At 51.1% G+C, this 71,153-nt stretch overlaps 2 long non-coding RNA genes across 3 annotated transcripts in view; both read right to left on the bottom strand.

Annotated features, from left to right (window-relative positions):
* LOC110406952 overlaps positions 1–9,016 on the bottom strand; it is a 13,913-nt gene extending 4,897 nt beyond the window's left edge. The window contains exons 1-4 of the long non-coding RNA XR_002443655.1: positions 8,673–9,016; positions 1,005–1,063; positions 874–893; positions 1–731 (exon numbers count right to left, since the gene is read on the bottom strand). The exon at positions 1–731 is cut by the window's left edge and continues 491 nt beyond it. This is a non-coding gene — a long non-coding RNA (uncharacterized LOC110406952). The remainder of the gene's footprint in view (positions 732–873; positions 894–1,004; positions 1,064–8,672) is intronic.
* On the bottom strand, positions 35,240–66,695 carry LOC110406938. 2 transcript variants are annotated; one of them, XR_002443647.1, is made up of 4 exons: positions 65,691–66,695; positions 54,859–54,959; positions 44,607–46,082; positions 35,240–41,324 (listed from the first exon to the last, which is right to left on the bottom strand). It is a non-coding gene; the product is annotated as an uncharacterized LOC110406938 (long non-coding RNA). The 2 variants fall into 2 exon arrangements; XR_002443648.1 differs by lacking the exon at positions 54,859–54,959 and having other exon boundaries at positions 66,021–66,695.

Genomic DNA, 71,153 nt, shown 5'->3' with positions numbered 1-71,153 from the left:
GTATGTGTATTTAGAAAGACAGAAGAGACTTCAGATGAGGGATTCGATTGACAAAAGGTCACCAGCAAACATGACTAATCCATTATGCTGTTAAACAACTCAACGTGCAGGGGTTAATCAATGCTAGCCCTCGGTCTAATCCCTCTTTCTGCTAAATAACTCACTGAAAACAAACTTTGCCTACTAATGTTCTGGAAAGGAAGATAAATGCATACGAGGCTTGAGAAGGTTCAGTTTTCAGAGCTCTCAGTTGCTATAAAGCCTGAGCAATGTCAGCCTGGCCAGATGTTATTTCCATCCTTGCAGGGATAGGGATTAGTGGAAGGTTGGTGGGCACTGTGCCAGCTTACAAGAGTCAGAGCACCGGGCTCCTGAACCTGGTTAGCAGGGCTGTCCTGCACAGACAAAGCAAGAGTCTCCATTCCCTCCGGGTTTCTGCACATATTCCAGACCCCTATTTATAGCCATGATTTGTGCTTTTACAAGACGGTAATTTCATGCTGCTCATAAATCTTTCCCTGAAAACTGGTATTTGTAGGTCAGCGCGGAGAGGAAGCCAGCAACCAAAATTGCTGAACTTCTGCAGAAACAGTACAACTGGACCACAAACACTGAAATGCAATTAGGAGGAATCAAAGAACCCTGTGTTGTCTCTCAGGTTGGAAGGGGGACGTGTTTGTTCCGTGAGGATCAGTGGCTGCTGCCTGCACATTGAGGATGTTGTTTGGGATCTGGGAAGAGGATGACACCATTTGCTTACCCAGCAGATACAGCTTACTGCTTCAATATGCCAGCCAAGTTTGGACTGGCAGGTCACATCACTGACATCATGTCACAGAAGTGCCCATCTCTTGTTTTCTTTGCATTTCTTACCTCTCTGCAACCACATTTTCCTTCAAAGGAAGACACACACAGATTACTTCTTTACATATTTAAAGACACTGGGAGGAAACAATAACAGAACGGATACGACAACGTTGGAAAGCCCAGATATGGGTGCTAACCTGTCCTTAAGACTCTACGTCCCAGTGGCTCTGGAGCAGCATTGAAGAAGTCCATTCCCCTGAAATAAATGGCCAATGGCTGTGGTCATGCCAAAAGCAGTTATTGCAAGCTGGGATCCCCACAATGCAGAGTCTCATGAACCACACTTCTTTCCCTATTTGTGGTTACAATGCTAATAAATACGGGAAACTGTCCCAGGCATGCCCACCCTTGAATTTATCATTGCATGTTGCATCATTGAAGGAGAGTAGCTTTTATTCCAAGTGCCTTATTTTTACAGGCTTTTTACCATTAGGACAGAGGGGCCCACTTCCCAAAAAAAAAAACAATGAAAACAAACTATTTTCTGAGTTGTACTCAGATGCAAATGCATTCCAACTTCCAAATCACTTCACTTCTCACTGCAACAATTTTGCCTGCCTCTGATTAGCTGTAAGCGACTTGCAGGCTGTTTGCTGCTTGGCTAAGCACCTAAAACACTTGCTGCTATTCTAAGCTAAGTAATTTTTTTTTTTTTGATGTGCCACTGGAAATCACAAAGCTCCCAGAAGAGCTCCTCAGTGTATTTGCTAGCTGCTTCTTTTTCTCTCAGCTCTCCACAAACAACTATCATAGGACACGTCAATTAAAAGGACGTGATTACAAAGCAGCGAGTTAACCCAAGGCTAAAGTTTCAAAAATGTTAGAAGTCTCCTCTTAAAGAGCCTACAGCTGATCTCTGCCTACTGGCACACAAGTAGATAAGTAGAACTACCGAGAGGCAAAGAAATCCTGTTGCCCATGAACAACTTCTTGGCTCCATTGGTTGGGCTGTTGGTTTTTTCTCCATGCAAGAAGGCCCGGATGCTGAGAGCTGATATTTGAAGAAGGACAACCATACCTAGGAAGTCAGGATGGTGTTCTTGCATGCGGACTCCACCATCCCTCCCCACACATCCCAGGCCATGGCAGCAGCAACGCAGCCCCCCACTGCCCACTGCTGGAGGGTCTCTGCTGGGTGGCCCCATGGGCAGAGCAGGGGGCCGGGCTCCCACACTGCAGCTCTGACCCTTGCTGGAGCAGGAGGCAGCAAATGTGGAAAGCAGATGTGAGTGGAGCAAAGGAAGTCAGGTTCGCAGAAAGCAAGGCAAGACCGAGCAGCCAGCAGGAACAGCACCTGTCCCACTAAAGCCACTTGTATGCTTCTAACAAGATGCCTGTGCAGCAGAGACAGGCACATCCACCAACCACTTCTCTCTCACATCCTCTCCTAATCTGTCTTAACCCAGCAGGAAGCAGTCTAGCCTCTCACAGATACCAAGAGACAGCAGCAGGGACAGGGCTGAGGACTTCCAGCAGCAAGATGTGCACAGCTCCTGCCTGCATTGGGAGCTGGCCATGACAGCCTGGGGAAAGCGCCTTCCCCAAGGCAGCAGTTCAGCCAGAAGAAGCCTGAATTCTTTCCCACCCCCTTTGCTGGCTCTTTGGTGGATCAGCCACAGAAGCTCACCAGCAGTCCTGCAAAACCACTCTGAAAGAACCACTCAGAGCTGCATACTTAGAGACCCAGCGCTGCCTCCCTGGCTTGGAGCACAGATTAAACCCCAGCTGCAGAGGATGTATGGAAGATTCCCACAAGTGCTCATCCTGCAGACTGCTTGCTTTGCTATTGGCAAGCTCTGAAACGTGTCAAAATCATTTGTAGAAAGCTCTGAATAACCTCCTGACAATTTTTCACCTCTGATTTTGCACTTTATCTGCACTGGGGCAGGACAAGGGAGAAGGCCAGAAGTGGCTCTTCTCAGGTGCCAAGTGCTCTGGTTTAATTCAGCGCTAGTTCCAGGTGCAGGCAGGTGTCAGTCGTTGGTTCATGTGCAGTGTGAGTCACATCACAGAAAGTTCAGATTTTGGCATTGGAGCTGAACTGTGTCCTAACCCTAGGAACATCACAGATGTGCGAGTGGAGTTTCCTAATCAAGCTGTATGCTGACCTCCTCAGCGCCTGCATTTTTGCATCCCCAAATGAGTAACGGAATACTTCTGGATATCTGTATTTCTCAAGTCTGTAGTTTAACCATGGGCCACTGAGCAAATTGTTCAGACAGGTTGGAAACACGTTTATGGAAATATCAGCCTGGAGTCCACTGAAAATTCATTATCCCCCACACAAATCCCCATGGCTTAAATGCAGACAGACAAGCCCAGCTTACTCTGCCTTCTCCTTGCTATGGAGAAGCTCTCTCGAGAGCTGAGAGGAGGAGAATTTGCCTGCCAGAGCACTATTTGAAAGCAAGAGCAACCTCCTATCCCACCAGTGGTTCACCACTCTCCGTCTGCATCCCATGGTTCATTCTCACCAGCAACACATTCCCCACGTAACATGGCAAGAGATCTGGCTGGTGGCTGTTTTATTTGCTGCTAACTGCAAGCTTTCCTCCCTGGTGCGCTGCAGCAAGTCTGATACGTGACACTTGTTAAAAGCCGCACATGCATCATCCTTATCATCCTTATCTGCTCTTCATTTACTGGAGTCACACAGTCACTGGGGCACAGGAGGAATCTTATCTTGCCATGCACAGTTCAGCCCTCAGAGATGCCGAGCACCTCGGCTCACAGAAGCCATGCATCTTGTCAGCACAGGTATCAACTAATAGCAGAACTGAGATCAGTGTTTGCTCGTCATAAGGCAAAGTGTGGCAGAAGTTCATTCACCTGTGGGTCCTCTCAGAGGCTGAGATTCTAATTCCTGCACAAAACCAAGCCTTGCCCAGCAAGCTTGATGCACACAACAGAGCAGAGACAGCGCTTCTGACAACAGCAGTGGCATCACAGCAAGAAAAGTGAGCGGGGGATCAAGTTAAGGCCATTCTCACAGAACCCCGGGGACAGATGGGCAGAATTTGTCCTGGTTACTCTGAGATGATGCACAATGAATATAAAACAAAGCGTTGAAGAGCAGAGGGCAGCACAGCCAGCGATGAGCAGGAGGGCTCTGGTCACTGTGGTGCTCTCCTCCCAGCAGGGCCCTCCAGCACTGGGTGGGAACATCACGGTTTCTCATGCAGGTACTACAAAAGTTACACAGTAAATCAGCATGTTTTCATCATTGTGCTTAAGCTGAAAGGCAATTACCTGTACAGGGTTATTCATCCCCTTGCTGGGTATGCTATGCTATGGAGTTAACAGTATGAAGTTAAACAGGAGCTCCGTTGTTTCCTGGATGCTGCAATGGCATTGATAGCCCTGGGGATGAGAAGAGCTGCACTCTCCAGCCATCACTCCCATCTCTTTTAAAGCACAGTAATACGAACGGGAGATAATCTACAGGCTTTGTTAGCAAGCAGGCAGCAGAACCCCACCTTTGTGGCTTTTGATACTTCTATGAGCATCCTTTTCCAAACAGCCCTTTCTATGCACAGCATCCCCTGGGGCACTCACCGTTTGTTTCTCCCACTGAAGAAGGGCCATTGCCCTGGTGGTTTTGCCCCTCTTTTCCAGGTGCAGCTGTCCTGGTGACCACAGCCACTTTTGGGGGCCTTACAGGCAAATACTCACAACCATTTCCAGCTCATGTATTGGACAAACCATGAACTCAAACAACTGTAATAGTGGCACACAAAAAAATTGTTGCTGCCACTTACACAAAACTTTCAGCAGGTCCAATTTTCGCCTGGTTACACTGCAGACAGCCTGGACACACTGCAACCAGCACAGAACACCTTGGGCTTTCTCTTTATGTCCAGGGAAGAGTTAAACATGAGGAATTTCAGGCTATTCGATAAGGCTAACTGAAAATAAATCTCTTGCAAGAAGAAGAACAGCACAGTATATCAACTGCCTCCTAAGAGCTGAATTACTTTTGGCTTCGCTGCGTTCATCACTTATTCTGTCCAGAGTTTGAAAACAGTGCAGTTACAGCTGACAATACACACTGCACAGAGAGCTGGGGCCAAGGCAATCCCACTCTGTGGGACACGAGCCATCACCTTCGCCGCTGCCTTCCAGAATTAGCTGAGTGATTTGCATTTCTCATGCATACCGTGGCTTTCTTTTGACGCAAGAAGAGAAAAAAAAAAGGGGGATCTCTGGCCATCCACATCTCACAGCTCAAAGACATCGTAACGAGTCTACCAGACCTTTAATGCACAAGGAGGTATCGGATGGAAATGGCTAGGCCTTGGGGCTGCTGGACAGATCTCACTTTTTCCCCCCTTGTTAGACCCGAGGTGGACACGAGGAACAGCTGGGATGTTGTTTTTAACCAAGAGCAACCAACTTAATGAAATGCGAAATTTATGAGCCGGTCAGCCTTAGGAATAATTGAGTTCAGGGACCCTCTGGGGTCCAGAGACTCTCAGTAATGGAAAATCAGCTGTCCTGCCACAGAATCTATGGGCTGCAGTGAAGGAACTCGCAACATCATTCTGCTGCCCAGGGACTGGTGTACCACGGCTGGCATCCCGACCCAGAAGTGAAATCCCAGTTGTGACCTGGAGCACCAAACTCCCAACGCTTCTACTACAGCACACAGCTGGCTTTGTCATCTCTTCTCTGCTCTTATTTTCTTAACTGCCTCCAGTGAGGCGAGCCTGGAATTTTGTGAATCAGAGCTGCGAGTCCAATTTCGACTCAAAGAATGTAAATGCAGCAGCACGATAGCACGCGGGCAGCAGCACGGGGCTGGGGATGGGAAGGCCAGAGCCTGTGTTCAGGGCGAGAGGAATGCAGGAAGAGGGAAAACCGTTTCCTTTGTGCTCCTTTCAGTTCAGCAGTTGGTTGGTTTTGCTCATTCTTCACACGGGCAAATAAATTGCAACATTCTGCAGCGGGGAACGGATTTACAATAGGGAAACTCACAGCGCGCTGGGATGGGAGAAGGGGCAGCGCTCCCTCCCCAGTGCCCAGAGCTGAGCCCTCCCCTGTGGCACTGCTCCAGACACCAGTTTTCAGGACAGATAAATATATCCCACGGGTTAGGGCAGCAGAGATCACAGCGCTGCACGATGCTGAGCATACATACGCATCGAGGGCCAGAACCTCCCGAGCGCTCCTCTGCAGCAAAACAGCAAAGCAAAACAATAACTGTAATAAACACTGCAGCCTCCAGAAGGGAGGGATTTAGCCAGCCCCACATAATGGGATGCGTATGGTGCTCGCACTGCTGTCCTCTTCATTTATCCACCGAAACATCAGACAGCAGTACACAAACCTATTGCTATTGCACAGAACCCAGCAGCCTCAGCACAGGGCAGCTCCTGGGATGTTTCCAGCAGCACTAAGCAGCTTGCTGGCTCCTGCTGCTCCTAAACCAGCTTTCATGGCAGCGGTGGCGGCAGCTTCGCTTCCGCGTGCCCAAACGCACAGCAGAACATTTTGCAGGAGCAACCCCCAGGGTTCCAGCAGAAAACCAAGCAAAGCTTTAAGCTGAAATGACAATTTAAGCTAAGGAGATTGTCCCTGCAGCTCCTTGTCCAAACCCGGCTCCCTGAAACCTTGGCCAGCCATCAAGGCAAGCAAAGCAAAAGGGATTACTGAGCATACGCTGGCTCCAGCCCCAGGGCAGGGCCTTCGCTTCCTGGCCTGCTGCTGCAGGTGATGGGGCTGAGACCTTCCCCAGCAGGCTGGGAGCACCCTGGGGCTGGTGGGAGCATTTGGGCAGCCTGTCCCTCCTGCAGGCACTGCCCACAGCCCCAGCTCTCCTCCCCTAATGCGTCTCTGGTCCAAGAGTAGAACTCCCGTGCTTCTGCCATCACAGGAGGAATGAGGTTTTAGTTTTCCCCTTTTCCCTCAATAAGGTTCCCAAAAATCTTGAAGAAATAAATCACATGGTACCTTTGAGAAAGCTTAATACCTGGCATTAATAAGGAGCTGCCAAGGCACTCTTATTTCTGAGACAGAAAACAGCCTTCTCAGAAATCCCAGCGCAGTAAATTAATCCCAGGAGGGAGCAGACTGAGCTTTTGCTACTGTAAATAGACTTTTTCATTATTCTGGAGCATTTTGAGGCCAAAAGACTGTCCCAGCATATTGGAAAGTGTAAGTAACTGTCTCACTTCTCTGCAGAAGAGGAACATTAAACAAGCAGAGCAGGACAGATTGATTAGTTCTTCCATTCAGCTGGCAGGCTCTAAGAGTGACTCTTGTTGCTGCTCTTGCTGAGGAGAGAACTCACCCCCCCCCCCGAGCCCCCACCACAATGGAAAGAGCTGATGCTGAGAGAGCCCAGCTCCGGGTCCTGCTCTCAACAGGGCACGCAGCGAGCACAGGGCTGGTGGCACCAGCATGAGCCCATGTGTTTTCTGCTCTCAGCTACAGGCACCGCCGTCTCCTGGCTAGACACTACGAGGTGACACTTATGCAAGCCCTGATGGAACTAGAGATGGTTTTTTTTCAAAGCCATGCTCACTCTTTTCCCTTTTTTCCTAAGCTAGGAGGTGATGGCACAGATTGTCCCGGCAGGAAATGGCTGGGGGAGATTTAAGCGCTCTCTGCTCCATGGAGTTCTGCACAAAGAGCAGCACAAACATCCCTGCACCTTGACTCTGACATTAATGCATCAGTCTGATCCCTTGTGCAGCAAGAGCACACTTAGGAGACAGCTCGCTGCATTGAGATGAACAGCTTAGTTTCTCTAAAGCACCTTCTGTGCCTCCTCCTTTCTTAAATTACGGTACGGCAAAGCCAAAGGGCTGACAAAAAGCTCACGTAATTCCAGAAAAGAGTAAGGAATTATTTCAGCATGAAATCAGAGTAGGAAGCTAAGCAAGTTCTGTAACAGTTAATGATGATTTACTGTGAAGCTGCTCCATAGGAAAGTATGAGTTCAGGAGCCACAGGACTACAGCAACCCATAAAACAAAGACAGCACACTCCAGGAGTGTGGCTGAAGCTGGGTAAGGGGAGCTGTGTGAGGCTGCAGGCTCAGCTGCTCTGGCAGCACAGGGCAGCACCCCTGGTGCCTGATGAGCAACAGCTGCACCCGATTTAAGAGCTCCAATCCCACCTATTTAGCAATGCTGCGGAAAGGGCTTTTTAACCGCATATTTTCCACCAGCTCCAGTCTCCCCCACACCACTTCCCAATTAAATTCCCCAGGCTTTTAGCACCATTTTCAAGGGCCTGTTTGGCAAATGATGGCGGACAGACTGCAGCAGCGTCACCCTATTCCCTTTCACTGCTCTCTTACACTTCAGCACACAGTGGTGCCAACCCACCACCAGCTCTGGTTCCCAGCAGGCACCCAGCCACTGCCCCAGAGCCCATTTGGGACTGAAGGCACTGCCCAGAGGTCAGAAACCCCCTGCAAAAAATTAGTTTGGACCAAGCATTTCTGCCTTGGTATAACCCAGTGCAAACACCATCAGTGAGCGTCAGCACACATTTACAGAGAGCATCAACTAAGCAGAGTTTCTCACCTGCATATAAGCAGAAGCACATGGAAACACCCAGCAACAACTTGCAGGGAAACCTGCAGCTCCCAGAGCTCAGCTTCGAGGGGAAGCTGGCAATCATTGGTAATAGCCAGGACCAACTCATCATGAACTAGGGACCCAAGACAGCAGAGAAGAAAGCAAACCAACCCTCCCAGCGTCTGAGCACCAGAACAACATCCCAGTGCTGTGGGCATCCCAACCCTCCTCCTGGATAATTCAGAATCGTGCATATTAACTGTTCATACAGACATTTACCATCAGTGGCACTGCAAGGGGATGCTGGCTCATGCTGTCCTGGAACTTGAGGAACTTCTCAGCTTCAAACACTGCATAGCGTTAGCAATACTAAGCCATCCTCCACGTGTAGTTAGAAACCATGAATTTGGATTATCTTTAATTAAGGTTGAAGAAGACATGGAGCCCCCACTCCCCACAACGCTACTCAGCAGTCACATCACAAATTACTCTAATAGTTTAGGCTGAAAACCCTCTCCTTTCCTCATGTACATCCCCACAGCTCCTCAGGAGCTCAGCCTGTACCTAAGCAACCTGTACCAGCTTCCAGACTCAGGCTTCAAAGGAGCTTCTATCCCAGCAGGTTCCCATGCAGACAACATTATAAGCACAGATGATGTATATATACACTGATTTTGCCACCTGCAGCCAATGGGAATGTTCCCCTTGACACAGGTATCAACATTTTCCCATCAGCTTCAGTGGGAAGCACACATAGCCCCATGGTTTCCCTTCCCAGGGATCCCAGCCAGCTGTCAGTTGGTTTCAATTTGAGCGGGCTCACACCCCTCGGCTTCAAAGTGGCTTTGAAACTCAGGTTCAAGTGAATCAAACCAAGCTGGGAGCGATAAATACCACAAACCAAGAGATTTTGCCTTGCGATCTGTAGCGAGGAGGACATGAAGCCCACTCATTAGAAAGTTCATTAATATGTTTGTAAAGCTGCTTCTCATCTGTAGGAGGGCTGTCCTCTAATCAAGCCCCATGTGAGCAGAAGTTTCCAGCTAACGACTGTTAGTTTGCATCCCCCCCCCCCCCCCCCCAGCAAGGCCAGGGAGCCACTGCTTCCCAAAAACTGGGGTTGCCCAAGGAGCACCCTCACCCCATGAGTTACAAGGTGGCAGAAGGGAGAGCCCTTTAGTTCCGTATTTTTCATCCTATGTAAAATAACACAGCCGTCTGTTATCAGGGGTCCACAGTGAAAGAAATGCATGGCTGCAACAGAATAAGGGCACTGAAATGAATGCCCCTCCGTCGTGCCAGGGTGACACGCAGGAGTAGCACGTTTTGCACTTCTCTCTCCCACTCAGCTGCTACAGACACACAGAGGCATGTCTGTAATTTCTAGATCACCCAGCAGCAAGCTCGGTCAGATTCAGGCTGTAATATTCAGCCAGCTGTTTCTACAGAGCTATTCAGGGATTTTAGCCTGTCATTACCCACAATATCCAGCCCGGCCCACATCAAAACCATACAGGCTTTTTTTAGATCAGCACACAAAGAATATAGAAAATTCCCCTAAGAAAGAAAACATTCCCTTTGCCTTCACTCCTGGCTGTGGGCTTCTCCCAGGCAGATCTCTGGTCCCCAGTGTCCTCCACTCAGGGCAGGGAGCAGAGCATTGCACGGAGCTTACAGAGAGCATTTCCCACCTTCTGTACTCAGTGAGGAGCCCCTAACCTCTGCTAGCACAATGCAATTCAGTGGGTTACAATGGGGTAGCACAGCAGGGTTTACCCAGATGTCCTGGTGCAGGCAAGCAGAGGCTCTGCTGTGGGCCTCTTGCTGGGGTGTAGAAAGGATGGGTCCCCCAAAGGCACTGCTGTGCTGGGAGGGAGAGCAGCGGGATCAGCCAGCGCTCCCCTGGCTAATTCCCACATCAGGGATGCAACTTCTGTTGACACAAAGTCCCTCTGGTTTAAATGAATGCACAATTGTTTTTTTATTCCCAGCCAACTGCTGGTAACTTTTCCTCTCTAGCATCATATGTATAATTCATCATAAAGACTCATATCAGACCGCGTCAGCTCTGCACTTCCACCATGCCACAGCCTTGCAGGCTCAAGGAGCGTCTGTTCCTTTGAGTTTCCCATCTCTGCCACTTCCCTGTGTGCCATTAAAGCTGCATCATGCGGCCCAAAGAGAGCAAATTGCACGTGGCAATGCCGAGAAACCCTGCATGGAGCCAGCTTGGAGCTCTTGTAGAGCTGGGAAAGGCTGCACTGTACATCTGCATTCGTCTGGGGGTCTGTGTGGCTGTTACACAGCCAGGTCCCAGGTTAATGGATGAAGAGGCACACAGGCTCTACCGAACACACAGATTGCAGACTTTGCAGTTTTCCGCTTGTATTTAAGGCTGCGTGATGTCCCTTGGCATCAGAGCTCAGAGCAGGACAGAAAGCAGAGCCACGGTGAGAGCAGGACGGTTTGTTGGTGTCCTGCCCTGATGGAAGCTTGCCCACGTGTGAGCCGATAGCATCTGCACAGATGTGCAGCACTCAGGGCCTGCTCCAAGCCACAGCCCTCTGCTCACCGCCTGCATATGGAGCTCCCTGCCACCACAGTCACATTGCAGCCAGCTCCTGCCACAAATGAGAGAGAATACGTGCTGATCTAGCAGAGAACACCCAATTGTTACGTTCTCCAATGGGCAAAACCTGAAGGCACCTTGCAGGAGTAGTGCTCCGCATCGACTGTTGGTAACTACTAAACCCGTGTGTAGGAAGCAATACTTCAAATCACCTTGCACAAAGAGGAATGGATGAGATCTTGTTTTCCAAAAGGTGTTTTGTTGAGCTGCGCCCTTAGGACCCCAGCACCGAGCCTTGCCTTGCTCCGTATCAGCTTTGCCTGTCCTAGATTGGATTTACCTATGGAGATACAGCATGTGACCCACTGCAGGGGGACAAAGTGAACCTCACCTGTGAGCGGTGGGGAGCCCCAGGGCCTCGCTGCCTTCCATACATCAGGCTTGGAACACTCTTCGGGTCTGCACCACCCGCGTGAGACAATGCAGCACTGGATCCATGGAGCCTGAGCTGCACCATGGAATGAGCAGAGAGAAGGAGTCTCTGTGTCTGCAAAAGCATCCATTGCCCCTTCCAGCTGCTCTGGCAAATGCTCACCAGAGCTCTGCTTGCTGGTACCCAGCTCTGCAGGCAGACGTGCTTATAAACAAGCTGATGTTTGTACTTGTTTCGCTCTGCCACGCTTGGAGTCGAATCCACCTCGTCGCTCCAGCAAACTGGTTTATTATTAATTTATTAATAAAAAGAATGGAGGGGAAACAACTCTCTGGAGAGAGGTAGAAATTTTAATTTAGCAGCAGAGGGCTTGGCTGCGCCAGCTGGAAATTCCTGCTGTTATGAACATGAGGTCATTCTGACGTAGGTGAGATGTGAAGGTGGGGCATGTCCTCGGAGAAGGGTTCAGAGCCGCCCTGGCACCTCGGGCTCTGCTCTGCCTTTCTCACTGTTCCCACATCCTAGGGAGCTCCATATGGGATCCATGCTGCTGGAGCTCAGCCCTCCCACCTGGAGAGCCCCAGGTCACCCACCAGGGTCGTCCACGCACCCTACACATTATTTGGGAACAGGACATGGCTCAGGAGCAATGATGGCTCATACTGCAGCACAGCTCTCAGGAGAGAAGCCGTCTGGTTAAAGGACTACGTCTGAATCTTGTCCTGATGCCCTTTGTCAAGCTGCTTTCTGCTCCATGCCTGGACTGTTTGGCTGCAATGTGGGCAAACGGTTCTTTTCATAAAATCACAGAATATCCCAAGTTGGAAAGACCCATTAGGATCATCAAGTCTAATTCTCTATCAAGTCCATCACTCCTTATCTCCCATCTAATTCACATCAGATCTCGGTCTAGCAGCATTCTGTCCATCCATTTGTGGTACTGTGGGTCCACAAGGAGACCCCCATTTCCCTTAAAAAAGAAGACAGCAGACAAGTCACCTGCAGATGAAGAACTTCCCTTGCTTAGCCCAGCAAGGCAGAACAGAAGAGGCACAGCTGGGGGGATCTGGGAAGGACTGCAGGATGAAGGCTACGTAGGAAGAAGAGCTTTTCAAGATGTGAGTTAATTCTGGCATAGAAAGAAAAGGGAGGCACAAATAAAAGTCACTGGGAAGTTCAAAGCAGCTGAAAATGATGAGATGGCATTTGTGACAGATTGGGCCTCTTTTGGCACAGTTTCCTTATTGTCCTCCTCGACACTGAATACAAGCACTGGTACGGCCCCAGGGACTCATGCTGGCGTTGCCTATGATGGAGCAGGCTGGCACCTTTGGAGGGGACAGCATTAGGGGCAAACTGGGTACATTGTATTTTCATAGGATCATAGATTCATTAAGGCTGGATAAGATCACCTAGTCCAACCATCCGCCCGTGATCAATTGAGAAACCCCTCCCAGTGAGCCAGCAGTGAAGACTGCATCCACTTACATCCCAAGACCATTGCAGAGTTTATACATCTTGGCCAAGTATATGGATGTACTTATATTTGTGTACATATTTGCACTGGGTAGCGTGCTCTGCAGCGTGGGATCGTTCAAGAGAGGTTTGAGAGACCTGCAGCTGCTGAGCCACAGATGTGACGTTCCCAGTTGTGCATTGCTTCTTGGCACCAGGAAGGCAGCAGCTTCACATCAGCCCTGCATTTGCTGCAGCTTCCACCTCTCTGCTGAGCTGTGCTTTCCATTTAGCTCAAAAGCATCTTGTCTCTTGTAATTCTAGTATAATAATCCTCAAGAACATTGTGTTTGTGACCGGCTGCAGTGTTTGACCTTGCAGTACTCTTGGTTTAAGCTGAGTTTTGGTAATGGCGTTTTTCCTTCTCCAACTATTCCCTTGTTAAACCGCAGCTTCTCCACTTCCCAAACTGCAGCAGGTTCTTGAGAACTTTTGCCCAGGGCCCGATCCAGAACCCACTGGCTTCAAGGGGAGCTTTCCCCTTTTGGGGTCTTTGCTTTGAAGCATAGGTTGCAGCCGGCCTGACCCAGCTTTGTGAGCTGACAGATGGAGAGGAGCATCCAGTTCTCAAGGAAATGAGAACCAAATAAAGCTTAACCACCGGCGCTGGGTCCAGGCTGAGCGTTTTGTCTCCAAGAATACCTACTGGCTCGCAGAGCAGCCTGGCAGCTTTCCTTCCCATGTAACATGCAGCTTGGAAGTTGACAGCAGTGATAACACGAGAATCCTCAGCAGGCAGCAAGTGCCAGGAGGGAGCAGGATCCACGCCTGTGACAGCTCACGGGGCAATGGGACAAATGCAAATCCCAACAGCTTGTGGCTGCCAGGCAGAGCTGGCATCGTGTGCCATCTATGGAGCACAGAGCCACAGGCAGCACGAGAGCAGGGCTCAGCAGGAGGGAAGCGTTCTTGAAAGAAGTTTTGTGTTGCTTTCTCCTTGATTGTTTGTGAGCAGCTTAAGGAGAAGAGCTACTTGAAATTGGATGTGACAAAGCAGCATCACTTTCCTATTTGGTGCTGCTTCAGGAAATATGATTTCCTTTCAGCCTGAAGAGATGCTAGAACAGAGACGCAGCTCCAGCTGATGGAAGCCCCATCAGAAGGCTGAGTGGTTGGGAAAAAATCCCCAGTCACACATCTGCAGCAGATCCAAAAGGAGCGGATCCAGCTGTGCTCATCCAGGTCACCCACAGAGCAGCGCCTGGCTGAGGGTTTGGGATCTGCTGCAGTCAGATGTCACTTCTGGTGCCATTTCCAGTGTGCTCAGTGCAACGTGATCCCAGCACAGGAGGAAGGATGCTCATTTCCATGAGCTCTTTTGGTTAACTTTTGGCTATTTCCCCAACACAGTGTTCAGAGAGCACCTCTGAGCATTTTGTGCACCAAAGCAAAGCTGCCCAAGTGCCAAGTGCACAGCACAAACCCACAACAAGAGCCAACCCTCACCCCAGCAGAGATGCTTCCTAAACAGTGAGTTTTCAGCTTGTGCTAAGCCTATCCTGAACCCACGTTTGCCTGTTCTAGTAGTGTGTTTGAGGCAACCCTTGGCCCACATGGCATCCTGCTGAGGCACTCCTACTGAGTGCCCTGACAGCTAAAGGGACCAAAGGTAACATAGGAAAGTAGTTCTCTTCAGGGAAAAGAGAGGATTTTAGATGCGCTCAATGCAGCGGCACAAGCAAGCAGTGCAGAATTCTGATTTTGATTAATTGTTGGCTGCAGATAATCTCGAACTATTGGGGATTAGGGAAACGGTCCTCCACCACTGAAACCTTGGAAGGAAAAATCTGACTGTGAGCCAAGAAAGCTCGAGCAGCAACTTAGAAACAAAACAAAGCCAAGTTGCTGTGCACAGCTGATGGCAGCAGCGTTGAAACCTGTGGAGCTTTGCAGTGCCACATCGGGCTCAGAACAGCCAGGGGTCGGTGCCCCCGGAGCTGGGAGAGGGGAGCATCCCCGGGGATTGTCCCCCCCCTGCAATGAGGTAGGGACTGGAAGTGAATAATGCTCATACCAGCAGCCTGATAACAGCTGCAGGCTTGAACCGATGTGCAAACCAGCAACGTGCTGGAGAGAAACCCTCCGAGCAGCTGGAGCAGAGCAGAGCCGTGCATTCGGAGCAAATCCCAGGGGCCGCGGCGCTGCTCCGCCGAAGGGAAGGAGCCGGTGCAGCCCGCTCTGAGGCTCCTCCAAGCAGCCAAGGACGCGTGGTGTCCCTGGGGAATCTGCTCCACGGTTTGATGGCGCTCGCTGTGAGTCGCGGATGCCCTATTTTTGGCGTTCGCTTTCTGTGTGTGCTGCGGGGCGGTGCAGCGAGGAGGAAGACGCAACGCAAAGTGTTTGGAAGATCGTTAGGGATGTAGACAGAGCCAGGGCCCGTTTCTTCCCTCTTACATGAAAGTGCCTCCTCGAGCAGCGCTGAGCTCTGCTCGGCTCCCTCAGCGCAGCGCTGACTTCAGCTGATTGCTGTTGTCAGACAGAAATCTTCGGAGAACCGCGTGCCTCTTCTCACCGAGAATTCGGACAACGATGTCCCCGCTGGAGAAGAGGCAGCGCTGTGCCTCCCTCCATACAAAGTAAATCAGAAGGCAGTTCTGCAGAAACATCAGCGCACCCTCTCCCAAATGCCTGTGCAATGATAGCAGCAGTGACAGGTCGCTTTAGTTTGCCAGTGTTAGCTTTCCAAAAGAATATAATCACCAGCAGCAGCACTGCTTCCGAGCTGCTGCCCTGCTCCTGTACACCGTCTCCGTTGGCTTCGCCTCTGAACCCTCTCGGAGGTGCAGACACTCCTCAGCAGAGCTGATCCTTCCTCTGCCTTGTGGAATCTCACACAGCTAAGAGGGAACTTCTCTCCTTCGTCTTTATTTCTTATGCACCCCCAGTTGTAAAGCCGCTGCTGATGGGGCTTCTTTAGCTTGTTAGCTATTTCACGATTGCTAATAATTGCGATTATGACTGCATATATTGGTGTTTAAGAAGAGATCCTTATATATTACTTTCCTTTGCTTCAGATATTAAAGACATATGCTTCTAAGCGTGCAATAAATGCCTCATAATAAGAGAAGGACTAGATTTAGTAGCCTAGGTTTTATTCATTTCTTACAAATACCAGCCAATTATTGAAAACACACTTGCTGAAACTTAGCAAATCTGAAAGGGGTCTCTACCTACAGCACAGCTAATCCCCCATCCGTTTCTTTAACAACCCACTGACATACATGCAGCCTATGGGAGCGGTGCTGGAGGCAGGCAGCCAGCTGAGCTGCAATGCTGGCTTTGTGTCTGTCCGTCCATCTGCGTCTGTATGGGATGCTGGGCTCCTCTGGGTGTGGATTAGTGGTGCAATGCCACCTCACCCAGCACAGCTTTCCAGCATTCACAAGGGACCTGTTCTCCCATGTCACCTTGGTGCGTTCCCCAGCACCCAGGAGAGAAGAGCGACAAGCGTAACATCCCATTGGGAATCCAGGGAGCTGTCCACCTGTGTGTACCACCAGCACCATGCTCAGACCCACCACTCAGGTTGAATGCAAATCTGGAATTTTGGCACTAAAATGGGCATCAGCCTCTGCTTCTCCTCTCCAGGACAGCGGATTTCCTTAGGGGCCAGCACTCGTGGTGGGGGCTCGTGTTGCAGCTCCTCTATAGGAGCTCCATGCCCAGCAGTGCCCGCAGCAACAGGGACACGTGGGGCAGAACCACGATTCCTGCAGCCACCTCTCCCCCTGCACCCAGCACTGCAGAATGGGCTGTGCCCGAAATTCCTGCGGTGCGCACAGATTTATGTTGGCCCGCTCAACGCGAGCGGCGAGGGCCAAGGCAAACAAAAGGGGAGAAGTGATTCTAATTATTTGATGCATTAAGGGCAGTGATATTTCCAGGAAAAACACAAGGGGTGAGATGAGGTTTTTTTTTTTTTTTTTCCTCTCCTGTGTTACAGCACACGTCTCTTGTTTCTCGCTCTGGTACAAAGTGCCACTTTGTGAGCTTCGCCGGAGGATGCAGGGGATAAAAGGCAGCCAGGGCAGCAGGGCCGTGAATGAATGCTGCCTCCGGGCACGGGACGATGCAGATGGGTGGGGACCCTGAGCTGACAAAGGAAACATTGCTCCCTGATGCCGGGGGAAACGTGCCCCCAAAGCTGAGAGCTTTGAACAGGGCCGCTACAAAGCCCCTGTTAGTTGTGCTGCATCAGCAGGATTCACCTGAGCTGGAGGTTTGCCAGATATAAGGGTAGAGCTCTACCTGCTGCAGCTCCCGGTGGGGTTTCAGACCCTTCTTTCTGATTTTCTTTGCAAATTTTAGTGGGCTGCTCTGGCACTGTGGGGTCTGTGCAAAGGGAAGCACATAGCGGACGGCAGGAGCAGGTCCAGAAGGCGGAGCAGCAGCACGCAGATCCTGCAGCACCCTGTTGCAGCTCACCTGCATTGCTCTAGAGGAGCTAATGCTGGAGCAATTACTTAGCAGAAAAAGGTACTAATTAAAAGACTCATGAATAAGGTAACTGGAGAAACACTAAACAAGAGACCTCCCTTTGATGCATTAAGGGCAGAAGAAACAGGATACAGGTCTGGGAGCACTCTGTCTGTCCCTGACCCTATGGTTGCCAGGGGGAGACTTTCCAAACAATGTCTGGGTGCCCCCACAAACCCTGATGGATCATGGGATGAAGCAGAGATGGCTACAAAACCCAATCACAGCCCCGAGCAGCGAGCTTAACAAAATCCTCAATGCTGAACCTTGATGTCTGGTTATTAATATCAGCATAAAGTGCCTTAGGCTGGGGCAGAAAGCAATGACTGGAGTCAGGAGCGTTGCTGGGTTCAGCTCCAGCACAAACTGGGGCTTTGCCAGGGGAGCAAGCACCAGCTGCTGCAAGAGATGGGTACGGATCGCCCTGTTCTGTGAGCTGGAAACTGGGGAAACAGGGCACAATGCAAATAAAATACGAAACTGTTCTGGAAACAGGATTACCAAGGAGGAAAAAAAAGCTGTACATCGAGTTCTGCTGCATTGAGGAGCGTGTGGTGGCTGCAGTGGGGAGCTGGGGGTGGCCAGCTGGCTGTGGGCCACCGAGGACGAGCTCACAGTCCCCTCATTGCTGTCCCATGTGCCAGGTGAAGGCAATATGTCGAGCACGGAGGGAGGAGGCTGTGAAGTGCTGTTAGGGACACAGCTGGCAAGCCAGCGGGCCATGAAGGCTGACACAGCTCATTTTCCATGCAAAAGGGCCAGAATGCACTGGCCAGACAGCCCTGCCTGCAAGGAGCTGGGTGCAGACTTGAAAATATGGCCCGAAGTTCATGGGGAGGTCATGTTTCTGGCGCGTTGTATGGCATGGGCTGTCCGTGGTGCCTCCATGGGAGCCAGGAACAAGAGTGCTGGAGCCAGAGGAGGAGACAAACCCTTGTGATGCTGTAACAATGCAAGGCTATGGGAGCATGCTCTTGCAACTGACCTGTCTGGAGAGGTTTTCACTTCTTCCCGGGCCCTTTCTTGAGATTTTTCAAGTTTTGGCAGATGGAGAGCCTGGGAAATATAAAAGGAATAAAACTGTAAGGAAAAAAAAAAAAAAAGAAATATTTTTGACCATTCCTGGTCAAAATGACTTCTTCCAGGTTGCTCTATTAGATTTGTATATCGCTGTTCCATTATTTGCATGGCTTCAAGTTGCTCTCTCACTCACATGCTTTCTCATTCATGACAAACATGTGCCCCATCCTCAGGGCAAAGAAGGGTGGAAGTGGTGGGAGAGCCCCACCAGCCCTCCGTGCTCACCTCCCATGCAGGCAGTGGGGGGAAATGGGAAGCTGGATCCAAGGGAACGGGACAAGAAGGGGTGGAGAGAAGAGAAATGGGAACACTGGGATGAGAAGAAAAGAGCAGAAGCAGCAATAGGCAACACAGCTATATCTGGTCTCTAACCAAGAGAAATTCTGCATCATCCAAATGCAGCTTGTGCTCAGCTGAACTTTATCTGAGTCAGACCTTCCCATTTCTTCCCACAGGGAAATGCAGAACAAACAATTTGTCCTGCAATGATGGAGACCACCCAAAGAGCTGCCATTGCCATGGCTCCTGTGCTCCTCTGCTGGCCCAGCTGCCTTGTGTGGGCAGAGCTTTAAATCCTGGCACTGTGAATAACAGGCACAGCCCTGAAACTGGCTGCAATGCCCTCGCCTAACTTCTCATGTACTTCCTGGGAGAGGAGGCAGGAATGAGAGCAATGCACATGCAAAGATAAGGGGTGGGCAAAGCCAGAGCCAGGCTGCTGTGGTGTGCCTGTGTCACAACAGCATCTCCTTCCTTATCGGAGGCTATGGGCAAATCTCCAGCATGTTTTCCAGCAGAGGGAAGAAATCTGGACTTCCCCTAGGTTCACCCCATGGATGGGGAATCATGGAGGTGCCCAAATACTGGAAACTGCTGAAGATCCAGGTGTGGATTTTGTCCCTTCTGCTTTTCCCAGCTCTCATCCTATGGTACCTTCAGGAAGAAGCAGTAGCAGCATTAGATCTGTCGCTTGGATGGGAGGAAGGCTATAATTTTGCAACGACTTTTTCATGTCTAGCCAAAGGCTCACCACAGGCAGAACTCTTCAAGGGTCAGTGGTGACTCAAAGCTGAGACCGCTCCTCCCATCCGCTCCCACACCCTCCCGAAGCACAGTGAGATGCTGGGGCAGCTGCTGGCCTTGTGTCCTGCCTCTGCCCAAGGACAAACCCAAAAACCCTGCAAAAAGATGCAGTTCTCCTACAGATTCTCTGCCACCGCATGGAGCAGTAGAAATGCCCTCTTGCCAGCCTGCAGTTTGTACACCAAATTCACACCCCCCTTTCTTCCAGAGGGGCTGCCCCCTCAGGATGGCAACAGGGACAAAGCCCCAGGCTGCGGGGAAAGCAAATGGGTTCCCCTGCAATGGCATCACCCTGGGGACAGGGTGGGTGCCAGCTTTAGTTCTGCACAGTGACTGGTGCAGGGCTTCTGCATCCCAGTGTACCCGGGTGTGATGGGGGCAATCACAGCGAGCTTAAAGGGCCCTGGGTCAGGCCTGAAGCAAGCAGCCTACGCTGCACGTGGAAAAGCAGATATGCAGATTGAGAGGTAGTTTTTGAAGCCTGGCTCTTAGGGCACTCAAAGAAGAAAAGAAAATATATCCGAGTTTGTATTTCATTGCTTCTGCTTGACTCTTTCACATCCACACTTTATTGATTCACCAAAACTTTCTAAATACAGTTAATAGCTGAAGTGTTTACATTTGCAGTGCTTATGTTTCTGAAGGAAAGGCTCCTTTTTAATTTTCTTTTTCCTTCAGCTGGCAAGCAGCCCCCAGAAGCTCGTACAGATCCTGATCAGATGTCTAAAACTTTCCACTCACAATGCCAAATTAACATCACTGGGAGCAGAAATGGCTGTGGACAAACGTGTGTACATCTAGGAAAAACAAATGCTACAGAAAAAGATACCCAGAGCTGTGCGTGCAGGGGATATGCCTCCACGAGAGCCTTGCAGAAATGGGAGATGGAGGGAGCAGGTGGGGGGGATGGATCCAGCCCTGTGCTGTTACCACAGGTGTGGGAAAGGGAGAAGTCACATACTGTGAAGGGAGGTCAGTGAGCTGCATCTCCATGCAGGCTGACACTGGGTTGCTGCTTCCCAAGGAAACAAACATGGAAAACTCACCTGGAGCAGCAGTGAAACCATGGAGCGTTGGAAAAGGGACATTCCTGAACGTTGTTACCTTTGAGAACACGTCCTTGGAGGATGCTCACTACACAGGACCCTCCAAAGGCCTGCTCTGTCCCTGCTCAAGGAAGGGAGATGCACTCAGGGAATCACAGTGCTGGAAGGACAGAGGCCAACCCCTGCACTGGGTGTCCCTGTACGAGTGCCATGTTGAAGCTCTCCAGGAACCAGCCATGAGCTGCACCCTGTGCCCAGGAACAAAATGAAACATAGGTGAGGAATCAGCCCTAGCACAGCTGGATTAGAGCTGCTTGTTCCCTTTCTTATGGTGTGCCCTCTTATCAAGCCTCCACCTGCATCTTGTTACCTCCCATCTCATCTCCAAGCTGGGGTCGTGGCGGTGTCCCTGAGTGCTGAACCAAGGCAGCCTCATCACTGCTGTGCTGCTGTGTGCAGCCTGAGGCTTAGCAGTTCCTCATGTATCTGGGAGCCCAGCTCATCCTCCTCTCACGCTGACTGCAGCTTGGCCAAGCAGGTGTTGATTAAACTGAGGCACAGAGGGGAAATGTTACTCATCCAATGCTTGGCACCTTCCACAGAATGTCTCATGAGGCTGTGGAAGGAAGAAAGAAGGCCGATTTCTGCGTGCAAACAGCAGCATCTCAGGGATGAGACACGATTCAAACTTATACAGACTTCTGCTGAAGGTGCTTGCTCAGCTCTCACATTCTCAAGAAGAAAACCCTCCTATTCCTGCAGAAAGTGCAGTACCAAGCAGTCCCCCCCCTAACAGCATGTGCTGCCCTGACTACATCACTAATCTGCCTCAGTCAGTGGCCCCACAAAGCCCCAGCATGCACGTCCCCAGCTCCCTGCAATGCCTTTTCTGCACTGCAGGACAACAGTGCCACGTCCCCGCCGTGTCACCACAATCCGGGTTGCGTGGAGATGAGCAGCTCTGAGCTCCACGTGGCACCCGTGAGTCCCAGAGCTTCAAAGCAAACCCCGCATCCCTTTCCCTTCTGAGCAGCATATGGTCGGGGCAGAGACGCTCTGCAATTTGCCGTCTGGGCTCTGCCCATCTGCACCAAAGTATTTTGCTGCAGCTGATGAAACACGAGGGCTGCGTTTTCCGACATCTCATCGACGCTGAGCAAAACTCCCCGCTCAGTGCTGTGCATTTAATAAGGGCTTGGGGTTGGTATTTTTATTTATTTTCGTTATCTTCTGCATTCAGCACACGGCCTGACAGCGTAGGAACCAGTTCTGCTTTGAGTTATTCTGCATTTCTGGAGGCCATACCCCATACTTCTGATTGTGTAGTATGAGGAGAAGATGGCATGCCGTTTTACTTACAGCTTAAAATGAATTTGCAAGTGGGCTGAGTGTCTGCTGAGCGATGGGCAGGTGCTTCCCAGCACCTCATTGTACGTGCAAACAAAGCAGAGTGCTTGCACTCCGAGATTTGCCAGAGGATGCAAAGGAAAGCAATGAAGCCACGTTAGGTGGTTCACAGGGCATCCTCCCTGGAGAGTGAATAAAACATGCCTGTACCAGCTGGTGCAATTAGATGCCTTCTAAAATCAGCCAAACCTGCTCCTTTTTCCTCCAAAATACCTTCAGGAGCAGCATCCTTGGAGGCACCCTGAGCCCTGATGGCAGCAGCAGATGTTCTGCGGAGCAATGTGCCAGGGCTGCTGTGATCCTGATACACCCAGGCAGGATGCCCCCAGCAGCAGAGGCAGCTTCACTCCATCCACTTGCTCCGGTCCAAATTCAAGCTGGAGCCAAATAGGGCAGAGCTGCCCCAAAGACCACGGACAGAGTGAGAGAATGAACCTCCATGAGGATGCTTTCCTGGAGCATATTGGCTGCTGGGGGCTACTTCTCTGCAGGCAGCGACTGAGGATGCTGTTCACCCTGGGTATGGTCTCTCCGTGCCACTGACTCAGCTTTGGGTGACTGCTGCTCCCATTGCAGCCCACTCTCAACCTCCTGGGCAATGCAGCACCAGCTGTGCTGAAATACACAGTGCAGCCACAGGACCCCGTTGCAGCATGAGGGCCATAAATCCGCCCTGTCCCCGTACACAGAGCTTTTTCCTCCCTCCACCAGCCCTTGCACTTTTCAAAGCACCCAGACAGCATTCCTCTGCCCCGTGGATGAATGAAGTCTCCTTTACCAGCGGCTGTCTGCAGCCCAGATGCATTCGGGGGACAACTGGGCTCCTCTTTCCAGGAGAGCCTTTGATCTCTCCCTGAAAACGGACGCGGCATTATTACTTCTTTTTCAATATGCATTGCCATCTATGGGAGATGCAAAAGGCAGAAGACATTTGGTTATCATAACACAATGGTTTCAATTAGCCAGCCCCTCCTGCCCTACTTTAAATCAAGGGGCCTGCCTATCAAAGCTGCTGTGCTGGCATCTGGGGCACAGCTTGTGACTCTGAAGCTGGAGAGGTTCTGGGGAGCCTGCTCTTCCCCTTCTGCACTGGGACCGCTCATTTGAAAACATGCTGTTTTAATATATCCCGAATTAAAATGTCGTTCAATCAAAGGCCTGATCATTATGGATGCCAAGATTTTTTTGTGTATAAGCAGAGGCCAGAGGAGGGTCACAGAAAACACTGTTGTTTTGCTTTGCTTCTTTTTATTTTTGCCTTTTTCCTTTCTTTTTCTCCTTTACAGCCGATAAGGATGCTGGTGCAGGATAGCTCTAAAAATGGACAAAACCAGAAGAGAATGAAGCCAGTCACACATAATGGCCTGCACTCCTGAGCACAGTGCTGGGCAGCAAGTGGGGCTCAAGGGCTGCACTGTGATACTGGGATGCTGCAATGCTGGGATGTTGGTATAGTGGGTTGTTGGGATGCTGGGATGTTGGTATAGTGGGTTGTTGGGATGCTGGGATGTTGGTATAGTGGGTTGTTGGGATGCTGGGACGTTGGGTTGTTGGGATGTTGGAATGCTGAGATATTGGATTTTTGGGGTGCTGGATTTTTGGGATGTGGGGATGGTGGGATGCTGGATGTTGGGATGCTGAGATGTTGGGATTCTGGGATGCTGGGGTACTGAGTTGTGCTCCATGCCAGCCCTTGGACCACCACGCACGTGCCCATCCCCATTGCCTGGCCAGCGACTGGCTGCTCAATTTCTCACTCCAGCATATAGTTTTTCTTGCAGAATCTGCTTTCTTTTCCCTATATTTGACTTGGCATCCAGGAATTTCCTTTCCCTGCCCAAGCGCACCGCTCCCCCTGAGCAAACACCCGTATCAGCTATCCACAAGGCAATTTCCTCTCCGAACGCTGCTCGCTGGAGGGGAAGGCCACGCTGCCATGCACCAGCATCCAGATGTGCTCCTCCTCTCCTTTCCCTTCCTTATTCTCCTCTCAGGAGCTGAACCAAGCCTCTTTGATCCCAGTTCCAGTTACCCTCTTGCTGCTGTGGTGGCAGAGAGGAGCGTGGCATCGCTGCCAGGGACACACCTGGGAGGGCAGGAAACGTATGGCCACGCGCTGCAGGGAAGCGAGGATGGGGAGAGGAGGTTCCCAAATCGGTGTTTGCTTTGCAGCACCTACGTGATGCAACCGCAGCCATTCCACAAGCACATTTTTAGACTGTGAGTCAAATTTCACGGAGGTTTTGCAGTCGTCCCAGAAGCGTGTTTGATTTATCGTTCCTTTCCACCAGCGCACATGGAAGGACACTCCGGCTCTGTTAATAATATCTGGAAACAGAGGCATTATGCAGCGAGGGATTCTCACAACGTAAATTAAACCGAACGTCCACTTCACATGCCTATTGCTTTCTGGAAACTGGGGGAAGTGGTGCGTGCTGTGTTTTCCATGTTACTTCCATCAAAGGGCCCTCGGACTCCAATTAGCATTCATGATAAAATAGGAGATGGATAGATCCAGCCCTTAGATTTAACTCCAGACTGCTCAGAATGCAAACTGTCTTTTCGCATACATCTCCCTGAACGCAACCACGTGCCCATTGCTCTAATTACACGTGTTCAGTCTCTATTTCTGGGGAAAAAGATCTATTAAAAGTCATATTTCATGTTTACAGCAGGAGAAGAAAACGCAGCAGAATGCCCACCTCTGCCTGGATGCAATCAAAGACATCGATGGAATTTTAGAATCCAGCAGAAACACGACCCTCACTCCTTGTCCTTTTCTTCTGGCTCTAATGGAACAGATCCTGAAGGGCAATGCACAGCACTGTGCCATTCTGTGCCCTTTGTGCTACGTAGAGCACCGCTGCATGCCCCTCCGGTGCCAAGCAATGGCCACTTTGTGTTTCAGGCACAGTTCAGGGTGGATTTGAATACCAGACTGTAACAACCAATGCTGATTTGGCTTTTTTGGCAATTTAGAAACTGCTGGAAAACTATCAGACCTTGTTTTGAAAACCTCCTCCTCCCCAGCTGGAACACATCTGCCTGGCTTTGAACAAAGCATCCAGGTTTCATTCCAAGATTTACTTTATTTTTTTCTTCTTTAAAAACAGCTCCCAACCTAACAGTTCTGATATTTTCAGCCCATCCCGTGCATCCTCTTACTGGTTCTGTAGGTGTTCACATCTACAGCTATTTCAGAAATATCTCCTAGCATTTTGCTTTTCCTACCTGATGAGATAGGTGGGCTTGATACACGCTTTCTGAGCAGTCTGGCATCTTTGAACCTGAATTTTGCAGTCGAAAAATCTTTGTGAGAAAATGTCACCTCCCTCTGGTGACAATCAATCAAATAAAGAGCTAGAAAACAGCAATCTAATGGGCGTGTGTGCTGCATATATATGCATCTGTACATGGAGGATATCGTGGGGATGTTTTCATAGCTGGGGAAGTGCAGGGATGCTTCTAGGAAATGGTCTCCTCAAAGCACAGACCGAATGAAATGCTGCTGTGAAAGCAGAGTGAAAACGAAAGGCTGTGCTGCAAAGGAGCAGCGAGGTCATAGCAGCATCCCCAGCTCCTACAGCAGGAGGGGGAAGCACCGGGACCCTCCACTCACAGCAAAAGCAGTGGAAGAGCAGAGATGATGAGTTTACAGAAACATCCCCGAGCCTGGATCACTTCCAGCGCGTTACTCGGCGCGATGGAATGTATTAAATAGCTTTTGGAAAATGTATGTTGAAACACATGGCTCCATATGTCCCGTGTCACCGGCCCTACGCCATCATACAGACGGGGTCCCAGGTCTGAGCAGCATTGTGACGTGCAACCCCAATCCTGCCCTGTGCTGAGCACTGCAGCCTCCTGCTGCCTCTCCTGGGTGGAATTTGGCCCCAAAAGCTCCGTCTCCAGCAAAGTGCAAATGCAAACCCAACGGGATGCTTCTTCTGCATTGCATGGACGGATGTTGCTTGCTGTTCATGAGCAGGAAAACCTGCAGCTAAGCAGCTTGGCCCTAGTTCCTCTAGAATAGGGAATAATTAAGGCTATCTCTATGAAAACAGCAGAAGAAATGCAAGTTAGAAAGGTGAAGCAGCAGAGGGGACCGGAGCTGCCAAGCACACAGCGAGGCACCCAAATTGCCTTTCACTCCTGATGCGCAGCACCGAGCTGATGGACACATTGCTCAGGGGCTGAGACATGTTAAGTAACAACAGCTCCTTGCTTCGTGGCCTCTTTGCTTCATTAATTCCAGGTACTGGCCGGGTCAGCTCAGGCCGAGCAAGTGGCGCTGGTTAACAGCTGGCACAGAGAGCAGACAGCGACTGAGAGACAGAACAGCCCTGGTGGGGCCGCGACGTAGGGCTGGGACCTGCTCACCCCTGCCCTGCTCCTGGAGGCTCAGCATGGCATTGCCCTGTGTTCTTCCATCCAGGCTTTGCCGTACGCTTCACGCCAAGGTCCCCTGGATGGCAGCTGTGCATCAAGTGAGCATCCCCTGCATCCCTCCAAGGCCCCAGAGCACATGGGATGGGGCTGCTATGGGGATAGTGATCCCCCGCCAGGCAGCCAGGCTTTTATCCCAAATCCTGGGGCAAACTTGGACCTGGGGCAGCCGCTCTTCCTTCCTGTTATTTAAACAACAGCCCCATGCTGAGATTGCGCCGATGAAGTCAAGGCGATGCTTCTCCAAACAGAGAGATAAAAATCCCTTCTGAACTTGCAACATCTCCAGTTATCTGCGGCTGCTTCAGAGCTAGAGACAGCTTCAAATGGATGGAACTACAGTGCCTTTGCAAGTTATTTCTCTGTTTCTTCACCGCAGAAATAAATCCCTTTGTTCTGTCAAATAAAAATGTGCTAGAAAAGGCAGTCCTCAATGCCAGCTCCGTGCCTGGTTATTTCTGCAAGTACACAAACAGAAAGACGTTAAGGAAATACTTGGTTTGATTTTATATCTCATCTCTACTCGCAGAACTCCTATCAATGGCGATGTCCTATTTTTTTTTTTTTGAGTATTTCTGAGGATGTGTGCTCACACCACACATTGCAGGTGGGGACGAGTGGTGGCTCCTTGGGACACAGTCCCAGGACACGGGGTGCTGAGCCAGGCTGCATTTGGCTGCTCACACCCCACATCCAGATTTGGGGTTTGATTTCCCAATTTGAGCTTGGCTGCTGCAAGGGGGGCTCAATCCAGAGCCCCTCTGAGCTGCTGGGAATGTGCTGGGGGTGGTGCAGGGTGTTTGTGGCCAGCCAAAGGTCAGGGGCTGTGACATGAAAGCTGCAAGGAATTTTCCATCAGGAACTTCTTTTGGTGCTTTCTTTTCTTTCTCATCATTAAAAATCCTGGCAGAAACGTTCGCCCCGCGTCTTCCCTCGCTTTCTGCTTTGTCATCCTTTTCTTGCCTCATCAATGGGACAGACAGTGAGGGAAAGAGCAATGGGAAAATTGCGATGAGAAGAAAATGAAATGAACTGTTTCCCTCCAGCTGACTTGTCAGATCCGCAGCAGAGATTAATGAGAACTGGCAATAACCCTAGGAGCCCATGGCATGACGTGTCTAACTTCCCAAGGAATTTGGGTGTCAGATTCCCCCCGGATTCCCGAGCAAAGCACAGCCCATGGAAGCAGCTCTCCTCCCTTCCCTGCAAGCAGCAGGTCTGCCCAGGGGTTAACGTGTCCTTAACTTCTATCAGCCAGATTGCAACTTCATTTTACATTTCATCTTCATTCGCAGAACTCCTATTGATGTCAATATCCTGTTTGGGTCTTTTTATTTTTTTTGCCTTTTGATGTTTGATTTTCTCCTGCTGTCTGCGTGCATGTACACGGAGGCTGATCACAGCCTATGACATTTATTTTAACAAGCAAGGAGATGGAAGGGGATGTTTTGCCTTTCTCAGCACGCCCTGCCTTGTGAGACGAGGTGGCTGTCACAAGGCTTCACGCATTTCACACGTGGAGCGCACAGTTCCTCGGCTGACAACAACCGAGCTGTTAACTGCTGAGCAAATCCTGGGGGGGGTCGGCGATGTGGTGCTGGGATGTGGGACGTGGCCCAGCCCGGAGGCAGCCACTGATTTGTGCAGAGTGCCACGTCTCAGCAGTGTGCCTGCAGCAGTGCTCTGGAGGATGCAGTCACCTCCCAGCGATGGGATGCTCCCTGCGTGATCAGGCTGAGGAGAAGAGCTGCCTGCTGCCACAGCTTTGCTTTGATGGGTGCCCCTTGGGTGAGGACGATGTGCTTCGTCCTTCTACAGACACCCCATAAAGTCCGTCCTTGCCCCTTTTTCCCGTGGCACAGACGCAGCAAAACACCATAAAATTCTTTCACAAAATGGGTATTGTTGTTGGCACGAGCTCTATCCAGGCTGAAAGAATCGGCCATGAAAAACTTCCTGAATTTTGTCAGGTTTCTTGGTGTAAATATCGCCAGCGTCAGAGCTTGGAATTGAAAATGTGGGTCCAGATTTCCTTTGGCAGTGAATTCTTCAGCTTTGGGCTGTGGGCTGACACAACGGGTGAATGAAAGCTCGCGCTGAAGTCTGAGAACGTTCGGATTCGGCTCTGAATCATCCACACGTTCAACACATCCCATTGCAAAAGATCCCAGCTTGGCCTGTGTTCCCCATGGGCTGCTGCCTTGGGGGGACAGCCATGCAGCAGGGCACGTTCTGGGCGTCCATGCAACACGCTGCTGGTTGACTGCTTGCAACAGTGGGTGTTTGTTTCAGCCCCACTGGAGGGGGCAAGGCAAGCTTCCCAGCAGTAGCTCAGCTAATAATAATTTAACAATGTGCAACTGCTCCGCTTATGGCAAAAAAAATGCTGACCACATCGGGTACGATGGTTTTCCGTGCACTGTACCTCACTAGGAAAAACTGCAGAAGCCACGAAGAACAACTGAAGTCTGCAGTTTTGCCAGTCCTCAAAGCGTTCTCGGTAGCAGGAATGTTTCTGATGTGGCATTTCCAGGAGCTTCAGGGCTTCATTTGGGATCCCCCACTGCAAGACGTGCACACGGACAATAACCTGATTGCTCTGAGACCAAGAACTCTTCTCTCTTGACCACAAAAAGCACGCTATCTTCCTACCCTGCATCGGCATGAAGGAAAACGTGACCCTTTAAATCATAATGATAATTGCAATGAGTAATATGAGAAATTGCTATGCAAATCTGCCAGCCATCAGGAAAGAATTTTACCAACTTCTTTCCATATTATGGGGTTTAATTAATGCAATCTATGGACAAACATGTATTTTATTTCCAGAATGGGAGCTGTAATTTCCTGGGGCTTGGAAACCCAGATGTTTTTGAGTTTAGAATATATAAAGATTTGTTTTTAAAGAGCAAATGCTGGAGGGGGAGGGGCTTTGATTCAGTTCAAAGTTTAATTTCTGTGCTTTCAGATGACAGAGACTCTCGCTGGGAGCAGGGAGAGTGGCGGGCTGAAGTATGCAGACCGCCACGGGGCAATGGCCATGGGAAGCTTGTCTGCCTCCCAAATGAGCTCCCATCTGAGAAACGGGACCGTCCCCAGCTGCAAGAAGCGTAGGATGCTCGAAAGCTCGAAAGTGAGACCCAGATCCAAAAATAAAGCTCTCCCTAACGGCCTGGGCTGCCCTGCCCATAGCCACACGTTGGGGTTCTGTTGGTTCAGAATGATCCCGTTGTGATGACACCCGCAGGCAGAACGAGCACCCTCTCGTGTTTTCCCCTGGGTCCTGCCGCCCTGTGAGGGTTGGAGCAGTGACTCACGTCTTAAATACATCGAGCCCAACTTAATGGGCTATGGATGGAGAAGTCATTAGGGAGCTGACTACATCTCTAGCTCAAAAACTGACTCAGTTCCCGCGATCTGAATGCAAACCATTCTGCTGTATCTCTAACCCAGTTTCCCACCCCCTTTTTGCAAGCTTGTGTTTCTCATTAAGTTTCCAAGTCCCACCACCCCCACAGATCTGCTGTGAAGTGTTATTCCAGACGCGCAGTGCCATCCTCGCCCTGATCCTGGTTACACATTCACGGAACGAAGTCCTTCTTAAGAAGAAGGAGGCACTGAAGCTAATGGAATAGACATGTTTTCAAATCCAAAGTCTTCATTTTTCTTATCCTGTCACCTTTTCAATGCATCTGGTCACGGCAACAATTGCAAAGGGCCAAGTTCCTCCAATTTTGCACTTAGAGGCCTTTTAGGAGTTTGAGTCCATTTTCACCCGGTTGGTATCTCCCTTCCTCCTCCTTGGTTCAGTTCCCCAGAGCAGAGAGCCCTTCCAAGCAATCCTGTGGAAACCTGCTTCCTGCTGGTCCAGCAAGCAGCCCTGCCCAGCAAGCTCCCTGCCCCATGGCATTGCATTCTGCTGCCGCAGGACAAATACATTTCGACAGAAGCAATTTTGTGCCCAAACAATCCAGAACCTGTTTTCTCTAGATTTCTTCAAAATACACCCAAATGTCACTTCTTGTTTCAGTTGCTCTTTCCCAACAAAGCCAACCCTGGCTATCAGATGTGAGGGCAACAGCTGTAGAGTCCTTCCATCACACTGCATCTGAGAGTGAGCTCCCATCGCTTTGAGCCTCTGGAGCCAAACTTACAGCCAAGTGTGCAAATGCTAAACCCACTGGAGCTGATTGTCAGAGCTGTGATGGAGGTGGCTGGAAACTGCAGGCTCAGTGACAGCTTTTAATGACAGGACTCTTAGGGAGCTCGATTTCCAAATCAAGACAAGTGCCAGGGACAATTGCAGTGGAGTATGTGTGTGTCCAAGGCCTAGACTAAGTCTTCAAAAGTCATGAGATGGCTCAGAATGCCCGACTTCATATCGTTCTTATGGGTCTCACTTGCTCTGCAACCATTAAAAATGAACATTTCCTATTGTCACAAAAAAGGGGTTCTTCCATAGCCACACGCGTGGCTGAGGCTGCTAAATGTCCTGAGACTGCAGGTAAAAATGAGGGCTGGCTGCACCAACTGTCTTACCACCATCAGAAACAACAGGTCAGATGTTGGAAACGATGTAAATCCCTTCTTACCTCGGTCCTCTAAATTAGGACTTAAAAACACAGAAGGCTGTCTAGACATATTTTAATCAAGAGCTCATTCTCCTCCTGCCTGCTATTTAACCTGCAAGCACCATGGCTGAAATTTTCCAAGCACAGAATTGCAGGGAGGAGCCGCCACTGTCTCATTATCTTCCTAGTTAAAAATACCCTCCATACCATGCAGGGTGCGGTGCCAGGATGGGCAGCAGCTTCCAGAGACAGCCAGCAGGCAGAAGGGCTCTGCTCAAGGCCCAGGCAGGCAGCTGTGGGACTGCTTTCCCATCTTTCTTTGGTATTCCCTGAGTAAATGTTGTGTCCTGGCTGGGAGACTTAGCGACTTGGGCTTCCAGCTTTTGGTTGGGCTGAAAAGCACAGCCCCTTGCATAGCGGTTAGTTAACACCCAGCTGATGCAATGGCAATCTGAAGGATGCAGGTGATGTCTTACACTTGTACCTGCAGTGCCTGGGCTGCAGGAATCCTGGCTCTGTTGGTTCAGAGCACACAGAGATGGTGTCTGCGCAAAGAATCCGATGGATTTTAAAGTTTTCTGGGCATGTTTGCACTAAAACTCCCCCCAGTTTGCTGCTCCCAAGCCTTTGTGATGGATACAGTTGGGCTCAGGGATGCGCCTTTGGTGGCTGTGTGAGTGCCCAATGCCCTGGAATTGTTTCCTGCTCCCTTGAAGTGTCAAAGTGAAACATGACAGTAAACAGCTCTATTTCTGCTTCTATTTCAAGCCAATGTCAGCTTGCTTCTGCTTACATTCAGTGCCGGAGCCTCAGACCATGAGCTAATTTGGCTTCCTGGAGCAGAGGCAGAAGCCAAATAGAAAGATCATAAAAATGGAAAAAAAAAAAAAAGCAGAGCAAACAAGCTCCGCATTCTCCGTAGCAGAGGGCTATGGTGGCAGCCGCCTGCTCCTTCCACCTTGTCCCATTGCAACTGGGTCCTGCACTCTCTGTGATCGCTCCCTGCTCCGAATCCAGCGTGTGTCTGGCACAGGGCTGGGGCAGCTGCTGGGGGCTGACCACGGCCAAGGGAGTTTTCTTGTGGTCTCAGTCCCCTCTGAAGGATGCAGTGCTCAGGAATGAGAATATCACAGCCTCCGTGAGCCGCTGTCTCTCCTCCCTCTGGAGGAACATTGCATTCAAGTGAGGTAGGATGCGTTTAAAGGCAGGGTGACCATAAGCAACTGAACATACAGCCAATTTTCCAATAGAAAAGTAAAGCCTCAAAGACATATCGGTCTATTTTGATGGGTCGACGCAGGGATCATCTGGCTTCACTGCAGGCCATCCGAACGTGGTAACTCCCAACGTTCGGAGCACGCTTGATGCTTAATTCTCATTGAGTCGTGCTGTGGGACAACTGTGTCAAGAACCAGGGCTGAGAAAAACAACCAGGCATGACAAAGGCAACGGCCATGTCAAGAGGAGCTCCTGGCAGTGGAGCTGCGCCAAGCCCCACCAGCTCTAGCGGACAGGCTGCAACGAGCAGTTCAGATCCTCCCATCTCCCCGCATAAACTCAGCCTCAGCCTCTTGCCCAGGAGGGTTTCATTAACGCACAGCCAAGATCGTTGCAAGTTCTCATTAGTTCTGCAGATCAGAGCACCGTCAGTTCCCAGCGCTGGGAAAACATCAGCCCTCGCGGGCTGAACGTGGCTCTCTGCTGCGAGACGCTGGACAGCTAATGGCCATTCATAACTCGCGCTGTTGCAACACGATCTCTTCTTCATTTCTTCTTTTTCTTTCCCCAAGATGATTTAAGAAACAGAGAAGAAAAAGGAACGGAGAAAGTCTTTTAGTAAAGACATTTCAACCATTCCCTTACTGGCTGTATAAACAGGAACCAAATCAAACAGCAATTAGCCATAATTACGCTTTCGCCTGAAAAATCCCACACATATGAAATGATTACCGTAGCAATTACTGAGGGCTTCTGTGCACATTTGGCTGGCATAATTACACCGAGCGTGGCCTTTTGGAGGGAGCAAATTCCTTCCCCTCGTGGTTGCTGGGTTTTCCTCCTCCCTCCAGACCTGCCATTTTTTTTTGCAGTGTCTGGACCTCAGCAGGCAGAGTGGCAATGGTAGCAAGGCCAACAACCAGAAAAAAAAAAAAAAAAAGATAAAAGAAAAAAAGGAAGGAAATAAGTAATTATAAGTAATTTGCAGCCCCTGTGTGCTCGGGTCCCAGGGCGATGGGATGTGCACCCTGCACTGGTGTCAGGCACTTGGGAACAAAGCATGCACCAAAATTTGGTGTATTCCACCAGGAAGGTGGGGCCAGGGCTGAGAAGCACAAAGACAACGGCAGTGCTGGGAGCAGGGACAGCGTGGATGACAAGTCCAATGGAAATATGTTCTCAAGTCAGCTCAGAGCCTTTCTCCCCTTAGGGGTGAACCAGGCTGAGGCTCCCTCTTCCTCCAAAAAGAGCAGAAAAGCCTGCAGGCTTACTTCTATTTGGACCAGCACCACTTTTTAATCTTGACTTATGGAGGAAACATATGGAATGTATTGAAAAAAATATTGCTGTCTTCTCTGCAGCTCCTCTCTCCCTCTCTTTGGAGCAGAAATATGAAACATCTGGGATCCTTCAGCTCAGGCTGGGGCGAGCGCTCACCCCTTGACCCACTGAGTCCCTCCCGCAGCGAACACACGGGGATGTGGAGCGTGTTCTGCTCAGAGCATCTCCAGACACATCGCAGTGGACAGGGGAAGCACAATGTTCTTTCTCAAGACATGAGAGTTGGAGGTGGAGGCAGAAACCACAGCCACCTCCGTACCTTCCCTTCCGCTCAGCCTGAGTTGCACCAGCCTTAGGAGCATGCAACAACTCTAAGAAATTAAATGCGACTTCAGTACTGCACACGATTTTGCTCTTCCCAGAATGGAGCCAAATGCTGTTTGGGACTCCCAGGTGTGCTCTCAGAGATGGGGAACAGGTGGGTACCCCATGCAGAGCACAGTCTGAGGGCAATGCTCGTTTCTGCAGCTGCACCCCTACCCTTGCTTTTTGGAAAAGGACTTGGGGAGCTGTTTTCCTGCCACAGTGCCTCAGAAGAGCCAAGGGACTCAGTGCTGCCTCATCCCCCAGCAGCTCTTGGGGCTGCCCCAGCTGGAACCAGCAACACTGGTATGGCAGCCCTGCTCTTCATTGCTCTTCATGATGTCCATGAGCCAGGGTTTGACAACAAAACCTGCTTGGCTCTGGTAGAGACAGAAGAGATTGGTGGAGATGAAGCCCACACTTCTCAGCAGCTGCCATAGGACAGAAGCCTGCTGCCCACAGACTGCGACAGCAAACATCCTGCCTTTGTCTCTCACCAAGATGTGGAACTCAGCAGTATCCCCCTTTTAACCCAGCAGATTTACGACTTTGGCATCAAATCTCCCATTTCTTGAACTCACCCGACAGATCTTATGTCAACTTAACGCCCTTTCTGAAGTGCCTGCAGTGTTTATTCAGCCTGGCCACTGGTTTATTCGAGTTAAATATGTTCCGATTCGAAGCAAGTTCATTGCAGGTTCCCATTTCCCCACTGTGGAGCATTAGGATAAAAAATCCACTGGACAGCCGTGTAAATGGCACCAATATGAACTCCAGTTGGTCTATGAAGGAGCTGAAAGATATGGAGCGGGGAGCTCTGAGCTCAAGATTCTCCATTCTGAGCTCATTGGCACTGCCCTGGCATGGACCTCTGCTGCCCTATGGCTTGAACCAAGGGCCAGCCTGGGTGAGCTCAACAGAATAACACGTTTTAATTGATACTGGGATTGCTGCTCAGCGTGAGCCATGAGACTGTGGGGATGTTTCCAATGGAAAACATATCTGTGCTCCCTCCTGAAAGGGGGATAAGTAAAATTCTAAGGCTTAAAGAACAGGCGTTCATGGGATCCAGAAGGTTCCTTCATGATGTGATTGATTCTCCTGCACAGATATTTCTTGGCTTTTAAGTCAAGGAAGAAAAAGGCACCAAACTCAGTGTTTCCACAGACTTTGGGAAAGGTTTTAGTTTCTTTCTGATGAGCCTACCTGGGGCCACATGCATCGGGGCTTGGGGTGTGGGTGTGCTTTCAGCCAACCTAACTCAGTGAGAGTCCTTTGAAAGCCTCTCCTATGCCTTGAGGAGGCGTTGGGTTCAGCTCAGGCTGGGAATATTCGCCAGGAAGGATTTATTGAAGGGATGTTCTGTGGAAGGAGCAGACTTCCAGAGCGTGTTGATAGAAAGTGATTACCAACCTCATAAATAAGAGCATTTGCACTGGCAAGGGTGAATTAAGTGCGGAGTGCATTAGGAGCTCGGGTCATCTGAAGCCAAAACCTGAGGAGCAGAGCCTTCTAGCTCCAAGAAATGCTCACATGCTCTCCATCCTCCCAGCCGCTTGCAACACGCGCTGATGTGGCAGAGGGAGCGGAGCCCGTGCAGCCTGGGGGAGCTTCAAGCATATCAGCAGTTTTCTACACAGGGGTAAAGCTGTGTCAGTACTGGAGGAGTGGGAGAAGCAGGGGAAGCCCCGGCTCAGTGCACAGAGGGGGACAGCCCTAGGGATGAGGGGCTGCTCCCGCTGCTGGGCTGCTCCTCGGCCTTTCCTTCGCATCAGCTGTGCCAAACACTGAGTGGAACCATCTGATAAAAGCTGGACGTGTATCAAAGATGTGCTGCGAGCGCCGTAACTCAGCCCTCATCTGCAGTCCAGAATCGCCATCTGCTCGACGTGTCCTGCCCTGGGTCCTCACCATGCAGAGAGCTCTGCAGCACCAGTTATAAAATGAGCCCAGAAACCTGAGCCTCACCCCGCTGTGTGTCTCTGGGATTTTACTGATGTAGGGAGAAGAGATGTGAGCGCAGGAGGAGCCGCACAGCCCCTGGATATCAGAGAATACAGCCAGGGCCCTGGAGAGATTGATTTATGGGATGGGATTAGAGCCTGGGGGTATGGCTTGGCTTGGAGAGGTGCGCTGTAGAAAGGGACACGATAGCAGCTTGGAAGGGTTTCAGGGGTGTGAGGACAGAGGACTGGGATGAAATATGTTGGATGGCACGAGGAGGTATGAGTAGGAGCGGAGGAATGATGTGGACGAGCGGTGCGCTATGGGGTGAGAGGGACTAGCTCCGAGCTATGCTGCCCAGGAACAGGATGTGTGCATCCCGAACCTCCTGCCGCCTGGGATCGTGAGATTCAACCCAAATACAGCCCACGGGCACTGCTCCGCCTCCTGCATCCCTGCCACGTGGCCTCAAGTTTATGTCCAGCCCCTTGACCCATGGGCGGGAAGGAGAGAGGAAATGGGGAAGAGGACAGAAAGAGAAAGTAAGGCAAAGCCGGTACAACTTTCCCCCTGAAAACAGAAAAATCAGTAATTTCACACTGTTCCCATGAAAAATTGCCCTGTGTGCAAGGAGCAGTTTTTGCTCCATCCCTGCACAGCATCACGCACTGCAGTTCTGGGAGACTGAGGCTCCTCTCTCAGTAAAAGCAAATACAGATACTAAAACAGGATGTACAAAATAAATTGGGAACAAGATAGGATCCATAATCTAAAAGAGTTTAGTCTTCAGCGTGTGTGACTGTGGGATCTCACGTATTTTTCATCTTAGACTGCACAAATCTCTATTGGCATATAAAAAGAACTATCTGAGACAATCTGAGAACAGCAACATTTTATCTTAGCCAAGAGTTATTCATTAAAAAAACCTCCACACATCCTTGCGTCATGCATTAGGAAGCTATTACTAATTAGGGACAGATGAATCAATCGAGATAAAATTAAACCCTATTTCAACTTTTGCCCCAGTTTCAAAATCAGTTTGAAGAGGTTCGCCTGGAGCGCTTGCCGTCCTCCTCCCGTGGCTGTGCTGCACTGTGGTGGCTCTGGCTGTCCAGCCAAGGGCAATGCAGTGTTGTTGGGTTGGGATGCCACCTGCCAGCACCGTGCTCGTGGTTTCTGCACCAGATCTGAGCTCTTGTGGCCAAAGGAGAGCGTGCCTATAGACCGGCATCCAGGGGAAAACTTGGCGTGCCAACATAAGCACATGTACCGCTGATTTATCGTCTGGCGCGTAAGCGGAAAATCAGGTTTGCAGAGATCAGATAGACACCACTGTTATTTCCCCTGGCCGAGCTGAACCCCCAAGTTTTCTGCAATCCATTTATCACTGCGCTCCCTGGGAGCTGCTCTGCAGCGAGGAGGGATGGTTCTGTGTTCCCCTAACTTTCCGCACCCACCGCTTAATGCACAGAAAGCTCCTCCAGCTTGACAAGGATTTGCTCTTCCCCAAACACGAATCCATCAATAACACAGAGAGCAATCTTTCCTTTTCGACAGAACATTGAGGAGTCCTCACTAACAATGACCACAGGTGACAGCCCCGTGACAAATCAGGGCCCGAGTCAGGCTTCAAGTTTTACAAGCCGGATTCCAACCCATTCATTTTCTAAGCAGGAAAACTTGATGTTTTTCCCAGAAAAACATTTGCAAATCTCATTTTTCTGTTTCTTGCTAAAACTATTATTTTTGCTGCGTCATCCTCCTCAGAGTGTTAGCAGCTTGGATGATTTCAGGGGTTGAAAGGTAAAGAGAAGGACTCAAAAGGAGAGCGTATCTATGTGCATGTCCCAATGTACCCATTAGCTAAATCTTGGTTAGTGTACACTGTTCACAGCTGAAACGACTCAGAAACTCACATGGCCAATATATCTCCTGACACGCATCTCCTCTTAGGGGGACAGCACTCAGGATAGCATTCTTTCAAGGGGTTTTCCATTGTTTGCACCATTGTTTGAAATATCCAACTGGAGGAAGGTGTGTAATCCTCAACTCCCACCAAGCACAACCCCAGCTTGAAGCAGAGCATCTTTCCTAGTGCTGGGCCTGCTCTGGACCATAGCAATCCTGGGCGATGCTTTCAGGAGCCCAATCTATTTCTGCTGCAAATCCCGAGGACCCTGCACCACATCATTTCCAGCCATGTCGCACATGGACACATAAGCATGGGATGCATCAGCATGTTCAGTGTTAGACAGTGTTCAAACTTATTCTGGGAGCTGCCTTGAGAACATGCAAAAAGAAACAGCAGCAGACTGCTGGGTTCATCCTTGCAACATTTGCAGCTCAGCCTTGATAAAGCAAAGGGAAAGCAGCTTCTCTAAGAGGGCCAGAGATGTTTCAGGCAGTTCTCCACTTCCCATCTCATTTGCAATGTGTGCTGTTAAGGTCATCTCTAACACTGGAGTTCTCCTTTCCCTCCAGCCAGAATCTGTTTTTTGTAGGAATAGCAAGAAGATTTCCAGCCACCGTGAGCCCACGCCAAGGCTCCAAATAAATCTGTTTGAAGGTTCCTGGTCTGGTAGCAATTAGTCCAAGATGGGGGGAAAAAGAGACAGAGATAGGGGGGAAAAATGAAGATAAGAAAACCTTTTTTGCAGAAATATTGTATTGCAGTTATGTGGGGATTTATTTTATGAACACGCTGGGTTCTAGTTTGTCTGCAGCAGTCAACATGCTTTTCAATGAAGAAGGAAGAAACTGGAGCTTGGTCCAGGCTGTTGCCAAAAGTTTCATTCCCAGGCTTGGTGTGGATGACCAGCAGCAAGGCCTTGCTACCTGGGCACAGTGCTGCATCTCCAGGGGCAGCTGGAGGACACTGGGCCATCTCTGGGCACAAGGAGGGAACACCTTCCTGCTCCTACCGCAGCTGGCTATGAATTAAATTGATTAAAGCATTTTCAGAACAGCCTCCCCATGATATCACCTCCTCACTGGTGAGTCAAGAGGAAGAGCACATGGAGCGTGTGGGAACGGGGCCACTACCAGAGCGCTTGATTCATTTTGTTGACGCTTTTTTTTTTTTTTTGCATGAAAATTCTCCCATGCAAAGGAAAGCAACGAGCTGGGATTATCATCTCGGTTCCTGGTGGAACAGTTGACAGCTCTTTATGGGGCTGTAGGGAAGAAACCCAACTTCTGGGTCTGCAGCTTGGAAAGAGGCACCACGAGAGCTCCTCATCACACCTGGTCCCCAACTCATGTCACCCTGCAGTGATGATGGGGACAGGCAGCAGTAGTGCCTGCCTTGCACGTAGGGCATAGGGCTGACCCTCCTGTGCAGTCCTGGCTGCGTTAAATCCCACACACACTCAGGAGCGCATCCTGGAAGGAGAACTCCCTCAGGCTCCTTGCAGAGAAAGCCAGTTTCTTCCTCAAATTTAGGTCCCTCCCCAGTGTCCGTGGGCCCTCCAGGGTGTATTTTTGTGGAAAAGGAGCATTTTTCTTCTCTATCGCTGCCTAAAATGGTGGAGAACCCATAGGGTTGCGCAGAGACATGTGGAATACGTAGAGTTAAAAGCAGCCCCAGCTCCATCAAAAGCGATTGCAAAATCCTTTTTGGCTCGGTGATGCAATTTTCCCACCACCATCACCCATTCTTTCTTCCCAGAAAGGTACAGGACATGACGGGAAGTTACAGACAGAGCTGGGCAAAGCGTGCAGCTGCTTTATTATGAATACGTGCTGGTATTTCTGCAGCAAACCCAGTCCCATGGCCGTGCCTTCCAGCTTTGTTTTTGCAAATACTCCCGGGAGCTAATTTATAAAGCAGGTGTGCTCACCGAAACATGACTGGTGCTGGTCCTGTTAGCTGGGAAGTGGAAGGTGGAAATGGGAAACTGTTGAGAGAAAGCACAGACATCAAGTCCCAGGCAAAGCTATCCTTCTTTGCAACAGAGCCAAGGCTTTACCTCTGGACTTGCTTCTTGCTCTCTCCTGACACTCTCCAGTCATCCTATTTTCGGTGAGGGCTGCAGGCTGCCCCGCTAACGTGGGCGCTGTAATTTGCACAAAGCACATGGGAAGTTGTCCTGCAGGTGGCGAGGAGAAATGGCAATAAACGCAGTGAGTCCTTCCAGCAGAGAAACAGACCCAAATCCTCATGCTGCTGCAATCTGGGAGGCTCCTCGTGCAAAGCGTTGCAGGGCAGAGGTGTTTGCAGAATCATTCTGAATAATTTTGGTAATTAAGAAATTAGAGTAATTATGGCCTTCCCTGAGCGAACTCCAAAATAAACGCATCCATCAATGCGAGCTTGGAGAGAACTGGTTATTCCTTACCGTGATCATCTCACCAGCAGGAGTTGGACTTGGTGATCCTTATGGGTCCCTTCCAACCCTGGGTGTTCTATGACTCTATCAGCTTCTGCTGGGCCGTATCTCTGCTGTTTGTTGGGAAAAACAGGGTGAGCTGCGGTTGGGAGATGCCACCAGACAGGAATGAGGGCGTAGGAGGACAGCTCTGGGCAGTTAACACATTTATTCAGGATGAATAAGCCCCTTGTGGTGAGCAGAGCTCCTTAATCTCCCTCTCTCATGGTGTAACTACTCCAATAGCATCAGCTCTTTGCTGTACCCGGCGATTTTTCCTACCAATTACCCTCCGGTTCCAGTCCATCTCCCTCTGAAATAACAGACAGGTCATTAACGTTGAATTCCAACCGGATGATAAGGGAATTTGTTGCTGAGATGATCGCCGAAGCCACGGTGATGAATGGGCTCAGAGGGAATTTAGGGCATTATTTCCCAGCGCTCACTGCCGGTTATCTCCTTCGCTCTGCGCTTTGTCTGTAGCCCATAGGCTGACTCCTCAATTGCTTTTCAGTTCTCTTTCAGGGATTCTTTCCATACAGGGATGTGTGTGCGTGTCTCCAGGCTCTACTTTCCCTTACCACTCTTCTTGTTCAGGAGACAAGGCAACAACCATTAGCCCCACGGAGGGGATGATGCTTTGGATTGGGCTTGTTGTACTTGGCACCCTGCCTGCAGACAGCTCTGTGATGAGGAAGGTGCGCGTTTACAGGACTTTAATCATTCCTGGAGTGCAGCACGCTGCAATAAAAGGAGCTCCTTCGCTTTTGAAGCCAGTGAGGTGATGCAGCTTTAAGACGGGCTCCCCGCTGCTGCCCAGCTCCAAAATTGAGGTTGCTCGGCTTCCCCTCCTTGATGTGAACTCGGCGGCATTATCAGAAGCTGTTTAATAGCAGAGATGGATCAAAGGGAAAGATTCCCAGCTGCAGCCCGATAAATTCTGAACAAAGCTGCTGCTGAAGCAGGTTGTCTACCACCTGAAGGGCTGGGCCAGTCCGTGGCACAGGGCTGGCTTTTAACAGTAAGAGCCACCAGGAGCAGAAAGATGTGCAGCCACTCTCTTCCACCCAGCCCCGGCTGCTCCAGTGACAAGCAACACAGAGCCAAGGAAATCACCAAACTGCTGTTCCTGCTGAAGAAAAGGGAGAATCTGGTCACTTTTAGCAGCCCTACCATGCCTGAAAACCTACCAGAAAGCCCCAGCCGCTCTTCAGATGAAGATCTCTCTCCAAGCCGAGTTCTTCAGCGCCCTTTTCTCACTATGTACCTTCTGCTAGAATGCTCTGCAGGAGCACGGTGATGCACAGAGCAGTCCTTGCCTCGTAACAGCCCCAGCAATATAGACCACCCAATAATGGCATCTTTGCATGCCATGCAGCAATGGAAGAAAACCTGAACGTAGCTGGGGACACAGGTCCTCCATTTTCGCAAAACCGTGGTCTTAAAATTTGCATCTCCGTGTCCCAGCAAGGAAGGGCAGGGGCACATCCCAGGGATTATGACCAGCTGGAAGCACGAACCCCAGCTGGTTTTCTCATTCCCAGCAATACAATCAGGGCTAGAATGACTTCTTGCTATTATAGCCTGCGTAGAATTTTTCTTTAGGGACAGAGAAGACAATCTCCCAATGGGAAGTCTTGTCCACTCCCCTCGCTCTGACCTGGCCTGGCAAACTGCAGCTGCTGAGCTCTGCATGCCAGCACAGCCAGCCTGGCAGCTGGGCTAAAGCACAGGCCGGGTTTTGCTCAACAGTTCTCCTGTCCCACAGCAGGAAGGAACAGGAACTGGGCATGGCATTTATTTTTAGGAAAAAAATAAAGCAAAAATATAGCTATGTTTTAGCTGATTTCTGCTTTTCCCTCTGCAGAGGCCACCATCCAGCTGCCTCAACCGCTCCATCCCTCTGTGCTCATGTTTTCCCCCTATAAAGGGAGCAGATCTTGATCTGCTACAGCTCTGCTCCACTCCACATAAAAGGCAGAGGGAGGAGAGCTGCCCTGGGGTCAGCCAGCCCTCCCTGAGCTGTGGGATGCTGATGGTGAGAGATCATCACTCTGATTGAGCAGGGCCCCATCTATCACATCTCACAGCAAAAGTCCAAGGTGTTTAGCATTAAGAGCCCTTGCTGAGTTTACATGGAGATACAGCCTATGCTATATTTAAGATTGACCAGAGGGTAAACGTTAGATCTCCTTTCAGCCTTCCCCCATGTTTTTCTGAAGATAATCATATTTGGGGGATCTGAAGTCTGGATCTAATATATAGCACAGTATTAATAGTTGTTGGAAGGAGTTGCTACAAGCTATTACTGAGGTAAAGTAAAAGAAATCAGATGTTTATGTACAATTATGCTATTGTGCAGATCAGTGGCCAGGAGAGAGCAGAGACAGTAAAAAGGAAAAGTGCCTTTTTGTATTTTGGGATGGCGTCAAGATGGACAGATAGGAAGAGGAAGGCACGAGGGGAGCTCAGATTTCCCTGCCATCCCTCTTGCAGAGCTGTGCAGGGGAGGAACGAGCCCCAGTCTGCGAGGGGATGCTGTTCCCCAAGCACAGTGGTATGGACAGATCTGCAGCAGCAGCGTGTGCCACCAGGGCCATGGTGACAGCAATGCTTGGAGCAGCATGGCCAACAGACCCTGCTCTGCGCTGGTTTCGGTTCCAATAAAACAATTATCAGAGGTTTTGCTCTACTTCTGTAATCAGCCAGCTCTACAACCTGCCCTGCAGACACCGTGATCTCCAGCAAACTGAAGGAGGTACTTCAGCTCCACCCTGACCCCAGGGCAGCAACACCTCTCCAGCCAAATTTCCCTCCCAAACACACACATCAACACCGTGCTCTGGTAGAAGCCTCTCTCCAGACCCTCTAGCAGAGGGCTCCCCAGGCAGTTGTGGTGCTCCTCCTTGCATGATGCAATGCCTCGGGGCACCCCAGTACCTTCAGGGGACAGCAGGACCTAAGCATCACCCAGCAGATGTGGGGGACACCTCATCCCACCCAAAGCTCAGCCCTCGTGGCAGTCTGCATGCAAAAAATCTCTGCCAGCATCCCAGGAAAGTTCCCATCCCAGACATTCACATGGCCCATGGGAGGATGAAGGCAGCAAGGGGGGGTGGGGGGAAGAGATAAACAGTTTCCTACACAGGCATGGCTTGAGCCCATCTTACAAGAAACACATGGTCCCTGACACAATATTTAGCCCTACTGTAACGTGGTCCATTTGGAGGCTGGTGGCTGTGTGGAGAGCTGTAGTAAAACATTCTTTGCTGGTAACACAGAGAGAGAGAGAGAGAGAGGGAGAGAGAGAAAAAAAACCCACCCTTAGTAATAATAATTGTGGTTAACTCCATAAGGGCTGGAGGAAAGGATAGCACAGTGCTTCTCCTGGAGCAGGGACGTGGTCCAGCACCCAGCAAAGCACCCAGTGCTGCTCTGAAGCACTTCAGTGGGTGCTGACCCCTTGGCTCTGCCCCATTAGACCCAGAGGAGACGAGCCAGCATCTTTCAGGGCTGGATTTGTTCCTACAGCTGTTCCTCTGCTCAGAGAACAGTCCCGGGAAGGATCGCTATGTTAAGCCAAAGAAAAAGGCTTTTTTTCCTTTTTCTTTTTTTTTAGTTTTATTCAACTTTTCTGCTCATTAGCTCAGGAACTTACAGTTGGAGCTGTCACCGGGCTCCTCCTGCCAACATAGTGCGGGGTTTCGAGCAGTTACATCATTTGGCTCCGCAGAGCAGCTAAGTGGAAACACATTTGCTCGTGCTCCTTCTTGCTCCTCCCTTGTCTCACAGAGCATCAGGAGGCTCTCTGGGCACCCAGCACCAACCTGGGACCATCTCAAATGCCCCTGCAACATGCCCAGCCCCACAGCCATCCTGCCCCGAATGAAACAGGGAAGGTTTGGGTATTTAGCAGCACCCTGGCTCACTCCATTACCAAGTAATCCTTTCTCCCACCTTATGTTTTCCCTTGGATTTCCCTTAGACCCATGCAGATCCCTCCCCACGCTGCAGAGCCCCACGGCCAGCACTCCTGACCCTTCACACTCCTTTGTTCTCTGCTCTTCCATAGAAGCCCTGCTTTGCCCAGGCAGAAATTCTTTTTTGCCTTCAGTTTATCCAAAAATCAGCTGCCTTGCTCCTCCCCAGGAAGGGCTAGGATTAGCATCAGCAAGGAAATAGCTGTGTCCAGCACGGTCCACTACTCTGGCCCTTGTTATTGAGACCGGGAGGAGGAAAAAAAGGAACGATGTGGCCATAAAGAACTGCTCTAGTTTCCAACTTAAACAATCTTAAAGTTTTCTGCAACATAACTGAAGGAGAGGGAAGTTCAGAGGGGTTTTTTTTTTTTTTTGGATCTCTGCTTTCAAAGCAAAGGGTTCTCATTTACAATGAACACTGGCACATTCTTTACCTTACAGCCCCAGGGCAGAAAGCAATGTGCATCCCAGCCCTCAGGGTTCCTCTGGTGGGAGCGGGTGAGTTGTCAGCAGGGCAGCAACACCTCCTTCCAAGATTGGTGGATGAAAGCAGCGATGGCCAGGTCCCAAATGGTGAGATGCAAATAGCACCTGAAATCCAAGGAGAAAAACTGCTGCTGGTGGTGGCAAAGGCATGCCTACTGAATTTGAAGAAGACCATGAAAGGCTGCAGCACAGAGCATCACATTTCTGAGCTCCCAGGTTTGGGTCAGTTCCCTAAATAGGCAGGGCAGCTTACCAGGCCAGCAAACAATGCCCACCAGGACCTGCTCGTTACCCAGCTGTGCTTCATCTGCCCAGCAGAGCCTGAGTGTTTGCACCTGGGAGGGGTGAGCACAGCTTCAGCCTGCAGCCCAGGACATCAGGGCAATGCACCCACATGAAGTGCTTTCTCCTATACTTCTAATCAGGTCAGTCAAAACTGCTGTGTCCATTCATGCCTTTTCCTTACGAAAAATACCAAAATTTTTGCTGAAGAATTGAAAACGCCCCCAACATCAGCTCAATCCTCTTACAACCAAGGGCAAATGAGATGTTGCAGGAAAAAAGAATACAATAATGATGCAGCTGAAACATTCCTGGCTATGACGGGGTTGTGCAGTGCTCGTATTACCTACAATCATTCCATTTGCTCCTCTATTAACCAGAGGACAAGGGTGGCTGGCAGCCAGCCATGCCTACAAGGACTCTGTGCCTTGGTGTCCCTGGTGCTTTCCCTCAGGGACAAGGATAAGGAAACTGTGGAAAGTTTGAAGCTCTTAGGAGATGTGTCCGAGCAGACCACCCCAACGTGGTTGCACTAGATGGTCTTTGTGGTGTTTTCCAACCTTAAGGATTCTGTGAACACAAGCAGCCAATCTTCCTGCATCCGCTGCAGGACATGACACCGACCCCAGACTTTCCCCTGTGCTGGGGAGCCAGTGATGAATTTTAAGTAAATTTGTGGTCTTTCTTCGTTCATTCTCTGTGCTAACATTTAGTCACGAGAAAGCAATTTCTTTGGAGAATGCCCCGAGCTGCAGCATGGCTCTGTCTGGAGGACGTGGTGCAGGGATGGATGCGGTCACTCACAGCACAGGGAGCCCCATGGGAGGTGGAGGAGCCCGGTGCTGGGGTTGGCAGCAGGGCACATAGTCCTCAGCACTGAGAAAGCGGCCACTTGGGTCTCCTCCTCCTCCTCCTCCCTGTCTGAGCTCTCACGTGGACTCGTGGACCTTGACTACATCACTTCTATGGCTGAAGCAACGGTGGTCTGAAGGGTGTTCTTGCAGAAGTGGGAGGAAAAAGAAGAGAATTCAGTGAGCTGAAGCTTTAGTTCTGCTGCAGGCGCTCTGCCGTCTCTTTCCTTCCAAGCAGAGCTCCCTGGAGACTTGAAATATCCATAGTATTGACGCCCCTCTGTTTTAATTCTGCAAGAAAAAAATATTTTTAGATACATTTTTCTCCAACCATCTCTCCATCCATACAGAACTGAAACCCTTTGGGTGCCAGGCAGAGTGTGCGCTGCTCTTACTGAACACATTGGCTCTTGCTGGCAAGCATCCTTGGCTGGTGTTGGCCTCTCCACTTGGGAATGGCCACAGCCTGGGCTGATGCCATGGGAAGGCACTGCCACTTGTCACCCTGCTCACTCAGAACATCCCCACTCAGCACTGCCGAGGTGAAACAGCCCCATGTGGTGCCCTCCAAGAAACGAGGAGCAGCTCAGTCCCCCAGCTCAGTCCCATGGGATGTGGAGAACTCTGTGCCTGGTGAGCAGAAACAAACCATTCCCAGACACATTCGTTAAGTGTCCGGCTGTGGCTGCTAATCTGCACTGAGTCAGTTGTGTGGGTGAGCCGTTCTCATTCCTCCTCGTGCCCCAGCACCTCCCCAGGGCCATTCCTGCAGCGAGGAGGGCTCAGCACTGCCAGCTGTGCTTCAGGCCATGCCTCATCCACCAGGCATTTGGAGCAGGGTTCCCTAAAGCCAGCGAGCCTTGCACAAAAAGGTCCTCACCACACAACATCCCACCCAAATGCCCAACTCCAGCAGTGATGAGAGGACAGGACCTGGAAAAGCTGTGAGCTGGGTACGTGAATGTGTGTCCCCAGCCCATCACCAGCAGAAGGAGCACCAGGAATTGCAGCCACTCACCCCTACCCGTGTGCAGCTTTGGTCCCTTGGATTCAACCAACCCACGTGCTTAAACCAACGTGAAACTGATGCAGTGAAGGAATGCAATCCATGAGCTCCATCTCAGGCTCTGAACCCCCAAAGCAAGCGGCAGTGAGGGAGGCATGACACTGCAGGGACACATCCTGCAATGTGCTGAGCCTGGGCTCTGCCCCTGGTGAGCCTGCAGACAAGCAGAGAGGTGGGAATTGCTGCTATTAGTAACCATGGCTATTAGTAGTTTTTGCCAAGGGCTGGCCAAGCATTGCCCCATCACATGGCTGCCCAGAAGGGCCCCTAGCATCACTCCTCAAGATGCAGGCTGCAGGGTACCAGGCTAAGCTGGGGAAAACACAAGCATTAGCACCATCTAGTGATGCTGGCTGTGGGTTTGGTGCTTTGGGTGTCCTGTCCCAGGGAGAGAATGCCAGAGACTGGGAAACTGGGAGATCCCAACTAGGGTAGAGCCTGGGGGGACCATTCTCACTGAGCGCGCCACAGCACCCCACTGAGCCCTCACTCTTCTGCATTACAGGAGCCCCAGCTTTCATAGGGAATGCTGAAAAATAAGAGCTAAAAGAGTAGCAGTCCCTGAGAAAATTGAAAAGCCGAGTGAAGGGGGCATGACAGATCCTGAATTTTAGAGGTGGGCTGTTAAAGGACAATTCTACTTAATGAAAGTTTGCAAGGTATCAGTGGTGAATGCAGCCTGTTCCATACTGAAACCAAAATGGTTACCAGTCAGGGGGATTGCCCAGAAAATCAACCCTGCCCAGGACAGACATCTCTGATAATAAGGGACCTCCGGGCTGGTTTTGTAAAACTGCTTTTTGAGCACTGAAGCACCAGGGAGAGCCTGGTCTGCTCCATCTGGTCTGCTCCCTCACACTGTTTCAGGGGTCATTGGTTTGCTTTGTTTTAAATTCTCAGCTTTCAGATAAACCTCCTGGTTTCTGGTGCCGGAGTCAGGTCAGAAACGATGCACAAATCTTATCATAGAATCAAAGAATCCTTAAAGATGGAAAAGACCACCAAGATCATCAGGTCCAACCACCAACCCATCCCCACCACGGCATCTTCTGAACTCCCAACAGCAAATATTCACCATATTTTAACTTTTTGCCCAATTCCAGCTGAATTCCAATGCAACCTGTCCCAGAAAAGCTGGTATCTAAAATACAGCTGGAAACAGGCAGGCAATTTGAGGGGCACACCAAAAGCATGGATCACAGCAGTACTTGGAATAACAGCAAGCATTTGGGAAGGGATTTTCATCCTCACTCTTTAGGGTTTAGGTTGATCTGTGATTATTATAGACCGGGATGAGACTTTCTAAGGGAGGGGTCCCCTTCCCAAGCCCTTGCTAATAGCTCCACATTTTCCTTCTCTGTTTCAAGGAATACACAGCATGTTCCTGGGCTGACAACCAGTTCCCCCATGTCCAGGGGCCCACTGGCCCTTTCCTAGGTGAGCTAAGCAAGCATAAATGTCCTTTTAAACAACAACAGAGTGCAGACAGCTGGATTCGAATACATGGCTCTGGTGCAGGCTCCCTTTCAAATGAGTCATAAAAGTTCCTTGGCAGCTGCCTCTGTGTATCTAATTGGGATCAGGTTAGGGGCAATGTGGATAGCTGAGGATGGAAAATATGTGTCGAATTTACTCCTCTGTCCCACCGCTGATCTGAAGGCTTGGGAACGCTCCTGCTGGAGCCCTGTGCTACACACCAACTCTGCTCTGTGCCACTCAGGGTACAGAGGGCACATTCTTCCCACTCCATGCTAGAGGCTGTCCCTCTGCATCCTACATTTAACCCCAGGCAGAAGCATTGCCGTGCCCTGTTGACCAGGCACAGAGGCAGCCCTGGTGCTAAGGCAGCAGAGGACAGTGTGAGGAGGCAGCTCTGGGTGCCCCAGGCACTCAGCGTGACTCACATTACCCAGACCACAACAGAGGCATGAGGACGGAGTCTTTTCCATCTCCTCTTTGTCTGGGATCAGCAGCACTGGCGAGCAAGCCCTCCCCCTCTCAACAGGCAGAAGAGAGCAGCAGCATCCTCCTGTCCTTGCGCAGAGCTGTGCTGGTTAACAGAGACTTGGCAGAGCTCCTGCCTGTGCAGAGCATGGCCATTCCCCTAAACCAGCCCTCTGGTGCAAACCCATTAGAGTCTCTGCCTCTTAGATCAGGCTGACACTAAGTGATGCGCTCTGCCATTCGCCTGCTCGGTGATATCATCGCGATGGAAATGAGATGTGCGCATCTCGAGCACAGCACCACTTGAGCCAGTGGGAAGCAAACCCAACGAAAAAGGCTCGGAGTTGTCTCTGGCTTCGAACCAAGCAGCAGGACCAGGAAGAACCACCCTGTTTCTGGATCCAGCCTGCACGTGGTGCCCGGCACCGTGCTCCACAGCTGGCTGAGAGCACAGCCTCTCTCCTCCCTATATCTGGGCATCTTGGCACTCAACCCACACCCCCTCTGCATGGACCCACAGCGAAGAGAGGAAGGATCAACACAAAGCTCTTGGAAAGAGATTCCCAGGAAGTGGAGACACTAAATAGCTTCTGAAATCCCAGCAGAAATGGAGCTCTTGGCAGAGACCAGAGCCATGCTTTTTGATAGATCTATATTTGGTTGAAAGAAAAGCCCTCTTGAGAGCCTCTGCTCTCAAGGCAGAGAGCAGCACCCTGCTTTGAACAGAGCCTGAAGGAAAGCAAAGAAATTCGGCAGAACCCTCCTCAGAGGCTGCAGATTCCCTCCTGTGTGCTCTACCCAACCCCACAGCACAGCAGCTCAGCTCCAGCCACCTAAGCCTGACCTTCACGTGCCACAGAAAGGCAATCCCAGAGCCACCAAGCTCTGCTGCTAGCTTACCATCACCACCAGTGAGACAGATACCCTCCAGGCCTGTGGCCAAAGGAAAGAGCCAATCACTCTTGCAACCACCAAATAGCTGCAGGGCTTGAGAAGATGCTCAGCATTTATTTGGAGAGAGAGAGAGAATAACCATTTGGAATAAAAAGGACTGAAACAAATGCAGGGAGGAGCCACAGTCCTCTTGTTTTAGGACTCGAACCTCAAAGGAATGGGAATTTCTCAGAGGCAATGGGAGGTCACTGCTGGGTTGGGCGATGTGGAGCATTGAATTCATCTCTGATCTGCTCAGCATTTGTATTCATCGTAAATTCCTAAAGTTTCACAGTGGAAACAGCTTCAGGTTGACATACAAAAGGAGAACTATTGGCTCTGTGGGATAAGGAACACGAAGCACTGACTCATCCCCCTGGGTCAGCACCAGCTCTCCAATGCTCTTCAGGAGCTATTTAGAAATCATGGAAGTCAGTAAATCTTTGAAGTTATTTCAGGATGTAACCCAACGATGTTTAATCAGAAGCAGATGCCAATGGAGGCCCATGTGGGGGAGGCAGATGAGCTTTAAAATATCGAGGTTTTTATTATTGTTATTATATGCTAATGTCCGTGACTTAGAAGATATGTCAGCCATGCGCTTGGGTGTGTCAGTGGGTGGCTTGCACTAATGACAGGCAACAACCAGACATTCCAGAGCTGTTCAAAACCAGATGACAACAGGGCTCTGTGTGATTTATTTAGGCTCCATGTTCCTGCAAAGCCTGCTGTCCTGGGCAGACCCCATGGATGGACGATGGGCAACCAGCAGTGGCCTTCTCTGGCCCTGGTGCCTTTTGGCTCAGCTCCACACCTGCAGAGCCGAGTCACATATTTCTGCTGCCCTGAACATCCCATTGAAGGCAAGGGACGGAAGGAGATCCCTATTATTTTTCCTACCCCATAACAACCAGAAGATGAGACCACCACCAGCCCCCTACAGCCGCATACTTCGCCCTACAGAGCCACTAGAGGGCATGAGCTCTATATTTTTCCCCACCCAGAGAAACTCAAGGCAATTTCTGGCTAATGTTCCATTTTCCTATGCCCAAGTGTAACTGTGGGAATATTATTCCATGATTCTAAGATGGGTTGGTTAATAACGGCAAGCCTGGCTTTCTTCTCATTGTTGTCACCGGGCTTTTTAGTCCCCTCTGTGGGATAAGAGGAAAGCAGGGAGTGTTCCCGCTCTGTGGGAAGAGAATGTTTTGAAAATTCAGCCAACCAAACCCAAGCCACTACATTTCCAGTGCCCGAAGAGGCTGAATAAGAGCTAGAAGCAAAAATGACCGAAAACACTGAAAACTCGACATGCTGCTTCCAACAGTTGCCAGGCCCACCTATCTTAGCCTCCAAAGTAGCTTAAGCTCTCCAGCAATATGAGTGTCAAAATGGAAACAGGGAAAGATAGCAATAGAGACCAAAGCATGTAACAGTGGGACTGCTGGGCTGGTATGCAGATGAGGAAGGTGCCGCTGAAAATGTTACAGCTGCTGCATCCGTCCAGATCTGAAAAACAACATTTGGTCTTCAAGAGGTTGTGAAGCAGAACATGAAAATAAATAGAGGAAAAAAGAGGGGGAACAATGCAATCTGAGGGCCCTCATTCTGTCCCATTGACCCAACAAAATGAGGGGACGGAAATACTGTCAAACTCGTCCTTGAGCTAATTAAGGACTGACGAATGAGCAGCATGGACACCAGCCCATGAGAGCAGTGAGTGATCTTCCCTGCATTTCCACTCTGCAATTCAATATTCATGAAAAGACAAAAAAAAAAAAGAGAAGTGATATCATCTCTTATCTGAAGGCTAACTAGGAAACAAAAAATAACCCATGAGATTGCTCCATAGTGAATGGTCCAGAAGGCACTCGACCACGCATGACCACTGGACCAGTGTCTGTGCCATCAGATGAACTTTGAGATCTCTCTACTGCAGCTTCTGCAAAGGCAGGAAACACCTCGTGGTGCTCCAGTGCCACCTCTTCCCAACTCTACCACAAATAACCCAGCCGAACCACGAGCAGTTGGGCTCAGTGATCCTCATGGTCCCTTCCAGTTTGGGATAGTCCAAGATTCTATGACTGGAACTACCCTAGAACTGCTCAAATCTCATTAAAACTGAGCAAATCTCTTCAGCCACAAGAAATACAACCGCCAGCACCACACACATGCCTGAGTGCATCTGCAGGTGTCTGGGAGAAGAACAGCACCGAATCCTCCCCACGAGAGCCCTGCAGTCATGGGGGAGGGCTGGGAACTCTGCCTCTCTTCCTTGGGGGATTTGATGTACTTCCAAGCGATGGGGAGGCTGCCAGGTTCTCCAGCTCAAGGGGAAACAACAACACCACGCGTTAATCAGATGAATTTCAGATTCCTGCTGTCAGCACGTGGCTGCAGGACGTTCACTTTCTGAGCTGACATCTGCTGTCATGCAAAGACACGCGGATGCCAGCCACAGATACCTGCTGAACCATCCCACCCTGGGCACACCGAGACAGGAGGAAAAGTCAACCTCAGCTCCACAGAGAGGAAACGTCTCCTGGTGCAGGGACGGTCACAGCCCATAGGTTGTCCCTTCCCTCTGCCACCATCCATCCCGCAGACTGAACCCACGCTGAGCCTGAGCGGCACAGAACACCCCGACAGCCCAATGGTCTGGGACAGTGGGATCCTCGGCGTCTTCTGCATTCTTCAGAGCTTTTTTTTCCTCCTTAATATGATGTATTTTGAAGGCCAGATAATAAGGCTATTAATTCTTTGGCTCACGCTGCGGACTATTTAATGGAACATGACAAGAAAACAGTGTTTCTTTCCTGGGAGTAATTATTGTTTGACTTTAAGTCTTTACCTACGGCAATAGCTGCAAGGAGAATAGTCCCATTAAAGGCAGGTGGGAACTCTAAATCCTTAGAAATGAGGACAGTTTTTTAACCTGAAAGACATCATAAATGACCATAGCCGGGCCACTTAATTTATATCTCATTTTGGAACATTTAATGGGGCTCCTTTTCATCGCGGAACCAGGCAATCTGTGACTCTAATAGTTGGTGTTTTTCCACACTGCGCCTCTTCCCACACCTGGAGCCAGCCTGGCCAGGCTGAGCGAGCAAACCATTCCTCATCACAGGGCTGCTCCATTTTCCCAGTCATCCTTGGAAAGCCAAAGACCTCCCAGGCTTTTTGCCCATGACAGCAGCAACTGTCACCCAGAGGCGGTGAGAAGCAGCTTCTCCCCATCCCCATCCAGGCCCCAGGCTTTCTCCTGACACTGCTGTCTTCCTCCCTTGGCCGGGCTCTAGCCCAGAAATCCCATCTCGGACCTGAAAAGCCCTTTTCCAAATCGAAGCACAATCAGTGCCGCTCTGTAGCCGTGACAAGTTTCCCTTTCCAAGAATCAGTGCATTCCAACTGCAGTGTTTCAGGCTGAGTTACTTTGCCAAGTCAGAGCTATTGCCCCCTTCCTCCCCGCTCCAAATAACAGCTCAAGTCCCATGGAGGAGCTTGCTTCACAGCAATCCCACATGGAAGCACCATGCAGACAAGCAGCACTGCTGCAGTCACTGGAGTACAGAGCCCTGACCCCAAGGCTGCGCCAGATGCATTATTTGCCGCTGCTCTCCCTCCTCACATCTCATTTTTCCACCCTGGAGGTAATGACAGCTCCTGGAGGCCACTGAGGTGCACCCCTTAGCATCACCCCACGTTACTGTGCTTGCCCTTTCCTGCAGCTACAGCACACTAATGGGACACGGGGTGGCTGTTTGGCTGTTTCCAAGCTATCCATGAGAGCTTGTCCCAAGGAGGGACAGGGAAATGCAGCTGGGTTAGTGCCCTGGTGCAGAATGCAGTGTGGTCTTACACAGGGGCAGCCACAAGGCAGGGGCAGCAGCAGGAGCTCTCCCTTCCAGAGCCACCCAGAGCAAACAGGGCGCACTGTAACCGCAGTCAGGATCCACCCCTTTAGCGCCTTGTTCTGGAAACCTGGGATCTGGAACCAATTCTTCCCCCAGTGAACAATTCCCAGATCCTCTGGCACATCCCTTCCCTGTAACTGCAGAGCCTGCTGGAAAATCCTCATCAAACATAACGAAGCTAGATGAGTTTGCTGCATAGGCTTATGAGAGTTTCTCCCTGGGGTTTATTATGGTAGGGTTGCTCCCGATTGCTAGGCTACGCGGTGTTGCTGTTGGCACGGAGCAGCGCTGGGGTCCACGTGTGCACCGGGGGTGACTCATGAGAGCTGGCCCGAGCAGCTCCCACTGCCTCTGCAGCGCCTCGAGAAGAACATTCCCTTCTGCTGAGGCACAGCCCAGATCCACGGGCAGCAGCGAGCCCTGCGTGGCCCCACCGGGGATCCCAGCACTCACTGGAGGGCAGCCCCGTAGGGACAGCCCTGTGCACCCAGCTCTGGGGGACAAGACGCCAGCATTGGGACACCCCTCTCCTCACCTGCACTCTGCTGCAAGTTCTCATCACAGCCCCGGTTCAAAGGAATGGTCAAAAAAAAAAATTGAGCACCCTCAAACCATTTGCTCGTTGCTCGCACAGCCCTTTTGCCACTTTTCCTGATTCTTTTTGTGTTGCTGCTTTTGGCAGCCAGAGTGATGCTCCGTCCTGAGCTCACAAAGTCTCTCCCTGCTTCCAGCCAGCAGCTTCCATCCCCTCCACTTTAGCCATGTTTTGCTAAAGAAAGAGCTAGTGCGAATCACAGCTCACCTCAGCTTAGCACGCTTGCTGACAGATGCACACCTGAAGCCCAGGCCTCCACAGCTCACTTCCCAGCTTTGCTGCAGCACCAGGCAGCCCACGGAGACACCGAGTGGCTAAAAACCCACACTGCACATAAAGCAATGCACATAAAGCCTGAGAACCCCGTGCAATCCTTCTGCACCTCACAGCCTGCAGTGCCTTATATGATATGAGCAGCCTAGACTCATGCCAGCCCCTCTCACCCCTGTCAGTGAGCAGCTGCACTGCACAGAGCAGATGACGATGTGAAACTCAATGCTCTGAGCTTTGGATGTGCCACATCAATAGTCCCAAGCTTGTAGAGCAGCGTGGACACTGCACACAACAATGGGACTTGCTGGAATTGCAATGAGTGCGCAAAGATATCTTTACCTCTCATCACATGTGCAGGGACTCCTTGAGGACAGCCCGTCTCTGATGAGCCCTCACGTGCCTGCTACATCCCTGGAGAGTAATAGAACTGGGATTCCTGCCTGCATGGATTTAATAAAAAGAGAAAGGAAAAGCAATTCCTCAAAAGTCATCCTTTAGCAGCAGCTGTTTCTGGGTGAGAAGCCCCAGATGGTCCCGGGTTCATAGGGTTCTGCAGTGCAAGCAAAGTCCCTGAGGATGGCTGGAGGTTGGCTGGCAGGGAGGTATTCTGGGATGCATTTTCCACGGGGTCCTGTTCCAGACCCATGTGTGTGGCTTTTTCCAGCTTGTTCTGAGCAGCCCAGAAGGGACTCAGGCATGGAGGAGCACAGGGGCTCCAGAGCTGGGCTGGAATTCTCTCTGCCTAGCTTGCAGCCTAGATCTCTGCACATACAGTGTTCAGGACACAATGCACACAGTACACTGCACACATTCAGGACACGATGCTGGCGCAGCTGTCAATCCTCCTCTAAATCCTCCTTGCCAACTTCTGCCAAATTTGGCAGAGACCCAGAGCCCCGAGGGGAAGAATTTTGAATAACTTTTACGAAAACACGCAGCTGGATGAAGCAGGAAAGCTCCTATATCCATCCCATCCCACAGAGCCAGCCTGCAGGGTGAGCGCAACCCTAGGAGCCACCAGCGATCGCCCATCACCTTGCTCTGGGGGCCTGAGCTGACAGCCAGGTGCAGAGACACGGCCTCAACCTGCCATCTAGTGTTTCCCTCCTGGCTCTGACTGCATACCCCTGCAGCATCACCAAGGCCTCCGAAACTCTCCCAGCACAAAATGCAGAAGCACACGAGCAGCAGTGCCCGTGGGCAGTCACCCCCTCCTAGCTCCTACAGGGACGCTCCATGCCCTCCTTGGTGCTCCACTAGCTCCCAGTGCTGCTCAGCATCCCACAGCAATGTAGGATCGGGTGCACACACCAGTCTGGGACAGGACACCCCGAGCTGGGAGGTGAGCCCTGCTTTGCCCCAGTGTGCGCAAAGCACATGCCCGGCTCCAGCCCATGCCAATCCCTGCTCCATGCAGCCCCGACAGCCATCAGAGTCCCCAGCTGACCCCAGCCCAGCATCTGGAAGTGCTCAAATCTGCTCCTCTGAATGTTTCAGCAGCAGGACCCACACTGCCATGCTCCTCCTTGGTCAGCCAGGAGGCAGAGCACGCAGATAGCGGGCTCAGTGCAGAGGCTGAGGTCAGAAAAGAGCTTCTGAAGGCTGTAATGAGTTCCTGCCTTTACTTTTTCCCCACCCCCTCGCTTCCCACATTTACTTTCTTCCCCCCCACAGCAGTGCCCATCTTTATTAGCAGTGAGAGCCTGACCATCACAGCTCCCCAACCCACATTCCTCACAGTCCTTCACTGCTGCCTGCATCCCCAAGACAAAAAACCCCAGTGTGATGCACACGTCACAGGGACACTTTTGAGGAACGCTCCCTTCCACAGTCACAGCTGTCACCCATCCCAGGAGCTCAGCCCAGATCCCCACCCTGCTCTGTGCCAGCAAACCCAACAGCTGCGAGCACCTTTCCCCCTCTGGAGGATCTGACTTTTGTACCTGGGAACACACGGAACTCTCTGCTTCTATCTTGCAAGGGTGGACCAGATACTTCCACCATGCAAGGGGTTGACCTGATGCCTCTGCTGCACTCCAAATTGCTACAAGTGCTGTTAGCACAGCCACAGTGTCAGCATTCGACCCAGCAGCAAGGGGATACATTCTGGCTCCTAATCCACTCTGACAGCTAACAACATTGACACCGTGTCCATCACATGCCTGCTCTTTTTGTTATGCTCAGACACAAATTGCTTATGATTACAGAGTCGTCCAGATACAACTTTCACATAGCAAGTCACTGGGCAAGTGCCATACTGAAAGGAAACAGAGCATCTAGCTTTGCCTCTTGCTTAAAACTGTTTAGGAAAATCAGCAATTTTGAAAATGGAAAGATTAAAGTAGTCCAAACAAAAAGGCCAAGTCTAAGCACTGCAGACCGTGCTGGAATGATGTCATGTAAACAGGGAAGGGGCAGTCACAGTCCTTTGCAGACGGAGCTGCTGAAGAAAATAATCAGGGCTGGGTTATTTTGCTCTTCGAGGATTTTATGGGAAGGGACCCAGCAGCACTGGGGGAGCGGGGCTGAGTCACAGCATCCCCAGTCCCTGCCCACATCTGGCGCAGGCTGTGGCCACTCCATCCCCTGCCCCATAGGCAGGGGATTGTGCTGGGTTTGGACAGCCTGGGTCAAAGGGGGCTGAACCAGCTTCCATTTGTTAACTCCCCCCTCAAAATGTAAGACTTGGACATCAGGTGGTAAATTATCCGTGGACCCTTTAGAATAACAGATTACCCGTGCTTATAAGCCACAGTGGTTTATTTGTTTTGTAAACCAGGGCCTCTCCTGCTGCTCCAGCACACATTCCCTCTCTGAGCTGAAACCCAAGCCCCCCACACTGAACAGAAGCACTATTCATCCCCTGCCCCATCAATCCAGCCCAGGTAGAGATTCCTCCGCTCCCCCAGCACCGCTCAGACGATGCAGTCCCAAGGCACCCACCCCTCCCCAGCCCTGTGCGGGTATTGGGCAGCCCTGGGGGGCACCAAGAGGATGAATGTTGGTCACTCACAGATGAGGTTGGCAGCAGTCCTTTTGGATGTGACCCTTCGTCCCTGCTTGATGAGGACAGGGGCATGGACAAGGACATGGGTTGCTGGCATGACTCGGGGCATGGACTGTTTGCATGTCCCACATCATGGATGTGCACATGGGCTGCTGACATGCCCTGGCTTTCTCCAATTCCTGCAACAAGACTGGGGGAAAAACAAGTTGGCAACCAACGTTCTGCAGCACACAGGCAGAGAGAACGCAGCCCAGCCAGCTGTACCCATGCTCCAGTGCTCTAAATCTTAAAGTGGAGCAGGGGTGTTTCATGTCAGCTACATGAGGCCAAGGTTTTTCAGTGCCCCGTTTGGAGCTTGCAGCCAGGACTGCCACTCTCTGCAGAAAGGCAGCTGGACAAAGCTCCCTTGTCACCACACTCTCCCTCAAGAAGCACACGGAAGATCACAAGGGAGGAATCAGAGCTTTGTAGGAGATGGAAATCAACACCAAATGGAAAGCAGCTTTTTGAGAGGTATTCCCCTCCCGAAACACTGATAAGGAAGGCACACCTGCAGCAAGCAGGCTGCAGAGCACAGCACAAATCGAGGCAGGGAGGACATCCCTGTCCATGAAGCAGCGCCCAGGGCAGGAGCTTGGTTCTGCTGCAGCGAGCCACCCCAAGACCTGCTTTCCCCATCTCCACTGTTGTTTCCCCTCTACTTCTTTGCTTGCATTCAGTACCAGCTCCAAGAATGTCAACAACATAGCAAAAAATCATCATCTTATTCGCCTATCATCTCCAGCTCATTTATCAGCTTCTGTGGCCACCATAAAGTCTTCCTCTGTGGGGTGAGCAGGTTGATGCAATACATCTACCTCTTCCCACCCACTGCATCAGTGCTCTGTGCTGCACAGCACCACGACGTGGCAGCCCCTTTCTGTGCAGTGAACTCTGAGCCCAGCTGGGCTATGCACTATCCCAAATGCGTTCCAGATGACTGCAGAGCAGAGTGCAGCAGCATCCAGCTTTGCAAGGCTGTTGTAGCAACACCTCCAGATAGCTCTATGGTCAGATAATCACCTTTATTAATAAAAAAAATATGTAGTGCCCACCTTCCTTCTCACTTTCTGGTGCACACAGCACTGCAGCCCATGCAGGTGTACTCCCCAGCGTACAACTTCTTGCCCTAAATGCCAAGGCACAGCATCACGGTCTGCTGGCCACAGCTGGGTTTGCAATCTGACAGGAGAAACTGGGGAAGAAAAGAGCTCCTTCCCCATGCAGCTGAGCAGAACCTGCACTATTTAGCAGAACCACGCAGAAGTGCACTGATTGTGCTGGATGCAAAGCCACGTGAAGAGCTCATTCCATTCCAGCAGTTCATCAGCCAAGCATCTGAGCCATTTCTAACTCCTGCATCTCCTCAGAGGTTTTGTGCTACGGAGCATTATCACGCAGTCAAAAATAGAAATCTCAGCTAGGCTCCGTGCAACGACAACAAGGAATGGGCTTAAAGCAAGCAGCCCATCTCACTCTGTCAAACACAGCAAGAAACCACGTGAGTTCGGCAAGAAATCTGCTACCCACACCAAACAAATACAAATAACCCACGGAACAGATGGGAGCAGCTGTCTGGGAAAATTGGTACTAATTGCCACTTTGCTTGAGAATTCACAGCCCGCTTTGTGCCGTCTGAGCAGCCACTGAAGCGCAGGAGCTCTGCAGGCCCTGAGAGCAGAGACCCAGCAGCACTTCTGTGCTGGAGCAGCATCACAGACACTGCTGGGGTTCTCTGGAGCTCAGGAAAGAGAGATATTGCGGCCTCCTGCAAACAGCACGGAGATGACGGCACATAATTAAGGCCCTAACAGCAAGCGCGGGTTCAAGCTGCCAAAAAACCTCCTTCGTAACCTCCCCGCAGAGGTATAAAGTGCTGAGCAAACCTGGAAGGAAGAAGATGGGGCTCTTCATTTCCCAGACTGATTTATGCTGCACAAAGAGCCCCACACGCTGTTGCTGACGATTCCGTGCTGAGTTCCTCACGCTGCCTTCCCAACACGGCGCGGCGTGCAGACGGGAGGGAGATTCGGTACGGAACAAGGGGATATTTCTGTTTGACAGCTTGTTTGCTTTGGTCAATGCATCGAGGGGTTCTGGTTCATTATTTCATGCCTAGGCGCCGTTCCCAGCCACCAAAGGGGCAGCTGAAGTTGCAGAGAGAATGAAACACTTCTCCTGATTCTGCCTCAGCCAGCGAGCGGGACGCGCCTGGGGACAGGGAGTGATTTAACGGTGGTAATCTGAGTCCTGAAGTCCTTTTTACTGGGTGAAAAAAAATAACGAGGAATTTGGGGCTTTTTGCACTTTCTGAGGGCCAGACGTCCTAAGCTGAGGGATATTGGCAGCGCCCATGGGTGCTCTGCAGGGGCTGCAGCCCCAAGGAGGAGGAATTGCTGCGGTGGGTGCAGGATGGAGGACAGGAGCAGCAGTGGCACCAGAAGGAGCGCGCTGTGCGGTGCCCTCGCTTTCACCCCACCTGCCTAATATCCATTCATGATTTAGTACGAGTCTTGGCTTCACACCGGGCGGCTGGAGCTGTAACATGAGCTGCAATAGCGCAGGGTAATAGTCTGTGCAAAGAATAGCAGTGAAGGAATAATATTTTCACCACTCAGCCATTAGGAAAGCCAAGGTGGGCACTGGGGGGGGGTGGTTGTCTCTGCAGAGGTGCCCAACGTTTGCAGGTCTCATGGCATGGGGTGACCTCCTGCCTGGCAGAGCGCAGATAGATGGTTGAAAATCCCAAATGCTGAACGGAGCCGTTGATTTTCTCCATTCCTGGCACAGCCCTCGCATCACCTGGCCACGTCCTGCACTGCACCACACAGGGCTGCTGCCCCACAGACCACATTACAGAAAGACACCAAGCTCTTCCTGCTGTTACTTCCTATACTTCCGTGTTTAACCACAACCAGACCCTCAGGAAAACAATGCTGTCTGCTGGAGCCCAGCTCCGACATGTTACACTGAACAACCAAACTGGTGCCGCTCATGTCCCTTAATACCTCTTTGGGGCCATCTGCGTGTCACAAGAGACACTGGGACAGGAGGATCCCATGCACAGAGGGGGCTGTCAACACTCAGGTTCACATTCTCACTCCTGTCTTCCCCCAGGGATTTACAAGAAGCCAGCAAAGCCATTCAGGATGCCACGAGCAAGGCGTGTTGTTTACGGCATATCACCAAAAGGCCAAAGCTGACTCTCTCCCAGCATATCAGGAGAAGCCTCTTACTGCCACGGCTGAAAAACCTGCAAGGCTTGCAGCCGTCAGCCCACAGACAGCTTGAAAAGGTCAGGCTGATAGAAACACACGTACTCAGAAGGGCTGAGGTGTACACCGGCTGCAGACACAGTACGTGGGCACTTGCTGAGCACAGACTCCTGGTGCTCAGCTCAATGGGAGCTGCAAGCAGAAGGTGACACCCAGCACTTGCAGACCCCAGTTCTCCTCTGCACCCGCACTGCCCCACCATGCGCCTTTGCTTAAATCCAGTACAGTTGTTCCCGTGCCCACACTCGCAATCCTGAAGGATTTGCTTTCCAGGAACATTTGTTTTGTTGCTTCCAGCATGTAAGGAAACTAGGTTTTGGCATTGATAATCTCCAAAAGCAGCAAAAATCCCATTCCTTCAGAACAAGCCTGCTGGAGAGAGTGACAGATTTGCACTGGCTTGAGCGAGCTTTAATGGGGGCCTGGCTGTCTCCTGCAGTTACAGCACTCTGCAAAGCACGGGCAAAGCACATCCAAGTGGGCTGGTTGGGTCTGTGCTGCCTTGGTGTGCTGCGAGCTGCATCTGCTTCAACACAGCCTGAAAGCAGCATCAGAGGAGAGCTGGGCTCTGTTAACAGTTCATGCCCCATTTCAAATGATTGCACTTGAGGAGGAAGCACACGTTTTGGAAAGGCCCTGCAGAACTCACGAGCTCAGTGACTGAGCTTGCACCATTGCTTGGCCCCAGGCAAAGCAGAAGTAAAACCACGGCTTTGGTATCCCTGGATAAGTCACTGCTTTTCCTGGGTATCCTTTACTGCCTCTCCTTGAGGTCAAAGGCCCTGGAAACACAGTGTCCAGACCAATTGGTAATTTGACCTTGTCTTAGTTTAAGAACAGAAAAAGCTAACAGTATTTGTGACTGTGATTACTGCCCTGGTTAAAGCTTAGCCAGGACAAATGATGCTGCAGCCTGGGAGTTTCTGCAGGGACCTGGCTGAGCTTTAACCCGGTAGGTTCTCCTTCACCTCTGGAGCTGCACCATGATGCCAGCAGAACCCAAAGCACAAATTCAGATGGCTGTGATCCAACCCCAGCTCTCCGAGCATGGATTGAGCTGGGAACAAGGGGACACATCTCAGCATCCAAGCTTCTGCTGAACAAGAGGAAGGCCATGCGTGGCAAGCAGCCCATTAACTCAGCCCACCAGCTCTTTCACCTGCCCAGAGACTGCCCTCAGCACATCTCAAGCACCAAAGGAATTCAGACAGCTGGGCCACTTCCCCAAGAGCTCTGACAGTTTCCCTGACCTCATGCAGGTCATTTTATTCCACACTTCCTTCTCCCCACCCGTTCTGACCATCCACTGTACGGGCTCATTCTGGGTCAGATGTGCTTACAGCTGTGCTGGATGTGCGGAGTGCCGCCTGCCATGAGCACTGCTATCCCATAATGAGCCCTGGGCTTCACCAACCCCATGGGAAGGCAGGAAAACCTGGCCTGAAGCCAGGCAGGCAGGAGATCTGGGGATGGAGCCAGGGAGGAGCCGTGGCCTTGAGGCTCCCTCCCATCCTTGAGTTTTACGAGCTCCTGGATTTATCACCATTTCCCTCTGCACAGCCCAACTCCTGCCAGGATCACTCTGTTTCAAAAAGCAAAGGGGAAAAAAACGTTATAGACGATGGAGCAATGCCAGGAAAACCCCAGGAGGGCCAAACCTCAGCAACACCTTCCTGCCTGTGAGCCAGGCATGGAGTGAGTGAGTGCAGGAGGGACAGGGAGACACAGAGCCCTGGGTTTCCATCTGGGCTCCCTTGGTTTGATTTTTTTTAGGGTTATTTATTTATCTCTCCTGATAAAACCCAAGTTTTCACATTGGATACTTTCCTCCAAACAACCCTTTTTTTTTTTTTTTTTAAAATACCAAATACTCAGGGTCCGTGCCTTCAGTGTCAGTGAGCTGAGAAATTCCAACCAAGCATCACTTTCCTGAGCTTCAGTAGCCAAAGGATTAGGAAACAATTCTTTCTCCCCAGCCAAACTCTTGGAGCATCTCTTCTGCTCGGTACCCATTCCTCCCAGCACATCACCCAGAATGGCTCTGTGCACCTCTTTTCATGCTGACTTCCCCCTCTGTTTCCTCTCCTGATTTCTTCCCATGGGAGCTGTGGTATTTTTTCCATTACTCCCAAGCCTATTTGATGACAATTTAACCCCTACCAGCTGAAGGCCCAGCCCTCCTGCAGCCTCCTGCTTTTTCCAATGGGAAGCCCATTCAATCTGACAGCAACATCCTGATCCTTACAGAGCAGCTCTATCCCAGCTCAAGTCTCCACTTTGACCCACACCCCCAGCTCCTGAAAGCAGCCCAGGAGCCAGCACCAGACAGGCACAGAGAGCTGGAAGCTGCCTGGAAACAGCAATTCCCATGGTAAATAACAGCAAAAAGTGCTTGTGTTGGGCTCCTGCAGACACAGAAGGCACTTCCCCCTTCCTAAGGGATCAGCAAGGCACATCCAAGCCTAGGAAAGCAATAAAGATAAAGCCCATCTGGTTGCTGCCCTTCTTCTGATTCATAACACTAAATAAAATGCCAGAAACCGATCCTCTTCTCTCTTTTTTTTCTTTTGAGCAGCCAGTATAGCCTTCATATTTTCCCACTTACATCATCCAACATGGTTTGAATCTACAGTGACTGGTAAAGCCTCAAAGGTATAATTGCAGTTGTCTTAGGAAAGTGAAATCATATGGTGTTCCCAAGATTCCCCTCCCCCTCCTGCTTTTTCCCTTCTCCTCTTTTCTCCTCCTTTTCATGTTTCTCACTCAGCTTCCAGATGTTTCCTGGAGAAAAAAAAGAAAAAAGCAAGATGCAAAGCAAGGCAGAGAGAGGGTGCTGCAGCAGGAAAGGCCACGTGGCAGCGAGAGCTCCTTGTCTTGGAGCAGTCCTGCTGCTGGACTATGCTCTCAATCCATCCCAGTCACTCCAGCCACCCCGTATCAGCACACCAGCTCCCTATGGCTTTCACTGTCTGCATCCATACAGCTTCACAGGAGGCAGTTCCATCCGATTTTTAAGCCCCCCCTCCCGCATGCTGGTGGCATGCAAGCCCCGCTGGCCCTCACTTGTGTTGGAGGGTGCAAGTTTATGACAGCCCTGCTAGTGACACAGCCCTGCTCACTGACACAGAAGAGCTCATCTGCCCCCGCAAACAGCCTCGCTCTGAGCAGAAGCGCTCACCCCACAACTCAGGCGAGCACAGCCTAGGCATGGTTTCAATTAGGGCCGTAATTCACTGCGTTGGCTGGGAGGAGGGTAATGCAACCTCAAGAGGAGGTGCCTGAAAACGCTGCCTGCTCTCTGCCAAACTCCCTTTCCCCAAAGGGAGAGGAGAAGGGGTCACACCCTGCTGGAAATGCATCTTCCCCTCTCCATGAGCAGCCCACGGGGCATGGCAGGGTTGGGAAAGCAAGCCCAGGGACCACCGCAATGACACTGCTTCACCAGGGGACACAGTTCTTAGGGAATGGTTCAAATACAGTTTACCCGAAACAAATCAAGCACTTCCTAGGGACTGGAGAGCCCTCTGAACTAATAGCATGGGAGGGGCAGGAAGAGATGCAGCCAGCCAAGAATTGCTGAGAGTCTGGGTCAAGCTCATTTCTGAATCAACTTAAAGACCTCAAAATTAAGTCCCATCCAGTGTCTTCATAGCCTCAGACTCCTAATAACCAGGGGGTGGTTTCCAGCCTCTGCTGGGAGTGCAAACACAGCTCATCCAAACCCATTCCAGATGTCCCTGCCCCTGATGGCAGGGAGGGAGGAAGCATAACTGCACCCCCCAGGTCTATTCCTAAGTTGTTTTAGGGATGGTAGCAAGAGCAATGCATGCATCACCCTGCTCCAAACTGGTAATAGAAAGGCTGAACAATTGTTCAGTCGCATAAAATTCAGGACAGACACCACAAGGGCTGGATGTAATCCGCATGGGAGCACTTTAATTTGGTGCATACCAAGGTTTAGAGGAAGTGTTTCACCCACACACAGTGTCTGAAGGCCCTTCTCCATCCTCAGCACAGTTCACCATTCTGGTGGAGCGTAGCTCAAGCTCCACCCCAGGCAAGAATGAGGCCTGGCTACAAATTAAGGAAAGGAAATTTGGCCTCTGAAAGACTTCCCTGATCGTCCGTATTTCTTCTCAGCCTAAGCCAGCCAGATATTTATTAATACTGCAGGCCGCTGCCCAGCTCCATAACAAGGCTGGTCTGCATCGCCTTCCATATCCAACAGAGACTCTGAAATTCTTCCAGGGATAGCTCAGCACATAGCAGCTGACCACTGGGTCTGACTGGGGGCCATTTGTGTCCCCACAGCATGCAGCTCAGGGAGTGGAAACGGGAAGAAAAGGGGACAGAGAGAGAAGGAAATAAAGAGAGGACACGTCTGCTGTTCAGAGCCACAGAGGCAGCACGAGCAAAGCACTCAGCCTTGCACAACCCTCTCTGCATTACATTCAACGTGGTTTTGGCAACTGTCTCGCACCAGTTCCCCCCCGCCTGCCGTCAAACCCCACCCACTCTGGGCGTGATTTTGAACACGTGGGTGCCTCCCAGCCGCTGCCGATCCCACAGGGCGGGGGACACGAACGGCAGAGCGGGGGGAAAGGGGAGGCTCCGCGGGGCCTCCAAGTGATGGGGGCGGAGGGAAGGGGCGCAGGGCCAGGCCCAGGACGTTGCCAGGGCGACGCGCGGCGCAGCCAATGAGAGAGCGAGACGGTGCGCGATGCGCGGTGTTATGGCGCCACCTGACGGGCGCGGCAGGGCGCAGCACCGGCACTGCCCCATCGCGGAGCGGTCCCGGCATGGCCCCGACCTCGGGGGGCGGGGAACGGAGCCCCAACACCGCAACTCACCCGCGGACTAAGGGCTCCCCAAGCTTGCAAGGCAAAGCTTCATCCCGGATTAGCTGGGTTTTTTTTGCTGCGTAGCGCTAGAGCAGAGAGCAGGAGCCAAAAGGGCCCAACTTTCTTCCTCACTCTTGAGTGACCAACTGAGAATGGAGCTTATGTACCCACCAGCTGACCCTCCTGTTAACAAGCCGCAGGTTTCATCCGTTCCTCCCCAAACTGCTTTGAGACAGGTGCAAGCTCTAACTTGTTCACACCCGGAATCAAAGCAGATTGATGACAGCTGTGCTGTCACCATGCTGCCAGCTTCCTGAGAAACCTGCCTGTAGCTCTTACCCTGCTTCCTAGCACTGGCTTCCATTCTCTTATTCCTCTTCAGATCATGCAAATCATGTAAACGCTCTGTTACCAGGGAGGTTCCCCTCCCACATGGCACCAAGCTCACGCTCTGGGTTTTCCTTCCAGGCTGATCTTTTCCCATGGGAAAATGAAAAATGCTGTTTATTCAGCGCTATCAGGAGTGGAAATAGCCACACACACTTCTGGAATTAAAGGAAGGAGATCCAAAGTTTGGTGGGGGAGGGGTTAAAATGTACAGCAATGGGCAGGCACAAAAACATTTGGCCTCTCAGTAGAGCAGAGGGCAATGGTGTAGGTCGGGGTGAATAAAGGAGCTCCCATTGGGAAGTTGTACATGGGGGATAGCCAGGTGTGTGGGAATGGGGAGGTGAATGGCTCAAACAGAACTTCTGGGCTCTCAAGGAGAAACATTACTCACGAGCTGCAAGCGGCACGGGCTGGTTGTGAGGTCTGATAAAAAGAAGGTGTTGTGTCTTGAGTCCTGTGGTTAAAAAGAGGAGACTGAGCGCTGGTTAGGAGGCTGATCACACACTGAGCTGCTGCACATAGATTATTTAGATTGGGCAAAAGGAGGACTTGTATTTCTGCAAGGAAGACGAGGCAAATAGAAAGGTCCCCAGCTGGAGAAGTGTTCTTAGAGAGAAGGGGGGGCCTGGGGAAATGGGGGTGGGGGCAGGTGATGCCTGGGGATCTCGGCTGAGGCGAGTGAGCGCAGCACTGGGGGGAGCAAGAGAGTCGCTAAGAGAGGAAGGAGGCGAGCGAAAGCTGAGATCTCGCTGATAAATAAAACTCAGTATCCAGAGCCACGTGGGACTGTCATGTTTCCCACGACAAGATCACACAGCTCCTCCGTACCCCTGGTTTCTGTGCTCAGAGTTCGTGCAGCCCCGTGCACTCCAAACACTCGGTGCTTTCGGCTCCCATGGGGGTCGAAGAGCTCCTCTCTCTTGCTCTGGTTTCCCCTTGTCCTGGCTCTGTGCCCAGCTCCTCCATCAAGCCCCTGCCCTCAGATCTGCCTGCGCACGGGGCCGTGGATTTGCGGGGTGGGTCCCTGAAGAGGGGCCCTGGGTGGAGATGCTGAGGCAGAGGCAGCAGAAGGAGACCTCAGCTTTTGGCTGAGCTCCTTAAGGACCCGGATTTCGACTTTTAAAACACTTTGACAAAACTCTATAAATAAATCACATTCTGTGCACTTGAGTCAACATTAGCCTAAACCCCCCCCCCTCCTCACAGCTCGTGTCAGGCAAACAAGACAGGCTCGATAGCTGGAGAGAGTGATTTATAAAGGCACCATATGGGAGCTTGTCTAAGAGTTATAACTGATTAGTGAGCAGCAGAAATACCGCCTTGGGACGGAGCACAGATACCTCAAGGCTTGGCTCTTTTGGGGAGAGTGGCACTATGGCAACTCCGGCACTAGATGCCCCCCAGTCCTCCCAGCTTACCCAGAGCCGGACTGGGTCTCAGCTTAAAGCTGCACCTCTCTCAGCACAGCCTGAGCACGAGGAGTGCTCTGCTACAGATGGAAAGAGACAAATGCGAGGCTCCATCCAGCGCGCGTGACCAAAATTCATATTTCTAGCAGCAGGCAGCATCCAGCACGCCTTAGACAAGCGCTGCTGAGTTAATTAGAAATGTATATTCGATACCCAGCCTGAACGGGGCTCTGCACGTTGCTAAGGTTTAATAATTGATTTGTAATTTATTTGCCCATTAGTTCTTCCTCTTTCAGAGCAAAGCCAGGAGCTCGAGCGCTCGTCCATCATCCCGGCCAGCAGCACCGCGTCCCGGCTCCGCGGAGCTGTCGGGGTGACAGACTGGAGCCTGGCGCAGCCCATAATTAGTTACTTACTTCAGAAGCTTTTTATAGGAGCCCGCGTGCCTCTCGAGAAAGATTAACAAAGGGTTTATTTCCTGCGGGCTCGGGCCGCGTGTCAGCAGAGCGCAGGCTGCAGGAGTTATTGATTCGCTTTCCATAAGGTTTGCATTTTCAAGGTAAGTGATTTGGCTGTTACAGGCAGCTCGGCCCCGGGCCCCATCCATCACGCACGGAGCGAAGCGCTGCGAGCAGGCTCAGGTTTAAACAGAGGCTGCAACACTTTCTCTTGCCATGACCGCAGGAAAAAGGGTTTCCCGTTCCCAGCTAATCAGAGAGAAAACGTAATTACGATCCCCAGGTGACCCCAAGGCGCCTGGTCCCTTTGCTGTCCTAGAATCAAGGGGGTTGCAGGATTATTCCTGTGCTCTCGTTGCTTTTCTTTGCTGTGTGTTTTCTGAGTCGTGGTTTTCAAACATTTTACCAAAGGTCCCTTTGCTTTGCAGAGCTTCCCAAATGGAGACCCAATGGCGCTGGAAACCAGCTCCATCCCACACAGACCCGAGGAACAGAGACACCCAGGATGGGGAAGGGCTGCACAACAACAGCTGGCGAGCAGCTAAGTGTGTTGAATAGTCATGGTGGACATACCACGGAGATAAAGATCGCGTTTTGCATAAGGAAACATGCAGATCACACCGGCTCTTGCGCACAGATGTCTGCTCCTGCCCACTGCCGCGGGACAGAAGCAATTCCCTTCCCATCTCAGCATGGAAAGCTCTGGCTGCAAGGAAGTGCTCTAAAGATAGAGGCAACGAGAAGGGAAAAGGAGGTGATGTGGGAATTGCGTGTGCACAGTCCCCAAAGGGGGAGAAATGGGGTAGGAAGGAGCGTGCAGCAGCACCTCCCTGCATGGCCATGGGCATGGCGCAGCAAAGCCCCCGGGAGGGTGGTGGGGCCCAGGGAGGATTTTGGCAGGAGTGAGGCCGTGGAGCAAGCCAGCCTTCGTGTGTGAAATCTCACAGGGAGCTGCTGCTATAAATAAGGCTGATGGATTGATGGCCGTAAATCACAGCCCTGCTGACACGGCAGGGCTCGCAAGCAGCGGGGAGGTGCTGCGGCTGGTTGCTCTCCTTGGCAGGGGCAGGAGGGAGATTACTCACCCGTTGTGCTTCCTGAAACCACCTCCTCCCTCCCCCACAAAGGGAGAAGGAAGGGTTTGACCATCCGTGTGAGAAAGGCTACGATGGGTCTTAATCGTTGGGCTCCCCAAATTCGAAGGCTCAAGCTTTCGTGCTCCGGGGGGAAGTGCTGCCATCAGCAAGGCTACAGCTTATTTTAAGCAGAAAAAAAATGAGAATCCGGATCATCTTTGAGGTTAACACCTCATTTCTACTGTTTTTACACTGAGTACGTGGCCACCCTGTCCTCTGGACCAGACCAAAGGGGACGTGTCTGGCCTCACCCTGGGCCGCAGTGGGATCCCAGCAGCCCCATCAATGCCCCCATCCTGCCAGAGGGCAGCTCCCCTCCCACCACCCCCTGACAGCCTTCTCTGCAGACGTACTTTTCATAAAGTTCAGAACATTCAGGGCATAAATCCTTCTCCCTTCCGTGCTGCTGGGAGTTTGCTCCTGGCTGTGTATTTTTAGATTTTAAAAATGTCACCCTCGACTGCTCAGAGCGCACGTAAGTACTGCGAGAAACAAACCATATAGACTTCTTGTCAATAACACCAGCCTCAGATGGACTCCCCGCAGCCCTGACAGAGTAAATTATAGCCTTTCCCTCCCCAAAAATGATGGCTGGCTGCTTATTATTGGCTTTCATCTTTATTGCCTCTTAAGGTAAAATGGTTGGAGTGACAACAGCAAATAACCAGCCACAAATTGTCTCTGCTGCTGCCTTCCACAGGCAGAGGTGTTTGGAGACAGTATCACCCGCCAATGGGGCTGCAATGGGTTGTGTGCTCCCAATGGAGACATCCAGGGGGCATCCCCCAATCCCACCCAGCTCTGGACACCCCCTCCTGTCACAGTCCCTGCAGGGACAAAGCTCTTGGGTGAGAGCATCCTGTATCAGACACCGGTGAATCTACAGCTAGATGGATGGTGCAAATGGCTCTGAAGTTTGGGAACACGGCTGATGCCACCCCACTCCCTCTGCCATCAGCAGAACAGCCTGGGTGGTGCTTGGGGACACGGTGCTGTGCAGGTTCAGGGCTGGGTTGAGCCATACTGGAGGCTGGAACCCATGGGGAGCACTTAGGAGCTGCCTGAGTTCCCTTTCAATGAGCTTCCTCCATGGGGCAGGGCTGAGGACGTGGGGGTGTCCAGCACAGAAGGGTGGTCCCCTTAAAGGAAATAAGATCTATCAACGTGTGAAGAGCAGGACATCCCAGGCAGGGGTTAATCCACGGGGTCTTTGGGGACCCACCTCCACCCTCCAGATAGCAGGAAATTGTGCACAGCGTGTTCTTTGCCATAAGGAGGGAAACATTTTTTGGAGCAGGAACAGACAGGCCGGAGCAAGCTTTTCCCATCCAACTGGAGTCTGACGGGAGGATCCGGTTTCAAAGCATTAGGTCATGTCTTCGCATCGCCCAGGAACCCACGTCCTGCTGTGGGAAGGGAGCAGATGCTGGGGGCTGCGGACACAGCGGAGCAGACCCAGGAACGTCGGGGACCACCTGCCCCACACCCCGACAGAGCCCTCCTGATGCCATAGTATCCTTGAGGACCTCCCACCCTGCTCCTTGCTCACTCCAACCCAGTGTAAAGCAACTGCTGGAGCAGCGATAACAGGTCACAGAGCCCCAGGAAGGGGCTGCAGCCTGCAAAATCCCCAGGCAGAAAGCAGGAGGGTGCCAGCAGGGCTCCTGCTCTGCTCCCGGCTGCCAGGCTCTGAGCTGGGCCACTTGTCCCCCCCCCCCATCCTGTGCCATCCTGCTGCTCTGGCCCTGCTGCACGCTCCTGCATGGAGAGAAGGATGCGCTGCGCTTCCTGCGGGGTAGGATGATTTTATGCCAGCAATTAAAAGATCCAGACAAAATGAGCACCGGGAGCCGTGTCCTCAGGAACCACAGTGACTCAAACAGCAGCTTTTTATAAGAAAACAAATTAAATGACTTGGCTGTTTTACTCGACGCTCTGTTCTACCTTTGCCGGTATCCTAGCAAACACTTCTGCCTTCATTTAATTTTCTTCAGCCTTGCCCCCAATGTAAAAGCAGAAAGCCCATCCGATAACGGCAGTGAATTTCCATCTGACCCTCCCCCTGGAATACAGGGCTGA

Source organism: Numida meleagris, chromosome 16 (genome assembly GCF_002078875.1).
Source record: "Numida meleagris isolate 19003 breed g44 Domestic line chromosome 16, NumMel1.0, whole genome shotgun sequence".
In the NCBI taxonomy this organism is placed as follows: Eukaryota; Metazoa; Chordata; class Aves; order Galliformes; family Numididae; genus Numida; species Numida meleagris.
Note: the sequence above shows the minus strand (reverse complement) of the source record. Positions and strands in the feature narration are given on the sequence as shown.